The sequence below is a fragment of the Nyctibius grandis genome, chromosome 8, assembly GCF_013368605.1.
Source record: "Nyctibius grandis isolate bNycGra1 chromosome 8, bNycGra1.pri, whole genome shotgun sequence".
NCBI lineage: Eukaryota > Metazoa > Chordata > Aves > Nyctibiiformes > Nyctibiidae > Nyctibius > Nyctibius grandis.
The window spans coordinates 22,779,530-22,851,618 of record NC_090665.1 but is presented as its reverse complement, the minus strand read 5'-3'; the positions used below and the strand labels follow the sequence as shown (position 1 = coordinate 22,851,618).

At 40.5% G+C, this 72,089-nt stretch overlaps 2 protein-coding genes across 7 annotated transcripts; one reads left to right on the top strand and one right to left on the bottom strand.

Annotated features, from left to right (window-relative positions):
• The first annotated feature begins 1,781 nt into the window (after positions 1-1,781).
• Positions 1,782-4,295, top strand: LOC137666557 (transcription cofactor HES-6-like). Its single transcript, XM_068406645.1, is given in 4 exon segments — positions 1,782-1,910; positions 1,986-2,072; positions 2,152-2,305; positions 2,308-4,295. Coding segments are annotated over 4 exon segments (768 nt in total). The 5' UTR covers positions 1,782-1,829; the 3' UTR covers positions 2,754-4,295.
• Positions 4,296-18,393: 14,098 nt separating this feature from the next.
• On the bottom strand, positions 18,394-69,657 carry PER2 (period circadian regulator 2). Of its 6 annotated transcripts, none has more exons than XM_068405915.1 (25): positions 69,592-69,657; positions 61,034-61,087; positions 58,750-58,911; positions 51,710-52,184; positions 51,054-51,122; positions 47,802-47,956; positions 47,156-47,277; positions 45,345-45,546; positions 43,730-43,781; positions 42,205-42,347; positions 41,784-41,862; positions 36,858-36,964; positions 36,075-36,228; positions 35,538-35,646; positions 35,049-35,180; positions 33,541-33,637; positions 32,807-32,963; positions 32,597-32,724; positions 30,811-30,984; positions 30,291-30,551; positions 28,012-28,862; positions 25,343-25,529; positions 24,600-24,792; positions 22,633-22,783; positions 18,394-20,791 (listed from the first exon to the last, which is right to left on the bottom strand). In XM_068405915.1, exons 4-25 carry the CDS (start codon positions 52,081-52,083, stop codon positions 20,642-20,644), a joined length of 4,047 nt encoding a protein of 1,348 aa, XP_068262016.1. In that variant the 5' UTR covers positions 52,084-52,184; positions 58,750-58,911; positions 61,034-61,087; positions 69,592-69,657; the 3' UTR covers positions 18,394-20,641. The 6 variants fall into 6 exon arrangements, with proteins under 6 accessions (XP_068262016.1, XP_068262013.1, XP_068262017.1 ...); XM_068405912.1 differs by lacking the exon at positions 69,592-69,657 and adding an exon at positions 69,477-69,586; XM_068405916.1 differs by lacking the exon at positions 69,592-69,657 and adding an exon at positions 69,477-69,586 and having other exon boundaries at positions 32,621-32,724.
• Between the last annotated feature and the right edge of the window lie 2,432 nt (positions 69,658-72,089).

Here is a 72,089-nt window from a genome sequence, read left to right as displayed (position 1 = left end):
CAAAATCCAAGCATCTTTGCTGTAAAATATGGGGAAGAACCATAACAGATGCACTTTTCTGAAAATAAAATCTGTCCGTTGCGATACAAAAAGCAGAGTGGTCTGAGCTTAGGTGTTCAGCCAAGATATCCCATGTGCCGGCTTTATTGCTGATGCGCTCCCCTGCGATGGCCGCGAGCAGACGGTGCTGAACATCACTATCCCAGTTGCTCTTTTATCATCAGACACGGATTAGCATATTGCGGCCACGCATGTTTATACGGCACTTTGAAGATGAAAAGCGGCATTAAGTAATAGTGGGACTGACTAAGAGCTACCCCGGCCCTTCTCAGTGCGCGTGCCATTACCCGCTGGACCACGTGGGACAAGTCAGACACCAACCTACAGACACGGATCAACAAGAAGTAACAGAGCTGGGGGTCCCAGGGCTCTCTGCGCACACCAGCTCACGCTACACTTCTCAGCAAGGAAAACCTCAGCACCACCAAAACCCAAGAGATTTCCCAGGGGTTTGTAATGGCAAAATGAACAGGGGCATGCCGGAGCGGGAGGGGAGCCATGCCAGCCGCGTACGGGGAGGCAAGCGTGCAGCTCTGCTCCGGCGATGCCGATTCAAGTGGGGGATGCGTCTCCCGTTTCCTCGGGCGGTAAAAATATGACATGCATTAGCGAGGAGAATAAAAGGAGGGAAACAAAGGAGCGGGAGCGAACACCTGTCGCTCTCCTCGGGGACGAGCCCTAATGCTTTTATTTGCCTCAGTCTGCCGGGGAACTGCAGCTGCCAACTGTCATCAGCATCAAGTTACCCACACAAAGCCAGCCTGCCCGGTGCGTCCAGCCAAGGGAGGCGGAGGGCTGCGATGCGCCCGGGGACAGCACCGAGCGTTCGGGGTGCAGCTCCCCATGGCCGCCAGGCGGGCGAGCAGCCCCCCCGGGCTGGGAAAGGCTGCGTGGCCCCATCTTGGCCAACGGCTGGAGAACGGCTGTGGTGCCAAGGCAGCACTGCTGCACAGCCCCAAAGGAGCGTGTCCTCCCGGGCAGGCACCCAAACCCCGCCCGGGCACGAGCAGGCCCAGCTTTAGAAGCCTCCCCATCCGTTCGTATGGGCTCAGGACAAAAGCACCGGAGCCACCGGCAGCTGCGCACGCTCCGGCCCCGCTGGGCTCCTGCTCAGGGGTGACTTGGCCTCTCCCACGCCCGGGTCCTCGCTCATGCCCGGCCGTCCCTGCCCGCAGCCGCGACCACGCGCGCTGCCGGCGGCGAGGGGCACCGATGGCCTCGAGCGGGCTCTCGGCTGATGACCCCCCCCACACTCTCCGAGGCTCTGCACACGCGGACGGCGGCGGGTTGGGGTTTTGCGGGTGGTTTTTTTGGAGGCCACCGACGTGCTCAGCGCGCGAGGCTGCAGCAGGAGCTGCCGCGCTGCATGGAGGGCGCGCGGCCCCCCGCCCCGGCTCCCCGGGCCCTGCCGGCCCGCGCGCCCCTGCCCAGGCCGTGGCAAGCCCCGAGGCGGGGAGCGGCAGGACCGGGGGCCCGAGCGGCGGAGCCGTGCCCGCCCCGCGCCCACGATGCCGGCGGGCAGTGCGGCGGCGGACGGCAGCGCGCGCCCCAGCCCCGCCCCGGCGCAGACAAAGCACCCGCCTCCCATTGGCCCGTTCGGCCAACGCAGCGGCGGCTGCCCGCGCGGCGCGGCCAATGGGCTCATTGACATGCAAATCAGAGGGTATAAGTGGGGCGGCGCGGGGCGGGGAGCGGGCCCGGGCGCAGCCGCCGCAGGGGACCGGAGCGGAGCAGCGCAGCAGCGCAGCGCGGGTCCGCCGGGCCGCGCCATGGCGCCCTCCTTCCGGCCCGGCAAGGGCCGCCCGCCGCGGGGGGACGAGGGCTGCGCGGGGGCCAGGGCCGACAGGAAGGTGAGCGGCCGCGGCCGGCCGGCGGGCGGGGCCGGGCGGGAGGGCGGCGGGCTGACGGCGCTGTTGTCTCCGCAGACGAGGAAGCCGCTGGTGGAGAAGAAGCGCCGGGCGCGGATCAACGAGAGCCTGCAGGAGCTGCGGCTGCTGCTGGCCGACAGCGAGGTGAGGCGGCGGGGCGGGGGCCGGGGCCAAGGCAGCGGGGGCCCGGGGCCGCGCTGACGGCCGCGGCGCCCCGGGTCAGTTTCAGGCGAAGCTGGAGAACGCGGAGGTGCTGGAGCTGACGGTGCGGCGGGTGCAGGCCGTGCTGGAGCGCCGCTCCCTCGGTGAGTGCCGGCGGGGCGGCGGGGGGCCGGCCCTTCCCGGCCCGGCCCGCGCCTCACCGCGCTCCCCTCTCTCTCCCGCGGCGCAGAGGGCGGGCGGCTGCACCGCGAGGCCAGCGAGCGCTTCGCCGCCGGCTACATCCAGTGCATGCACGAGGTGCACACCTTCGTCTCCAGCTGCCCCGGCATCGACGCCACCACGGCCGCCGAGCTGCTCAACCACCTGCTGGAGTCCATGCCCCTCGACGAGGGCGGCTTCCCGGACTTGGTCGCGGACGTTTTGGCAGATCCCACCCTCGGCCCCTGGCCTGGCAGTGAGGCGCTGGCCCCGGTGGCCAAGGCCTCACTGGGCCTGGCTCTCCCTGCCTCGGCGCCCTCACCTTCCCCCAGCGAAGAAACCTGCTCCGACTCGGACGAGGCGGAGGCTGAGCCGGGCCAGACCTCCACAGATGGACTGGACGCTTCCCCGACGCGCAGCCTGCCTTCGCCTAGTTTACCCAAATCGATGTGGAGGCCCTGGTAACGGAGGAGCGTGTGGGAGTCAACGCAGACCTACCTAGTGGGGAGACCAGCCGGGCTCCGTGCTCCCCTGCAGCCCTCCGAGCACCACGGGGCACTGCCAGTGTGCGGGCAGGCAGCTGGCATCGCTGCGTTTTGAGACTGCATCAATGGCACTCTGACACTGTCAGGCCCTGACAGGCTAATAGCAAAACACGTTAACATTTCGTCTGTGTGTATGTGTGTGCGTGTGTGGCATTTTGTAACTTTAGGGGTGGTTTTTATGAGAGGTTGGGGAGGGGATCGGGGTGGGGAGGGGGGGACCTGGTTTTTAGTAGCAAAGCTCTTTGGTGGATACACAGCAGTTATTTTATAACCCTGTCTCTTTCTCTTGGCCCTTATAAGTGGCCCAAATATCACTACCTTTTTCTTTAAAGAAAAAGCCCTTGTGCATTTTAAATCGTGATGGTTAACTCCATGAGAAGCTCGAGTTAAGTCTGCATGCACAGTTTTAAGTGTTCTAGTGATAGCAAAGATCCCTGAAAGGGGTTGGTGTGGTTAGCATCTGTACGTGGTAGCAGTCTAGTCTCACCTTCAGCGAAGGAAGAGAAAACTAGAATCCTGGTGGAATTAGATGAACATTTAAAAGATATTGGTGGCAGGGTGCCTTTTAGAAATGAGTGTCTTTATGCACATTTTGCTTTTAGCACATTTGAGTTTATTGTGACTTTATGTATATTAGGGTGGCAAATTTTTTTTATTTTAATCTTTAATAAAAAATACTGAATTCACAACCGATTGCATGTATTGTGGAGTGTGATGCACTTCTAACCCATTTAAAAAATTAAAAATACAGTTCCCTATTGTTAATTATTAACAAAAGTATGTATATATTGTGGAAACACTGCTGGTAATTAAGCACTTAATTCTTGTACTGAGCATTGTTAGCTCAAGTATTGGAATTCAAATGTTTCTTTTGTTTAATACTAGAAGACACTTACTTAAGTTATTACAGTGAGCAAGGTCATACTGATGTAAGGCTGATCTGAGGCCACAGACTTCTGGGCTAGTTTGTCTGGATGCCAGTCTCAAACCTACTCTACTGGATCTGGCATCTGAAGCTGTTGCTCATACATCTACAGTCCTAACTTCAGAAGTGCTAGGCAAATCCTGTCCTGGGGCATGACTTCACAGGGGTTTTGGTTATTTGGAGGTCGTGTGTTTTCTGTTGTGTTGTTTTGGTTTTTTTTTCCTCTTGAATGCAAAGTTGAATAGAGTGTGCAATGGATCTGGAAAGTACTCTTTAAAAAAATGTTGGTAGGGGGCTGGGGGGGGACCCTCAGCACTCTTGTACATGAGGGTTTGACACCTTCCCTGTTCCTACTTTTGGGACATGCCAGGTTATTTATGCTGTGATAATACCTTTCAGAGAACTGTCATTGTAAAGAGAAAAACAAAAAGGATTGTGAAGTTGCTTAATACATGGAAGTTCCCAAACATAGAACAAGCAAGAAAGGAAGCAATCTAACTGCCAAGGGACTAGACATGTAGCTTTCTTTTGTTAACAACCCTATGGAATAATAAAAATGGAAACTAAGATACTGGTAAGACCTCTCCTTTCTAATTTTCTTTAAGTTACCTAAGGTGGGTGTTCTTATTCAAAGTTGGCCATCAGATTTGTTTGATTTTCATCCCCTTTTATGTTAAATTCCCTTTGAACTGGGGGCAGAAGGGCAAAAACCAGCTCAGCAGAGGGAGGTGAGAGCTTCTGTAGTGACCTTTCTGCTTTAGGGAGGGAGGTTAGTGTTTTGAAGTGTAAACGAAGGAGAAGCCTGGGACACTTGCACTAGAAGTTAACACCCTACACACAAGATGACCTCTCGGACTGAGCCTGCACCTCTCTAGCCCCAGTGCTAGGCCAGGTTTATTTTTATAAAGCTACTTCCCCCAGGTATCACATGGTGGTTGATACTTCACTCTCCACTTCAGCTTAATTGGCCCAGATAACAATACCTTGCCCATAATCACCAAGGGAAGTTACACATCGCAGTATGTCACCCTGCTACCCTAAGCCAGAGCCCCTTGCTTGTAACAGCTAGAAAATGCCCCTCTCTGTAAGGCAGCCGCTCAAGAGGGAGGCAAAGCCACAGCCTGTTTCCTTAGCACAACAGCAGCCACAGCCCAGCCTGTGGCTCACAGCAGCATTAGGCTGCAGACACTTGCCTGAGCTGGCTGTCCTCAGGGGTGACATCCAGGGCTGATCCTAGGCTGGGGCAGCCACTCCGGCCCCTCTGATGCTGCAGGAACACTGGAGGCAGCTTGGCTTGGCTTCATTTCCATGAGATGAAAGACTCCCAGGTTAGGGCTCTTCTGTAATGCTCCTGTGAAAGCAAGTGTAAATCCTGACACTTCAGTGACAGAAACACAGCCAAGAGTCAACATAAAAGTGCCAGCTTTGGTTCAGCAGTGGATGGGGGGGGCTAGCAGCAAAGCCACCTCTGCTAAGCAGCACTGCAGATGTGTTGCTTACCTTTCCCTGTATTGGCCCTGAAGAATCACAGCTGAAGCTGACCTTCCCTGTTTACCTGCTCCCTTTCCCATTCCTGGGTATATTGCTGCTAGCGCTGTTGTGCTTCCCACACCTGGGGTTACCCCACCAGGCTGGTGGGCCCACACAGCTCCCTGCACATCTGCCACAGCGGCTGGAGACCTGGGCACATCCCATCCCCGCTGATGCGGAAGGGAACAGGCAGAGGGGCTGCGAGCTTGCTGGCCACAGCTGCCTGGCCAGGGGCTCTCCCAAAGCCGGGGTGGTTAGGAAGAGCCACAGCAGAGGGATAACCGGCCTTTCCCCTGTGTACTTCTCAGTCCTGTATTAGCTGAAAAGAAAAAGCCAGGTCCAAGCGGTACTATGTGGAGTTTTTAAAAAAAGTGTCAAAAGTGGTTTAGAAATGTGTTAGCAATATGGCTTTTTTTTTTTAAATCCACAAATTAGGTTCACAGAAAGTTTACATCCTCTGATTAGGTGTTGCTGGATTTCTCCATTTGCATTTCTGTACCTTACCGCAAAAGTGTCAAATCTGGCACTTCCCTGACAAAGGCAGGAAGAGGTGAGCGTTTCGGGGGTGGGACTGGGGAAGGGGCAGTGGAGGGAAAGGAAGGTTTCCAGCAGCTCTGATGAAAAACCAATGAAGCCTTTTCAAGTCCTTCTTTATAGAAACTGCCTTTATTCTTTTCCATTCCAAAGTAATACAAACAGACTATCTGATCTGACAGTGCACCGCCTTGTAAAAGGAGAGAGGAACAGCACACTAACAAGAGGGCTCTCTTTTGATATGCAGTTGAAGAATAATAGAAAGAAGGGCTCATTTTCCCCTCTCTTTGCATGTCAGTCACTCACACCTGTTGCAGGGGAAAACTGCTCCTTGTTAGACCAGGTCAGCTGGGAGGATTTATAGTTCAAACCTTCTCCTAACCTCTTGGCAACACATACCAGGTCTTTTGTTGGGGCCCTCTGGCCAAGAGACAAGATCGAGCTTTCAGATTGTCCAAATCAACTTACACCTTCCTTTATCTCCCACTAGCAAGAATCACGTAGCTCTCTACAGAGTCTTCCTCTCCAAATAAATGTTTCAGTCTCTATTCCAATTAAAAAAATAAAACAGAAGAATAAAAGTTCAGTCCATCCCTCAGCAGTCAGCTTAGGGGATGCACACAGATATCATGAGGGAAATTTCTGCTAAGCAGACAGTTCATTCCTGTCTTTCCATCCAAGTTGCTGTCATTAGCAGAATGTTATTGAAGCAAGTCACAAAAAAAGGAGGATTTATTTCTATGAGAAGTTTGCTGGGATGAATGTTGGTTAGTCCTGGCATCCAGAGCCTTGCCACGTTACAGTAAACTCTTCACATCCCCAAGGGGCCATCTAGTCTTGACATCTCCAGCTCTTGGAGCCCAGTTTCAGCATTTTTCCAATTTATGGGCCCATCTCCAAGCACAGTTATGTGCACACACAGAAGCAGGTCTCCAGCCCTAAATACTCCTCCCATCCTGCATAGACACGTGGGTTTTACAAATCTGGTGTTCAGCTTTTGGAACACACAGAGACTTTTGCCCAAGCAGCTCTTTCTTTGGGCCAAACAGCATGTCTCCTGCTGAGTTTGCCCCACCAGCCACAGCTTGGATCATGCTCACTTGGACCACAGAAACACAGAAGCCAGTACGGATGGGACCCATAAAGAGAACATCTTCTTGCTCCACAGATGGGCACAATGGTTTGAACAAGGTCATGCAGGAAGCACATGGAAAACTCAAGGATCAAAGCAATCCACTAATCCAGTTGTCTTAACCTGAAGCCTATCCTTCCTCTGCTTCCTATTTTCATTTTATTGCATGAGATGCCTGGTTCCAAGTTGCATTTATACTCTTTCTGATAGAGATTTCTCGTGTCCACAGTTACCTAAATGGATAGTGTCACTACATTGTGCACTTCAAGCCTCTCAGGTTTCTGCATGAGTTAAGCTAAAGAAAAAGAAAAGGGGAAAAAAATAGTCCCTCTTCCATGGGATTTTTAGCTCCCCATACAACATTAGCATTCCATTATTGTTTTCAGCAAGTGCAATTCCTTGCACTGCATTTTAAGAAGGTTAAAAAAAAAAAAGCTGGTGCAAAAAACATTCAAACATGAAAATAACACCTTACAGCAAGAGACTTTAAGCATAATTTAGTTAAACAAGATGACGCCTGAGGGTGATTTGATTAGTTATACTGCACATATTATATTATACATATGTTGTATTGCTCACTTACCAGCTGAGGAAGTCATTGGTTCAAAAAGTCTCTTAATCCAATAAAGTAGAGCCTTAATTGCCAAGAGCTAGATAGTGGGTCCAAGCTGTTTGAAATGAGAAGGAAAAAGGTTGAAATTAGACACTGGAAGAAGCCATGAATTTCCTTTCTCTTAATGTCATCAGGTCAAGTGAGACAGAGTATCTTTCCAGAAGAAAATGCAAGTTGTTTTGGTTACAAACAAAAACTACTTAGTAAAACAACAACATACAAGCAATTATATTAGCTGATCCCTTCTGGCCTTTGATTTCTTAAGTATAAGATTACCTCAATTTGTGGGGTTTTCTTTTAGTTTTTACATTGATCTCAAGCTAAAATATAGGCTGAAAGCATGGTGAGTAGTTTTCTTTGCATCTGGGAAAGTGCAGATCTAGGACATCTTCAAACGTATGTTTGCAGATAGCTCAGGAATTGCCCAGATTCCTTCACCCTTAGCTGAACTCTGCAAAGCTCCTAGACCATTTAAGTACAAAGTAAAGCAGCCTAATTTAAAATCACCACCACAGAGGCACACTTTAAAGTACCCTTAAAATGATGTGCCCATTGAGAGGAAAGGGAAATTACTGGGCATCACCTGGAACCTGCATACCCGCTCAGAGATGTCTTTCAAAACAGGTTTCAGCTTCCAGTGGCCCCCTGTGGAAGCCTTGCTGTGTTTTGGGGTTTGGACCATCCATGCCTGAGAGGCATACTAGTAAAACTTTAAAATTTCATTCCTCTACCCTAAACCGAGGTCATGAGAACCAAACAGTGCCAAGCCAAGTTACTATAAAACTCCTTCGACTGTCACCATGCAACAGCCTTTGCAATCAGTGTTCCGCAGACTGAGAAGGGGGGGAAAAAGCCCAGAAGAGACATCAACTCCATTATCAGCCCGATCAAACTTTTCCACTGACTGGGAGAGGTTGTTCACAGCACCCATATGCCTCACCAAGGCCTGAATCACACAAGTTCCTAGTGAACTTGCCTCCTTTGGGCCTGCAAATGCTATTTGGTGTTTATGAGCAGCCTTCATAAAACCAGAGTGTCTTCATTACTCGCGGCTGACCCCCAACACAGGTGGTATCTACCTACACATTGCCCCTTTCCAAAACAACACACACAGATTCCTTTGCCCCTCAACAGACCCTCAGCAGATGCCTGCAGAGCACCAGGAGTCTGAGACTACATTACATGCATCTGAGCCACAGGCATCCAGGTTCTTTCTATCCTTCACAGGAGCAGATTAACTGGTCAGAAAGCAAGTGTAATTGAATCCCCTCATCCAGGCAGAGGGAGTGCACAGCTTCTTACCAAAATTTAGGATTCTGGAGCAAATCTCTACTGAGTAGCTGCTACTCTCACAGCAGCTGCAAGCCTCTTACTCATTAACCCCTCCACTGAACCAACAGTTTCTTAATAAGCCAACACAGGTTCTCAGCGAAGTCCATGACAGCAACCTACAAGCAAGCCAATGATGTGCTCCTCAGGAGCTTTGGGATGCCTTTACAGAGTGCCCAGGATGTCCTCTAGTTCCCAGAAAGCTTTATATGAAGTGACATGTAATCTGGAAAAGCTCTTCCATGTGCTTGGTCTCAAAAAGAGGGTTCTAAGACCCAAAGGGCACAATTACTCCCACATCATACCTTATGTGCCCTGTTTGTATGCAGAGAAACAGCTGCCCAGAGAAGCACTGTCACGTGGACAATGGGGACAGCCAAGCCCACCAACAGGTCTACACAGCTGCTTTTCTGCTGCAGTGCATTATCAGCAGCGCTTGGCTGCTTGGCGGTGACCACGCTGGCTGTCACAGAGCACAGCCAGTCAGGGTGACTCAGGAACAGCGGGGCAGACTGCACTTTCAATTGCTGCAGGAAGCAGGAAAAATGATTCACATCCTTTCAGCCAACGCTGAACCAGTGTTGTTCCAAGGTTCAGAAACTCCAGTAACAAAGGGAGTCTTCAAAATACAATGCAAAACCCCAAGATCCTGATGTTCTGTGCTTAGGAGTCTGTACTCACCCCCTTTCCTTCCCAGAAGCACCACTCCTCTATTTGTGAAATTATAAGCTAGTCTCTGAACCCTTTTTTTTTTAAAAAAAAAAAAAAACAAACAATCAAAAAAACCCCAACAAAACAAAACACACAGGTTCTTACCTCTCAGCTTTTTGCTAGAAGATCTATTGGTTGCATTTGCAGGGAGGACAAGTATAATACCTACCGGCTTGCTTTAACACCTTGCGATTTATTTTTTTTTTAAAAAGTTTAAAAGATGCAACAAAAATATTATTATACTGATGTGCCAGTTGTTATAACAACCAATAACATTTTGCTCTTGTATAGTTCTAGTAAGGCTTCACAAAGAAGGGAGAAGTATTATCTCAGGGTTTTGTGAGGGAGAAAGAGGAGATAAAAAGAGAATTTGCCAACAACTCGCCTGTGTCTTTTGTGGGTTTATACAGTTACACACCAATTACAGCTGTTATAATCAATCATTTTATAGCACAGATACAAGGGGAGAAATGCTGTGAAGGAGCTGATGAAAAAACTTTCTTATTTGCCAGAGGAAAAAGGGAAGGGGACTACAGTGAAGACCTCTTATTTAGACTAAGAGGGAGAATTAATCTATAAGGCCAGAGCATTTCCTCATCTCTCTGAGCTATCAAGTCTTCCCTGAAATCAAGGCTCTGGCTGCCAGTCACAGGATTGACTGCTGTTGAATGTAGCTAATGGTTTATTGTGCTTTAATTTGTATTATACATGGAATTCAAGCAAGTACACTCAAAGCAAGCAAAGGCTTCTCCATTTCCTAGGACGGAGTCTTGCTGACCGACACTCCTCCCTCTATTCTCTGTTCACATAGTTTGGATTTAACTCCAGAATTACATTAATGAAGAACTGGTCACACATCTCTCAGGGTAGGGGTTTTATTGCCTAAGTGGCCAATTCAGCTCAAAGAACCTCCTCAAAATTTATGTTCTGAAGTCTCCTATGACTAAAATATTGTGAGACTCTGGTATTGAGTGAAACACTAAGGTTTTGCATAACTAGCAAGTATTGTTGTATCTAGGGTGAATGACAGATGCATACGCTCTATCTTCTTGCTTTATTTGTTCACCCAAACAGGTTTTGTAAGTCTCATCCAACCCTGAACACTTCAGAGACAAGCTCTCCTTAGCCAGCCTAGCAATGACCACTCTGACTCAGCCACACACATGCATGTAAAATTAATATATGTAAATGACATAGGCCAGATGGGAAATGAAATATGCAAACAAACATAATTAGCGTCATGTAAAATAAGTAAATCAGGAAAAAAAAGTTACATGCATTCAAGCATTGTTTGGTTTGATTGTGGGTTTTTTGTTCTTCCCCTTTCGCTTCCAAGCATGCTGCCTGCCTGCTTTGGGGAAATGGATCCTCACAGTGCTGGCAATACCAAGGGAATTCTCAAGTATTACCTCCCTCCTTGCATACATTAGATGCCACGCCAAGTACTCTTAAATCTTACATACACAAAGAGGTTGACTCTTCAGTCTGGTAATCCTACTGTTAGTTACTTTTACAATACAGCATATACAGACAGTCACTACATAGTCATTCAACACATCGAATCTCCGGTAACAAACAGGTCCTTGCCACAGGAAAACAGTGATGGCTGGCCAAGCAAGAAGTAAGGGATTTAGCTGTGGATCCCAATTCATTTCACCACTTCTGAGAAAACCAGTTTGTGAAAACCATTAGTTTGTGGGGAAGTCTCCAGCTAAGTGTGTTGCCTTCACCTTTGCTTCATTTCTTGTTGATGAGAAACCAAAACAAAACTTGCTAACAATACATTCCCCCTGGAAATGTAGCAGAATCCCATAATGTAATGGAGGGGATTCAGCTCTCTAATCCAAATTAGAAGATTTTGACATCGGTCCTTTCCGTTGCTGAAATGCATCAGTATTCAGCCTCGCTGCATTTCCTGTTATAATCCCACGAGTGGGCAGAGAAATCGGGACTGCTGGAAACTAGCAGGGGAGCCTACCTGGTGCCACTGGTTTGTTTTCCATAACGCTTGTAACCATGGCATCTGAGCAGCAAGAAATAAAAAAACACGCACCTTCAAAAGCAGAAGGGCTTCCACTTCCCCTGTCCTTCCCCTGAAACAAAAGAGTATCATTTTTAACATTTTGTACTTACCGTTTTTGTTTTTAGAAAACATTTAATATTATAAAATAGCTTTGTCTAAACAGTTTCTTACATTGCTCTGAATAAAGCCATAGACAGATTCAAGTGACCCAATTACTTATTTGGGGTTTGGTTTTCAAAGACACCAAAACCTGAAGTGTCTGGACACATAACTTGGATTTGACTCAGTTTCTAAACATTACCTTACAGTTCAGATCTGTACTGAGACTCTGACAATTCTGGAATGTAGCTTAGCAGAGAACCCAGGCGCACACAGCCCTTTGTGGGATTGGGTTCTGCAACTGTAGCTTCTTTTGCCAAAAGCTCTAAACATCACTTTTCTCTCTCCTCCTCACTTTTTTTTTTCTTCTTTTTGTCTAGACACAGGGCAATTCCAGCCTTCCCTGTTTTGACAACTTTCTAATTTGTTATGGTCACAGCCCATGGAGGCACACAGATTTAACCCTGTGCCTTCCTTTTGTGTCTGTATTTTAACAACTCTCCGTCTCCATTCAACTGTTCCTAAAGGTCCAAATATCCACAGGACTCAAGAGACATTTGTCTTCATCTCTTTCTGAAATTCTCTCTCTGACAAGGAACCACTACGTCTCACTCAGAGAAAGATAAAATTGTGTTGTGCTGTTGATAAAACTATTTTTAAAAAGGTAGTGTGAAGCGATTTCAAAGAAGAGGCAGTGCCCTTTGGAACCGTGTTACTATCCTCTTCCTCCAATTCTTTCACAAAAGTCACAAACCAGAGTGCAACACCCCAAATGTTTCCAGAGCAGCAAACTGTCACCTTCTATATATAGCCCAGGCGTCACAGTTCAACCCTAGTCTTATCTAGGAGGCTTAGAGGTATGGAACACACAATGCTTGGAAGGCTGTGGATACATTTCATTAGAGCAATTTACTCACAGTAAGTTTTGGCAATCAGCTTCAAGTCACTACTATGTACGTTGATAAAGTCTGTGAAGTTTGGGGAAGGCTGCTAGGGTGTATACTGCTGGGAACACTCCTGCAGAACAAATAATACAGATTTCTCTCTCTCACACCCTCCTCTCAATTGAAAAACAAATTTTATATCTTAAAGTTTTAAAAGCCTTCTTTGGAAATGCTTGAATAAGCAAGTTAGACTGTATAAATCAACTAGGTGATAAATACCATCTCCATTTATAGACCCTTCTTAAAACACATTAGAACACACTGCTGTGCTTCCTGGACCTAATTCTACTGACGGCGCATTCAGACACATGGAGGATTTACATTACGGTGGCCAAGATATCCCGACCTTCCTCTGCATTACTTCAGTTTGTCCCCTCAGAAGGCACTATGGGCAGCGCCACTGTTCAACAACTTCCTGAGCATTTGGACCCTTTGATCCTGCCAAATACATTCAAAAAGGCTCTACCTGTAAAGCCACTGCTGTCAGCATAATGAGTAAAAGTTAACACCATAAACTTCACAGGCCTATGAACACTGAATTAGGTGACAAAGGCAGTTATAAATCACTTCTTCAAACTAATTCTGTAAGTGAAATCTGTAAAACCATTTACAGTATGCACTCTGGTTCAATTTATATCATCCAACTGTGAAATCAATTCAAGACTATAAACAGTTTATTTTGCTAATCTGTTAGCTAATAAGACTATCAGACAACTTTTTTTTCTTAAAAAACAAACAAAACAAAACAGATTTTCCTCAAAAATACAAACCAGAAACCCCTGAAAATTCTATTCTTTAAATTTAAGACTTAAGCACCACCTCATAAGAGCAGAGTACACATAGGGAAGGGATTTTAGGTGGGCTGGTAGGACTAATAAGACAATGTTGTATGGAAGTGCTTTCATAATCAGGTCTTTATAGTTGATCTCATTTGAATTCACTGCTCATATAACGCAAGGTAATTATTATTAAAAAGATATTAAATACACTGCCTGATTACATCCGAAGCTTTAGGAGCCTCCATTTGAAGTAGTTTGGTAACCATATTTTTTGTATACACACAGCTAAAGACAATGGAAGAATTTCCTAGTTCTTTACGTGATTTATGAATTTTTCATTGTTGCCATGTGATTTCAGAAGTTACAGATTTCAACACAATTCTAAAACATATATATTTATATTTGGATTGATCTCCAAAAGGAGGGGAAGCAAAAGAGAACTTCAAGGCAACCAACACTGAACAAAAGTCTTCCAGCAGTCAGCGGCCTGCAGGGAGGTGGAGTTTAGGAAGAGGTATGCATCTGCGGAGAACTCAGATCTGGACAGAAGGCACTCCTCCCCATCCTCCCTGCCCGGCCCCGCATGGAGCAGCTGGGACAAAGTCTGCACTATTCACAGGCAGGCAGCAGCTCTTCAGAACACAAAAAACAAAGGGCTCGTAAAGACAACTGCATATAAAACACTGGAAATAACTCCCCATCGGCACATTCTTCACATTGTCACTTCTTTCTGCATTGTGTCACACCATATGCTTTTTTAAATGCACAAATTGCAATACGCAAGATGCTGCTTTTGGCCCCAGGCTGATAACTGAGTCTCTGTAGGAGGGTCTGAAGGCACAGGAGCAGCCCCGGAGGTTGTGGAGCTCAGTTCGAGGGCTGGGGTTGTTACTGAGCCTTCCAACACCACTCCAGACATCAACCCGCAGCCAGACTGGTTTCAGGTCATTCTTGCATTTTCTAAGCCCTGATGCAGACAAATATATTTTTCTTCAATTCCTGGAGATTTTTTTTTTTAGTAGTAAATTAAAACCTCATTTAGCCCAAACAGGGAGAGAAACAATTCTACCAGATAGTTATTACATTGCACAATAAAAGAATACAACAAAGTTCACTTAAATACCATCTGATACTAAAATATAATGGTTAGTATAGTAAATTACACGTGTTCTGTTGCTGCAAGAGAAAAATAACAAGATGTTATTTTATTTCTTAGAATTCTGTATTACTGCAGAAACAAAATACGTAATTTAGGACTCTAGAAGCAACTGTACCTCTGCATTGCAACTATTGTCACTCCTAACTGCTTAGCACAAAGAAATCAGTCTGCAATCTCATGAAGAGTTTTCATCATGAACCTCTGGTTTTACCAAATTTAGAAATGCAACTGAACAATGAAAAAACCAGTTTTCCACAATATGGGAAGACAGATTTGTTAGTATTCAATATTCAAACTGGAAGTTAAGGGAGGTGGGAGAAGTTCATTAACACAAGCACAAGAAAAGCACTGAGCCTAATTTATATATCAGCTTCAGTCTCTATAAGTTCCAGTAACTTTGTATATGCTCCCAACAAAAATGCAAACACTTAAAAGCTGGAGAGATGCAGTCAGCAGCACAAGTCACAGCACACAGAACGGACAGACTGTTTGGATTAAATCATTAGTATGAATGCCTGTGTCCAACCCACACCATGGATGTGGCTCTTACCTGGGAAGCTGAAAGAACAGAGCCTGTCTCGCCAGGGCTCCGCAGGACTGAGCCACGCCAGTGCCAGCGCTCATCTGAATCGGAGCAGAAGTAAGCACAGGCCACCTGAGCCTTCTTCTGCTTCCTCCAGCTAAGGAAATTAAAGGTTAAAGCCAACTAGAGAAATGCATTTGCTAAATTTATCCAGCACTTCTATGATTGGGTTCCTGGGTTTTCTGGTTTCTAGGTTTGGTTTTCTCGTTTCCCCTATACAAAAAGGCACAGGAAATTTCAAAGGCAGCCAGCTGCTGGCAACAGAAAGGAAAGCAGTAGACCTTACCTTAGACAAGCAAAGGCCAAATACATCAAAAAAAAAAAAAAAAGTACAGCCAATACTTTATTGGACAGAAGTAGAATTTTTGAAGTTGACAAGCCATTCACTTTTAGACCATTATAACAATTTAAAGAGGGTAATAAATTCACTATATTCTCTCTTACTGTATCAATACACAGACTACAGAAAAAGACATCTGGATAAATCCTGGAATACCAGGAAATTCTAATTCATCCTCAGATTTGTCTCCTTTTGTCTAGTTAAAACAACAAATGAAGTGCAAAGTGTTATGACCCTCTAAGGCTGATAGTGTAACGGCTCCCCCACCAAGCCATCTACCCTGTCTGTGGCAGGTGCTTGAGAACTGTCTCACTACTAATTTCCCCATTCTATATTACACAGAAATCATTGTACTCATCACAGGAAATGCATCACAGTTATGCCACAGCACCTGCTCATTTTGGTTAATCCACTGCTGAAAACAGTTCGGGGTTGTTTTGTTGGTTTTGGGGTTGGGTTTTTTGGGGGAGAGGGTGTTTTGTTGGTTTTTGAGGTTTTGTTTTTGTTGGGGTTTTTTTGTTTTGTTTTGTTTTTTTTTCAGGTGTAAACACTTGTCCTGTGAGTAACACCAAAAGCAAAGGGCCTGCCACCTAACTGCTCTTTTATAGTGCCTCAGAACATTGGACCTCCTTCACAGCACGTTCTTCAGTTGTTTTTCGGGGTTTTTTTGTGTTCTGTTTTTGGTGTTTTGGTTTGGTTTGGTTTTGTTTTTGTTTTTTTTTTTTTAAAGTTTGACCAGTGAAGCACACTGACAAAGTTATTATACACCTTGTGTACATCCCCTAAAAATACAGCCTGCTTCCACATCCCCCAAGAAAAAGGAGCCGATGAGCTGTTCATTATATTCAATCCATTGAACGAGGTATTTCTCAAGCTCCTAACCACTTGTGAGCAAGTAAACACTGGAATTTCTGGAAATTACACCTACAAACGTTATTCTCCTTTGAAGTCATCCGTTTGTCACTTTGCCAGAAGCATGCAACTCATTTCACCATGTTGAGTCAGAGGCTTATCGATGCATTAGGTTCTTTCTGCCCTTGCCTAGAGAGACAAAAGAACAATCAAGGATCTTAATTCTCAGTAAGGTGAGCATTTTCTTCCTCCAAATTCATGACAGCTCTTAAGTGGACTAAAATCTGATGCTTTTCAGTAGTCCATTTTCCTTTTCCAAGCAGAAAGTTTATACCTGCATTCACTGTCATTGGGCCAACAGCTCTTCATTATGAATTTTCGCATCATCTTATTTGAAATTCAAGCCACAGATCTTTCCCTTTACATCTGATAATGTCATAGCAAACTCAACAGCCCCAAAACACAATAAGCTGAATAGAGGAAAAACAGAGATGGCAAAACTGTCAAATATAATTACAGGACACCAGTGACGCCTAGGGGCTACCGAGGCGGGAGAAACTCTGACAAAGACTGTTCCCAACAGTTCTGCAGTGTAAAGCAAGCCATTATCTTTGAGTGCTGACAGAAGGCACATCACCAAGGAGGAGTACATGAATACCAGAAGCCACAATTAACTCGTACTCTTATTACATTTACAATTACAAAAAATTACTAGAAGCAGAAATAACTGTGAAACATTACCTGGTAATTTACTGCATCAGCAGCACTTCAGTTCTCCCAACATTATATATCAATTATCAAAACTTACATCCAAATGGTAGCACAATACCTTCTCTACTGAGTTGCAGATACCCTGTATATGTGCATGACACTCAGATTTGTAGTTCTGTAAACTGCTTCATCAGCACATCTCTCCTCTGCATGTTTAGCTAAGCAAGGAACCAAGGTGCTATTAAGACAAAAGTTGTTTTCAGACTTCACATACACAGAACTGCTCATGTATTTAGTGTCAATTCAGAAGACTTCAAAGGGACTTGGATGGTGTGTTGAACAAGCATACTTTAAAATGCATGTCTCGGCAACAGAATGCACAACACTACAATTCTACCCTTGGTGTGAAGGCAATTCACCTGTGTGGTGAACTGTTTTGTGGTACAGAAATACCTTGATTTTGCAGCTCTCGGAAATATCTGGGTCCCTCATGACCAAACTAAGGTTTGTACTAGTCTGTCCTATTTTTAAAAAACAGAAACCTCTCAAAACACAGTCACGGAAAAAAAAGACCTAATGAGGGTCTCATAACCTAGGTACCTCCTAAACTGGAGGGGCGGTTCAAAGCAGCATCCCACACCCACTAAACGACATCACTGCTCAAAGTGAGAAAATAGAAATCTTCAAGTGTCCTCAATTTCTCAACTCATCAGAATATAGAACATCAACAGGAAAGTACACTAGCTTAACAAGTTTCAGCAATCTTCAGAAAACATGACACTTCACACCACGACAGAAGACTAATGATCACTGCACAAAGTGAATTCAAGGGGCATAACCGTAATTCTCTACCTCTAAGCTACCAGTATAAAACCACAGAGGGCTGCAGGAGAAAAGGTATCCATGGCTGACAATAAACAAAGCAAGAAGGACAACGCATCTTCTGGTGGGTTTGAACAACAAACAGAGAACCCAGCTGCATACGCTCTTTCAGGTAGTAAATTTGTACACGTTTTCAGAACGACTAGTCAATATAAAGATTCAATCTTCCATTTGACCAGTAAACTTACAGGTCAGACAAGCTGGCAACAATTTTACTTCAGGACAGTAAGCCACAACTAACTTCATACCTTGCAAGGTCTTCAGTTTGAAATACCAGTTCACGTACTACCAGTAACGCATATATTTTTTCTTCTTACATAGAGCATAAGGCTCAAGGAACAAAAAGGCAACTAAAAATATATCTGTTTTATTTACCAGTTTTCTAAAAAGCAAAGTCATAGAAATTAGTCACAAGTGGCAAAACCAAAATATATTGCACAGTGTACAGAAAACATGGTTGACATGTTGACAAAGTGTCATCACAAATAAGTCTTTTACAACAGTTTGGAAAAATTACAGCTTCAGAATCTTATCTATAAATGGAGGCATGTAGATTTAAAGTTACAGGAAAATATTTTAATACCACCCTGTAAATGCAAACACTTTAAGGATGCAAGATTAAGTCCATAAGTAAGCACATCCACAAAATGCTCTAAATATACTTTTCTCTTCCTTTCACTAAGTTATGGTTACAAGATGGTCATTAAAAAAAGAAAAAAAGAACAAGTAAAAAAAAACAGAAAAAAAAGGCATGCTAAAGTAAAGAAGTTCAAAGTGGTTGAGAAGTCCCTGAAAATAATTTGTATAATTATGATGCACTCCTTTTATATAAAGCTTTTATTTTTCCCAAACCCTGGTCCAATTAAAACCATTTGTGTTCACCTGTAAAAATGGAATATATTTAGTATGTTGGTATAGCTGCACTGCTCCATTTATGATTAAAACATTTAATATCATCAGACTTGAACATCAACATTTTAAAATTTCTCATTCAGTTCATATTTACATATATTTAAGTTTGACCTTGCTGAACTGTTAAAGACAGGAATCAGATCTTGCTGGGTAGTGCTTCACACTACATTTAAGATACTTATTTTTTAAATTGTGATTCTACTTGTTTCACAAGTTCACACACTCTATCTGCAAAACCTGTCTCCAATGCCGATTTCCTCATGACACTGTCCAATTAATAACTAATTACTTTACACAAATTACTTCTTCCACTAAGCAAATACTAGTCACTTCTGCATGTTTTTGGTGGTGTCAGATCTAACTTCACATCCCCTTTGTATGCAAAGAGAATTTTTATAGAATGAAAATAACCTCAAATTTCAGCCAATAGAAATGTTATCCTAATAAAAAAGGAAATGCTTTCCATGAAAAATATTTTAAGACAAACATATCAAAGTTAACTGAATTTCTCCATGTTTTTCACCCCAAGACCTACAGCTGACATCTAGCAGTACTGCAACTAAATGTCCTTTAACTAACCAATATATTAAAGTTGCTCTTTTGTGTTCTCTTCCCACATCCAACATGTATAAACAGCACAAGAACATGAAGTACACATATTCAAGTCAATACAATCTCAGAGGCATTAAAATGAAATCCTTGACAGCAAAGGATTCCAGCCACGCTAAGTTTTAGATTATGCAATTCAAATACAGTGAAAGTAATGCTATTCTCAAAATCACTTCTGTTTTTTATAAGAACTATCTTCAAGTGACAAGAAATGTCTAACCCTCTCTTGCCACATACAAGTTCGACATTTGTTCTGCCACACAGGAAAAACCGATGGCCAACCTCCTGACAGAACAAATCAGAAATAAAGGTTAAAGTTACACCAAGCTTTGTCTAACAGTCACTGAGGCATACACAGTTGTCCTCTGTGGTCTTAGTTTTTAAAATCTTTAAGCATAAAGATTTCTTGTGTATAAATTCTCAGAAATGATGCTTCAAGGTAATAAACAGTTCATAGTATTGCAGTGTCCATTTAAATAAAAGGCTACAAAGGTTTTCAGCACTCATCTATACTTGCTTACACATTCACATAAGTATTTTGACCGAAGACCATCTTACAAAATTAGTTCAATATTTCTCCTAGACAAAAAAGGTTCCTACATTCAAAACTATAGGAAACAAACAAATAGGATGGGATCAACTGGTACAAGAAGGGCAAGTGTGAATTGATTTGCTTGAAGGTTATTTCTTCTGCTATGCTGGACCACTTCAAATATTAAGAACAATGCTAAAGAGCCATTAAGCAAAATTGCTAGAACAATTTATAACGTTGAATCATTACCAAAAGGAGATTTGAAGAACCATATGTACATAAGGGGATTTTCAGTACTCGATAACCCACTCTACAAAAAACAGTAGGCATCAATGAAAGTTTCTGTAGTTTATAAAGAAATACTTGAGGCATGTAAGTGCAAAATATGAGTCTCTTTTTTAAAGAAAAGCTATACCATCTTCAACAATGTCCTTACTGGGAAGAGATTGCCACCATTTAAAAAGAGATTCATTCACAAATGACTCTTCTAGAGCAAGAAAAACACATTTGTTTTTATGAACTGGATTGATCTTGCTGGATGCAAGATTAAAACCTTTGTGGATCATCACTGTAGTTTTGAAGCAGCTTTGAAAACAACAGGCTCAAAGGCTATGTTTGTTCTTCACTGACTTGATTCAGGGAAACCAAGTTGTTTTCCCCACTGTCTTCAATCATTTCATTAAGGTCCATTTCATGGATTTCTTCATCATATGACGTATAAAAATTGCTCTGTATATTGTCCTCACAAAAAATACATTCCTAAAAAGAAAAAAGAAAGTTATAAAAACACTTGTAAGTCAAAGAAAAAAAAAAAGCAAAGCTTTTCCAAACACCAGTTCATTTGCATGCCATCCCTGATTCCAAGGGAACATTTACATCTGTGCTGCAACTATGAGATATATATTCCACTCCCCAACTTTCCCCCACACAATCATTTTATAACGTGTAGTAAGTCAATACAAGTACTTGAGAACTCTACTGGAAGCAGTTATGTCATAGACCATTTATAATGATGACATTTTACATACACTTCCAATCACCTTTTCCTGCATTTGATTGCTAACCCTGCAGTACTATGTTCATGTCAGCTGCAGGGCTTAAGAGACTGAAGCAACTGTACCCTTACACAAGTGGGATACTGCAGTATTAACATTGCAGTAACATTAACATCAGGATTAGGATTCCACTGCAATTCTGTTACACTGACTTTTGAAATACTCCTGTACAAAGAGAGCCTCTGCATTTGATAACTTATGTGCAAAAAAGCTAGAAGTGCTGGAAAACTTAGGGAAAAGAGAATGCAATCAGGTATTTGTGTGTGCATAAGTAAAATAGACAGACAACAAATAGAACTGCAAGGATGCTTTGTTTCATTTTATTTTCTTTTTTGCTTTTCAAGCCTTTAATCCACTTACAGAATCAAGGCAAGAGAAGATCCTGCATGAGGCATCTGATAGAAAAAAGAAAGGTGTACTCCCATTAATTTTGTACTTTCTAGAAAGCAATGGGCATAAATCTCTGTGCACAAAACAGATTATGTAGTGAAGTTTCTGGCTATGTTAATGAAGATACACAGAAATTTAGAAGTGAGAAGGAAATTTCTTATACTGTATTCACCACTACTTTGACTTCCCATTGGAAAGAAGACTTATAGTTGTCCTGGTTTGGCCTAAACCAGGCCGATTTTCCTTTCGGTGACTTTTGCTTTCAACTAAGTCTCCTCTAAGTAACTGCACTTTCTGAAACTAACTGCATGTTTTTGCAGACAGTGTCTGCTTCCAGGACTGATAACGCTCGAAGTTTGTAGTTATCACTGAGGCACCGGTAGGGATGTTGTGCAGAAAGGCTCTTGCTGTACTTGTTCTTGAGAGAAACCAAGGTCACTGCTGAATTCCTCACTGCTTACGAGTGAAGAGCCGAAGGGGGGTCGCAGCTGCAGGGGGGAGCGGACAGGGCAGGTGACCCAAAATTGACCAACGAGTGTATTCCATCCCATACACGTCATTCTCAGTATAAAGCGGGGGGATCACGAGGGTCTCGCTCTCTTTCTGCTATGGCCAGTGTCCAGGGAGGACTCCGTCTGTTTTCCTGCTGCCCCCGATCCCGATCCGTGCATTCCTGAATCCAGCTCTCGACCGTCGCTAGGCCCAGCCTGGGCCTTCCCGGAGCCTGCCCTGCAGTGCCGGTGGTGACGTGGCTGACTTCAGGGGAGCTCAATCTTGGTTTTGTATATATATTTGTATATATTTGATTATTTCTATTATTATTATTATACTTTTTTTTTTCATTATTATAGTTTATTAAAACTGTTTTAATTTTCCAACCCAGAAGTCTCTCTTCCTTTTCCCTTTCCCTCTGGGGGGAGGGGGGGGGATAACAGAGGGCATCTGCCGCAGGTTTAATAGCCAGCCCAGCTTTAAACCGTGACAATAGTAAATTAAATCAAGCTAGAAACCACTGCATGGGACATTTGAATTAATTTTTTTCTCTGTGTAATTGACCAAGCTTTCATAGCAACAGGAATGGAAAAATCTAACATAGGCAGCTAATAATTTAAGCACTGTTATACATGCAAAAGTAACTAACTCATTTAAACTTACAGAATTAGCAACAGTTTTCGGCAGTCCACCTTGCTGGATCCATGGATGAACTTCAATAAGCTCTCTTTTTTGTTCTTCTGTAAATTTTGGCTGTAGTTTCTGCATTTGTTTTAATTTCTGCTTATCTTCTTTTAAAACTGTTTCCAAATCTCTAAAATAAAATGTATTTAGAAATTGAGCTTCAACAGTTTCTGGGCTTTATGCCTATATAAGGTTACACAGTCAAATACTAACATTTTTAAAGACTATTTTTGTTCTGGAATGTTAAGCTTACAGATCTGATATTGAAAGAAAATTAAGTGTGGTTATTTCAGCAGCTTTCTGCATTTGCAGGCAACTTTAACACATCTCTGCTGGCTCATTGTCTTTTCAAACCCCATCAGGGAAAACAATTTTCTTAGAGATATTCAGGCAGCACCACCACCAAAACCACCAAGAACTCCAGTTTCCCTCTGCTGCAGTAAGTTCTAAGTTCCCCTTCAGTGGGAGGACAACCCAAAACACACACTAGATGCACATGCAAGATACTAAAGCAGAAGTAGTAATATACATTTAAGAAAGTCATTAAGAATGGATTAAACTTCAGGACTGAGAGGCAGAGATTTAGAAAACACTCCTCTCTCTGAGCAGCCAAAGTTCCCTCTCCTCCCCAATGCCCCACCTTGATTCAGAAACATAAAAAACCCCACACCACACCAAACATTTACAAGCTGTATATACCTCTATAAAAGATGACAATAGAAAGCAAGTTCCAAGAAACCCAGTACTATTTCTGTTCATAGAATCATAGAATGGTTTGGGTTGGAAGGGACCTTAAAGATCATCTAGTTTCAACCCCCCCTGCCACAGGCAGGGACACCTTCCACTAGACCAGGTTGCTCCAAGCCCCATCCAACCTGGCCTTGAACACTGCCAAGGAGGGGGCATCCACAGCTTCTCTGGGCAACCTGTCTTCCTTACAGCATACCTAAGAACAGGTTGGATTTATACTTCTCTTCTTGGGCATCACGCTCTGACAGCGAGCTTAGCTTAACTCTTCTTATCACAATATCCTGTTTTATACGATGTTCTCTTTGGCAGGCTTTGCTACTCTTACAGTCTACTGGAATTCCCATCTATAGTTGTCAACACTTCAGGCTACAAAAACTGAGAAATGCCACAGTATTTTTAAATCTAGGGGAAAAAAGTCTGAAGTTCTTATGAGGTGTTCTCTATTTTTTTCCTCCATCATCCCTGTGCTTCTGTATTTTGAAAGCTTGTTTTCCTTCCCTTTCAAAAGGCTTGTCTTTACTGAAAGTTCCTATTCCTTTCAAAATACCATTCACTGCTCCCAAGAAATATAAACAAGAAGATTAAAAAAAAAATCTGCAGACTTGTCACCCCCTCTCACCCTATATCTGCTCTTTGCTATTGAGGCAGGGAATATTTTTATTTTTTTAAACCAAGTTTTTTCTACTAGAAATCTTGTGATTTTTACCTTCTACTTCCTTGTCCTATTTGAATGGAAATTTAACAACCCAGGAAAAAACCTCACAAGGTAGAGAATGCAGCGTGTCACTGAACGTGGCATCTCAAGGACAACAGCCAGGGAGTACAGATTTTCCATGCTACAGACCATCATTAGGTCTAAGCATACTTGCCAGGATCAATTAATCAGACTACAAGGATTTCTAGGCAAGTAGTTACAAATCATTAACTATAAAACAGCTTCAAAAAACATACACAGTTAATTTCAACTCAGGTAATGGATCTAAAAACACATGTAAGCCTAATCAAATAATTTTTACTTTTTGAGAACTTCTTGTATAAAAGATACAAAGAAAGCAAGAATTCTTCTTGACACTGAGCTAAACACTAAAACCGATTTACTTCTATTGAGACTGAGATTCATATATATCTTTCCTTCTGTACACCCTGCTCCCCTCAACATATATACAGTTCATAAAGGACTACAACATTGGAATTACCGTGAAGGTATCTGATAAGTCATCATAACAGTGTCATCTGTGTTTGCCATCAAAAGCCATATAGGATCCTGAAGGACATATTTAATGAAGTGCTCACTTTCTTCCATTTCTGCCTTCATTTTGGTTTTATGATGATTTTCTGAGGAATCAATACTCCCAAAGTATTTGCTGGTATGACTAGTTTCACTACTGCCTTTAAAAAGAAATTTAAAGTTTCATTATAAGTTGTCAAATACATAGATTATCTGAATGCTTTTGAAAATAGAGAAGATTAAAGAGAACTGAAAGTATAAATACAACCACTATTTCATTTCATTTTTTAAACAGAGGAAACTTCCTCCCCTAAGTAACTGCATTAATATTTTTAAAACTCAAATTCTCAAGCTAAGTCTCCATTAAATTTCAACAGAATAATTAATTTACTTAAATTAAAAACTCTGAAATGAAACATGAAGGAGTATGGTATTTCCTCTTCATTATTCTGTCATACCTACATGATACCTTAATGGCTCTTTTACACACACTTTAAGAAGGTTCTATATTGTAAATCAAGCATAACAGGAAAGCTTTCATATTATGCAATTAAAAAAAAAAATAAAAAAAATCAAGAATAAACTATGCAATGAGGATTAAAGCCAATAAAGATTTTTACATAAAGCACTTGATGTTCAAGTGGTGTTCGCAACAATCTCATGCTCCAACTCTTCTAAAATGCTAACAGAGTACTTCACTGCCAGTGTTACCTGTTCTGCTCCCTGACATGCCACAGCCATTGGATCCAGACCCCAGAGACTCAGCAGCTGCAGATACACCACTCCCTGAAGAAGCTGAACCAGTGCCTGAACATGCATCTTCCTGAAGTAAAATGTCAAGCAGGACACTAGACATGGAGAGTGCATCACTATTTTGAGCATCCATTGGAGATTCAGCCTAGTGATAAGAAGGGGAGGGGGGAAAAAAATTAAAAAAAAACAAACCCCAAACCGAAAAACACGGCTATTTCATTACTAATCATTTATACTTAGTATTAATCCAGTTCACTTTATATTCTAGTATGTTTACAGAGTTATTCAAAGACAGACAACCACCAATAACATATGCCAAGACCAACTGAGGAATAATGAAGTGGACTGATAGGCGGACAAGTGGTCCTTCAGTAAGATTGAGATTTCAACTCAATTTCCCTTTAAAAAAATACACAGTGTAGTGAGGAAGTAAGCAAGGCATTTGCTATTCAGTTTTGACAGCTCCTACTGTCCTGGACAAGTCAGAATTTACCCAAGCCACTTAAGACATACTAGCAGTTGCTGCTACTATAATTACCTCAAAGAGATTTACATCAACAGTCCATCACTATTACTACACTCAATGCATGATGAGAAGGAAGGTGGTGTTCCCAGACACAAGCTTCCTAAGCAAGATTATTTATTTGTATGTTTTTCAGGGAAAGAGCATTAACTACACTGATATCTAACATAAGCAAAACCTCACTGCAAGTCAATATGAAGATTAGATATTAGAAATTATGTTGACAGAACTTAGCAAAATACATACTAATGGAATGAATTAGCTTTATCCTTAACATATTCCTGAATAAATGCCCATATTGTCCTCATTCTCCAGTAAACGATGAGGAAATTACAGAAAGTTACATTTTGCAGGTTTCTAAAGAACAGGAACTAACAGCTTGAGGAAATTCAAAAGAATTTGCCAGCAACATTGTTACTATTAAGTTTTGTTATCAAGCTCCTTTTAATCCAGCAGCAGCATCTCAGAGCATGCTGTAAGTTACAGACTGTCACAGATGCACTATTATACCACAGCACAAGTCACAAGTCCTTATAGAGATAAGATTTCAGAGCTGTTACGTAGTGCACAGAATACATTAGTCCAAATATGGCACTGGATGCATATATCCCTGAAAATTTCTCCATAAGTGGCACTTGCACGACTAGTATGATAGAGATTTTTTTTTTAATGAAAACCAAATGTATCTGTTCTCAAGATCATGAGCTAACAAGCATGTAATAACAGAACGTGACAAGCTTTTGCATTGTATCAATCAAGTTTGGAAGTTTCTCTAGAACATAGATATAACAAAATCCAGTTCTCTCTGTTCTCCCTCCATCTGTCCCCTTTAAGGATCCATATCAAGAATATTAGGTAAAATAAATCATCTGAAAACTAACCACAGAGAAAAGTTTAACATGGAGATTAAATGTTTACCACAGTCTGGGGAAACAAACATTTTCAGAATTTTTCCTTCCTCCTCCTTTATAGCTTCTAATGTAGATATATGCTTATGACTCACTGCACAGAGAAAGCCATCTAATCAGCTGACAGCATCAACACTAACAATGCTTTTTTACTGATTACTTGCCGTAGTTTAGATCTCAGACATGCCTACAAGTAAAAGCCACCCCTTCCAATGCCTTTCCTTTTTTTAGCAGTGAACCCAAGTTCTACTCTGTAACTGCATCATTAGATGCAGAGACCGGTTACAAACCACAGCACAAGAAAAGCAGGAGGGAGGAAAGGCTTAGGTCTAAAAGGTTTAGGCTGCAACTCCATCCCATCAGTGACTTATCATTTACAAAGATATTCTATCGTGCCTTTAAAAAACACTAATATTGGTCTACATATTTCTGTCATAGAAAACTTTATGGATATATTACTCCATCTGAAGTTTCCGTAATGTTATTTGTTAAACTGATTTATCAAATTTGAATGAGCCAGGAAATAAAAAAAACCCTGAAGTTACCAAATAACTCAGCATAGTTTTACTGCACCAAATAAAACAAAAATAAAGCTGTGGTCTGTAAGTAATAATTCATTCTTCCTTTACTTTGGTTGCTTGTTTGTAAACTCAGATGTGATTTTATTTTAAATCAGCTTCTTTCAGGCCATTTATACATTGTTTCCCCCCTCCACATAAGTTCACTAGCCCAAAACTCTTTCCTAAAAATAAAGTTCTCGTATTATTTTAAATCTATTTCAGTGCTTTTCAATGGGCTTATCTGTATTCATATTTTTTAAAAAAATGTGGAACAAAACTGTTTCAGGATGTATTTCCAAGCTTCCCAGTGTAACTTTAGAACAACAAGGTGGTTTTAATTTTTAAAGGTTAAGACTATTCTAATGATGGGATTTCATGTTTTATTCAGTCTGCTGAAGTTTGAATTTACTAACTACAATTGTGAGTCCATCTCCTGGCATTATATTGACTGATTACTGTCTACCATTAAAAAATAGGTCCCATAAGTGAGAGGATTGAAAACTATATAGCAGAGACAGGAAAACAGGTGGGGAGGCAATAATCCATTTTAGGCATCTCTACATATTAACAATTTCAGATATGTTTAAGAATGTGAAGACTTTAAAAAATTACCTCAAAACCCATCAGCATACTTACTTGTAAGGTTCCCTTTCCACTACAGTTATTAGTTGTCATGATTTTGCCTATGGCTCCTTCCTCACTTAAAGTTCCATGTAAAGCCACAGCAGGAGCTCCACTTTCAGCAGTTTTTGAGGTTTCTTCTAACTGTAGGAGATTCAGAGGAGAACTGCACCTTGACTGGAACAGAGGTGGTGAAGCCTGGTCTTGAGGACCCACTGACTGTGGAGTGCAGGAACGGGATGGTTCATTTCTTGGCTCTGTGACAGGAACCTTTTCACTCTCTGCTGGTGGGTTATAATGGAATGGCTGTGTTGGAAAAAATGCCTGTTGTGGGAAAGGGCTGGGTGTAGTGAACGGTGGCTGTGTCGGAAATACTGTCTGTGAAGAGAACGTGGAATGGGCAGGGAAGTTGGGTTGGCTGTGGTAAAGCGTTTGAGGTAAGTTATTGTTCATCTCTGGGTAGACATAGTTGGGGAGCACAAGAGCTACAACAGGTGTCACGAGGGGTGCAGAGAACTGGGATGGTTGCATGGGGCAAGTACTTCCAGAGTCTGGCAACTGATTAAAACCAGAGAGCGAAGTCTCAGGAGCTGGTGGCACAGTCCCTGCTGCTGGAAAAACAGGAAGTGGATATGCAGGCATAACAGTGGGAAAAGACATTGCTGAATAGCTTGCTTGTGAAGTGTCCGATGGTGACCAAGCAGTAGTATTTAAACCTTGAAGAGGGAACCGATGGGGGAATTTAGTTCCTGAAGTTGTACTGTCTGAAGACTCCTGTGGTTTAATGCGCTTTGATTTCCTGTTCTTTCCACTTTTCTTCCAGGGCTGATCCATACCAGAAGTGCCATTTCTTTGTCCACGGCCACCTGCAAAAAAAAAAAAAAAAAAAAAACCACAAAGAAAAACCATCAGGAAGGATCCTACTTGCAACCTGATGGATCCCTTTCACCTTGTCATCCCTAGAAGTTGCTCAAAACCACAGTTCTGGACTTAGCCTACCCAAATGGAAGCATTTGGGAAGGGGTCAGGTTCACTTTTATGTCTAGCACAAGAGCTGAGCTACCTGGGCAATGAAAACCATGCTGACACACCATGCAAGAAAAGAGAGCAGCAGTGGATCAATTCAGGCTCAAACGTGTGTCACCCAAACAGCAAAAAGCTGCCAAAACAGTGGCTCCTAGAGGGGCAAACTTCTAATTACTCCAGTAATTACAATGAAAGCAGTATGGGACATGACTGAAAGCATTTCTAGAGAGTTACGGTCATGCATGTTCATAACTGAAAAGGTGAAGAAAAAAAAGCAGAAGGAGAGAAAGTACACAAAGAAAAGAATTTCCCGAGGGGTAAGAAGCATGCCACCTTTACAACCTTATTTTAGAAGTCTGCACCAACCGACTCTTCCCTAGGCAAAGGCTGTCAGTTCATCTGATTACAGACATGAGGAAATGCATAAAATATTTTCTGGCACCAAAAGCTGCTCAAACTTTTAATTTGTCTAAAGCTTATTTAGATAGGCTGAAAGTTTATCAAGTATAAAGAATGCAAGGGGACTAAAGGGTTCTAGAGCAGGTTTCCTAAATCAAGGACCTGCATAACTACTTAAATAAAAAATGAAAGATAAGAATCTGCAAAAAAATGCTTAGCAGTGTCTGATTTCTGTTCCAAGTCAAATCAGGACTGAAATGGGAACAAAGTCAGATCAGTATCAAGCACTTCTGAAAATGCCATCCAGGGTTGCTAATCCTAAAAAACAAAACAATCTCACACTATTACGGCTAGTCTGTGCCATTTCCATTCCACTGCTTACAGTATTAACTTAAAGGCAACCAAACAATTACCAGATTGTTTCACTGATTACACAATAGTGGAATGGGAGAAACTGGATGCAAAAGAAAGGGGCTGAAAACAAAACAAAACCACAAACCTGAAAAAGACAGATGGAGAGAGAGAAGGAAAAGAAAAGCAAGCAAATACAAACATAGATACAGTAAAGCAAACATGCTAAAGCATGTTTTTTGTCCCTTGAAAGTAGATGCATGGCTGTAATAGTATAGTGAACAGATAAAAATCAAAACATCAGTTACTAAAATGTCAGTTATTACATTAAAAGCTATACTCCACTCTCAATCTTTAAGCAAGACCTATCAGAAAGACTTTTTCGGTGGACTTTAAAAATAGCATGAACTGTCACTATTCACAGTGGCCCCACAATACAGCTAAAAATGGAAATGCCCTCTCAACAGGATTTACTTCCTATATAAATACAAGTTTTATCATGAAAACTATTGCCATACCACGTTCACCAGGCCGTCCTTTTGGTTTATCTTGTAAGTAGTAATTGCAGTGGGACTGAAAAATATTAAATCTCTTGATTTCTTTAAACTTATTCAAAAAGCTCTGCTCCTCTTTTTGCGTATGCACTGCAAGGACTTCCTTTGTAAGTCCCAGCTTTTTAAATGGCTCCTTTTCTTGATTTACATGTGCAAAGCTGGTTGGAGGGGCAAGAAGCTGGCCATCTAAGAGTTCTGCTCCACTTGGACCATCTTCTATCATTTCTACAGAAACAGAAGGAAAAAATTAAATCAAGATGAAGTAAAAAAAGCTCTGTATATGCATTTTTAAGCTATTTACAATTCTGCAATAATTTTGCTGTAAGTTTAAGATACAAATTCTGCCCCTATTTGTTTCATTTCCACAGGAACTTTAGCTGTAAGAAAATGTAAGTCACAAGCAGATACTAGCTATTCACATGTCTGAAGCTTACACTTGCTAGCAATCGCCATTTTGGAGAATATTTATTAGCAAAAATCATACCTAATTCAGGTTGTGTTTTTTTGTCTCCAACATGAACAATGGTGCTACTGTAGCTGCACTGACTTGTGAGAGAGACAACACTTTCAGGCTTGCCAGGTAAAGCCAAAGATGTTAAGTGAGCACCAACCACTGGGGGACCATTTGATTTACTAGATGCCTTCAACATAGCAGGATCTATTAAAAGAAATAAAGTTGTAGTTTACTGAACAGAAACAAGAACAAATGCAAGTTACATGTTGCTAGGGTTACAAAACAGTAGAGGCTAAACTGTGCCTGACAAGACACAAAATGAACATTTTACTTTACTTCATGCATTCCACCAAGAACGTTTTAGGAATAGAACGACTTCTGAGCAACTAAATGCAATCCTCTACTTTCAAATACAGCCAAACCAAATCTTTTCAATGAAGGACTTTTTGCTCTTCTTTCATGGCACAATTTTGGAAGAAAGCTTCTAGCCTCTTCCAGTCTAAGATTAAGTCCCACCCAGCTCCTATATTGTTTCTATATTATCTATACTAATCTCTGCCATTAGCTAGTTATCCTAACAGCTTTGCTCTGAGCATTCACCTATTTAAATTCTCTCATCTGAAAGCTATACACAGTAATCCAGCAGAGGTCATACCTGTGCCTCATAAAACAGCATTAAAACATTCCTTCTGAAGTAGAAATACTTGGCATAACACATATTTAAAACCTAAAGTTTGCCTTTTTCCTGACTGGAGTATGCTGGTGGCTTTGTTGTTCTCAGTCATCAGTGCACCAAAAAGCTAGTGATCCCACATCTTCTCCTGTCAACTAGAACTGCATAGACTCCAAATGACAGCAGAAATTGTGTTACTAATTGCATGATGCTAGTTCCACCATTTCTTCCTCTCTAGCTCTCAAGGCATTCCAATTCCTTCTACAGGACGCTGTGTTCCTATGTGTACTGATACCTTCCTATTTGATTCTAAAAGCCGTATTAGAACTTTTTTTGAAGATCATCAAAAGGAAATATAGACAAGATCATTCCCAAGACCAATTTTTGAGAAACTCCACTAGACACGTCCCCTTCAGCCTCATATAATGACAAGGTTGAATTGTCAGCAAGTATGTCATTCACATATAGTTCTTCACCAATCTCACAATTCTTATACTAACCAAAACATTACGTTCTTCACCTTAGCTCCCCATCCAGACAAGGACCATATCAAATGCTATACTTAAGTCCTAACAAATTAAGTTAATGTTTTTGCCTACAGAAGACTTTTTTGATAGCTATCCTTAGTAAACCCCATCTTTTATTTTCATGGCTGGACATTCCTTTTTAAATGGGTTCTTGTGCCTCACACAACCCTGAGAACAGTCCGATGCTACATTTTATCCTCTCTTGTTCCTTTTTTTCCTCAATGTCCACAAAGAAGAAACAGAAGTGTAATATGCATATTTTTGTTGCAATTAATTAGCTGCCAAGTTCTTAGGCTAGTTGTTCCTACAAGTCCCAACTGTGAAACACACTTTTTACATTTGATAATGATTCAAGTCCTAAAACTCAAAATCGTGCTGTATTTTGTACAGTATAAATAAGCTTATTGCATCTACAATCCAGATAGTCAATCAACTACTCAATATTTTGATTGTAGGGTAGATTTTCATAACAAAAGTTAGATCACCAAACATCTAACACTGAGAAAATGGCTATGAGGTCATGCCTAAGCTACACTTGCCATTATTCTGCAAAGTAGAAACATCCAACTGTCTGCTAGCAAAAATCAATCAAGAAAAAGCTGTGATGTAGAGATACCTCCCAAGGGCTGTATAGCATTACCAGCTGGTTTTTGTTCATGAACTCCAGAATTCAGTGATGCAACACTTGATGAAGGTTCACATTTTCTTTTTGCTGTACCAGGCACATTACAACTCTCCAAGTACCTGAAATACAATAATTTAACAATATTAGATATGGAAGTCTTAAGTCTAGAAGTCAAGAGTAATTTACACACTGGTTGCTTACCTGATGACGCTGTCCAAACAGCTAATCTGTTGATAAGAATATACAGGTTGTTCCTTCCAAGCCAACTCTTCAGTAGTCACATTTTTAGGAGCAGCTGGTACTGCAGTATCCTTTCCCACTGCATCTTTCACCTGACCACCAGGATCATTTTGTTTTTCTGTGAAAAGAGATACTGCTATTATGCAATTATGGCATTAAATCCTTGCATATGGATACAAAGGAAACAGATATTATGGCTTTAAGAGAATAGATATCATTAGAGCTGAAACATGTTCAGTATGAAGATAACTCTAGTGCCCATAAGTTATAACAAGTTAGAAGAATAACCTATTAACGTATGCAGAATTTAAATCTTAAAGAGATTTTCATTTATCAACTTAAAAATTCCTGAGGTTACAACGCAAACCGGAAAGACAACATCCATAACATTTTCCTCCACCTAACAGAACAGATGATGTTTGACATGTATGAAAACATGTGCTACAATTAAGGTACTTCAAAACAACAGCTTTAGGACACGCCTTAACTGTGTGTTATATCATTATCAATTCGGACATAGCTGAACACAGTTTTTTCCTGAACACAGTGGAGAGACACAGGACAATATAATTTTAATTAATAAAAATGCTATCTTTATGCATTGATTAAAACTAAACTAGAAAAAAAAAATCCTACTGTCATATTACACGAGGCACCAGCACAATAGACTAATAATTAACTTGTTAATGTGTTACCTGCAAAAGGGGCTTTCTTATATTCCAGTTTTGCTTTATTGTCAGTGAAAATACGTTGTCCTTTATTTTTGACCTTACGGGCATCTCGACAAACCTCCTGAAAGCAGATCATTAAAAATAGTTGTTATGAAATTCTAACATAAAACATCGTGCATACTGATTCCTCAGCAAACTAAATCTAACCTTAATTAATCTCTATCTTACAAGTAGCCTGATCACGGCAGAAATCCTGATATATAGAATTTTATTGTGCAGCAGCAGAATTTTGGGAATCGGAAAGAGAATAAATTTAAAGTATGTTTTTTGGTACACAATTACTCTATTTTGTTTAATATAGTTGAATGACTTGGCTAGGAAAATACAAAGATACGTGACAAAGACGACTTCAGGGGAAAAAAGTATCCCTTGGTAAAACAAAATATTGCTGCTAAGACTGAGAACTTTTTGTGCTAGAAGTTTAACCAAGCACTGACAGGATGTTATAGAACCATAACATAACCCTCTTCACTATCTGTGGAAAGAGTGAAGGAAAGATAGGTAACTGTTTCACTCAAAACCAACACTTCCTTAAACATTACTTTTCTGCATAGCTCTGAAATGTAATAAAAGTTATCTGTTAAATAAAAAAATCCAGAGACTTCATCTTCTTAAGCCACTACTGTTTAAGGACTGAAAGCCAGGAAAGCGACCACCTTAGCATTTTGGCTTTCAGAATTAAAAGCAACTCAGTGAGCTACAACAAAATCGGGAAGAACAACAGGAAAGCCAAAATGACTAGAGATGTTACAAGGTGCAGTTCCTTTGACTGCAACCACATGCAGTACATTACTGTCTGTCTGATTTACTTTCCCCATGGAAAGTAAAGTTCTGTTAAGCATAGGCACAAATTTAATGCTGCTGTTTTGTTCAGACTAATGGAATTTAAAAAGTTACATCTCACTAGTAGATATAGCAATGTCCCAATCTATGGGAAAGTTAAGTTCTAAGCTCAAAAAAAAAATTTTTATTTTATTCCATTCCATTTCTTTCATTCCCTATTATATAGTGCATTTTTGCAACATAGAAAGTGATCAAGGTCAAGCTATCACTTGGGTTATGCAGGTATTACTGCATTTTATTTTCTTTGTTTCATTTAGGAAATCCGTAATTACAGACTCTCCCCTCCCAGAAGAAACTGCTTTCAAATATCCAGCTGATTTTCCCAGAAACACAGCATATAACATATAATAGACATTAGAATAAGTTAACACACTTTTCAGGTTTAAATTCTTTATACACACTGACTTCCATGCCTATAACTGTGCTTCAGTACCCTGAGACTTCATCTACACCAGAAATGTTTATTCCCCCGGAGAGAAAGATTTTTTCCATGTTAAACAAAAAAGAAAGATGACTTTTCCCTTACACTTTCTATCCCTAATTTGAAAGGGTTATGCTGAAAGTAAAAAAACTCCACTTTTACTAGTTTGTTTTGTGACACATACTTGAATAAGAAAAACCAAACCTACTGGTTTATCCTTATGAGTGTCTTCATTATTATTTCCTGTGCTGTCACTGGAGGACGTTACACTCAGTAAGTGCTCATGGGAACCATTGCTACCTAGACTTCCATAGCCACTGGATCCACTGTTGTGTACCGGCTGTTAACAACAACAAAATATATACATAAACACGCACGCACACACACACATATCTCAGCACACCAGCTTTAAACAAAACTGAAATTGTTAGCAGTAATTCCATGTGAGGAAAAATGATTTATTTTAGGTTTTGGTGTTTTTTTGTGAGGACTCCATAGCTGCATGAAATCCTTAAAATACCAACTGGAGCTTTAACATACTTCAGTTAAGTCCTGTCTGGTAGTCATGAGTGCAAGTAATTTCTAGGATTGAAGCCAGAAATTCCAGTACAGTAGTAGACAGCTAAAGAAAACGTCACACAAAGATAAATGCCCTTTCTTCAGCGGGAAAAGTGTAACATTAAAGCACATGCTGTACCTGCAATAACAGCCGATATATTTGCTCAGTGATTTCCTGAACACTGGGATGAAGGATTCTATCCTCTGTATAGTTGGGAGCGGCAAAGACGTCTTCATTTAAGGGACCCCTGCATAAATCAAGCATACCCCAGCTCATTACAAATGCAAGTATTTCAGTCACAGAGACACCACTTCAATTTACCATCTATATATAGTAAACAGAATATGATGCTTATTCTATCACATCTACAACCTTTGTACCTGATAAAATATCTACCCTTACTCACTTTGAGCATGACTTCCCTCCTCTAAAGCAACTCTTGACAGTATTGGTAGAATTTGAAGGACTTCAAATTTCTTTTTAAGCAGTTACTACATCACAAAACCCAAATTTAAATAGGAAGCAATTTGTATGTGTGATTTTTTTCCCGCCCTGAAAATCCCTTCTGTGTTTCTTAAGGATCACTATGTAAACACGAGGGGAAGGAAAATTTAAAAAATTAAATAATAATTAAAAAAAAATTATCTTAAAAGTCCCAACAGTTTATTGACTTACGTCCTAACTTTGTGTCTTCCAATAATAAATGAAACTTTTCGACTCCAAGGGTTAATGAAACTGGACCAGCTAGTGTCCATGGTTATATAATCTCCATTTCTAGTGCAAAACCTGATTGGTGAATAGTCAAAAGGCTGTCCTCCATACTGAAGTACTGTAATGAACAATTCAAAAAGAAAGTTCAGATTAATATTTGCACAATTCTACTTAATGATTCAGGATTTTACAGTGAATTGCAAAGAAGGAAGATGATATTTGAAGGAACAAATACCACATATGTCTATACATTTAGAAATGCTGGGCTACCAGAATAATCAGACCTTCATAATTTACTGGACTATGTCAAGAACATAACCTTCAGAACACAACAAGCTAAAGTTGTCTGAAGAAACAGCTTTACATTTGCAAAGTTGAACGAAATTAACATTGCCAGAATGGCTCTTATTTTCTTCTCTATGACATAAGAAACACTATCATTTAAAGTATAACAACTTCTACCATTGCATTCTCAAGAAAATTTTCGTTATGCATGAAATATTCATTTACAGTCAATTTCTTTACAGCAGACATATGCTTCATATCAAACACGAAACTGAGCGATTTCTCATTTTCACCTATTTGCACTAAGAATCAAGTTGTAGAATAAAGGATTCAGTATTTACTTGCAGAAAAATTCATAGTCACAATTAATTTTCACCTCCTACTTGCTGAGGTCTTTGTGGTCATTATTATTAATTTCAGGAAAAAAAAATTATATTTCTGCCACAGTAAGAGATTACCTACTTTTTTTGTGAATTGCTAGCATTAAAGGTCTGTCATTTGGGTGAAGATGCACCAAGACTGGTGTTCCTATTAAGTCCTGAGGTAGGTATCCCAACAGAGGTACTGCTCTGGGAAAAGAAAAACAAAGAAAAAAAAAAAATCAAGTGGAATAAATGTATATTTAATCTTTAAAATGTTTGCATTTTAAGTTTTCTTTGCTCTTTTTCCTATAAAGAGAATTAATAATTTTAAGTTTAAATTTGGGGAAATAGCAGTGCCAGCTTAGTAGCAGTAGTACTCTTTGAACACGGGGGTTATTGTTTGTTTGTGGGGTGAAGTGTTGGGTGGGGTTTTTTTTGGTAACTTCAAACAACAACCTGATCAGACCAAATCAGGGAGTCTGCTGCAGCGGTTCTGTCTTTTCTGTGCTGCATAGCTCTAGAGGATAAATACTTCCCCTAATTTTAAAAGGGCATTAATAAAGTTTAATGGTGTAAAACCCTCATGAAGGGAAATGGTACCCCAATTTATGGGCTGCAAGCCAAGACTAAGGATCACAGGATTACTATAGTTGAACCAGCAACAGGGTAGTTGACTAGGACTCAAGAAAACTTTCTCACAGGCAGGTTAAGAGTTCAACTCAAAGGAGCTGCAAGGAAGCAAGGTTATTAATTAAAATAGAGAATTAAAAGTAATGTTACTGAATTCCTGCACATTATCAATCACCACTTATGATGTGAACAACTAATTTCTGTGATGAAATAATTTTCATTGATCACTTAGAGCATTCATATTAAGGAGAGAGTGAAAGTTCACAAATGTCAGTTTGCACCTCACCCTGAAAGCTAACCACCAAAAATATGCTTTGGAAAAAAAAATAATGCATTCAGCCAATACTACTCAGTAATGTTTAAGAAGTTACCAGATGCCAACAAGTCATCCTGTAAACTCAGCGGGCTGTATACCTTGCCCCAGCTCCACTCACTGACAAAGGGCCAGGAGCAGAAAGATACTCGGTGATGATAATCTGAATAGCTTTAATGAAGAACTTAGCAACAGCGCACCACAGACCCAGGATCTGTGTTGCGTTGGAACTCAAATGCACTACGGGACGAATGCGTTCAACATTGCACTTCCAATAACGCACTGGAATTAGATCAGTTCCCCAAAACATCAAACATACCCTTCTGGCAAAGAGGCTGAGACTTTCATGGGAAAATGAGGACAGCAACTAATGCCTTATTATTGAAGCAATTACTTAAATAATGAGTCTTAAAAGCTTGTGGATGGTCTAAAGCAACAACTTTACAAAGCTGAAACTGGCATGAAACTCACACCAAATCATATCATTTTGACACATTGACATTTAAAAACACTGCCAAGTTCAAAGCACATAAGAAAAGTTATGCCACTAGAGGAGTTTAAAATACCAATCAACTCTGACTTCAGTTAGGATTTCATCCAATAACGTTGTAAAAAGTAGAAGTAAACACAAATTTTTGTTCTCACTGTTCCTATTCTTTACCACCTGCTTTATGAAAGCCTGGCAAACTCTACATGTGTCTGTGCTGTGACAGAACATCCAGCCTAAAATGGATCAAATTTTAAACTGTTATTTATTAACCTAGTTATAAAGAAAGATGCAAATTCAGTCACTTCCATGAAAACAAAAAATCCCCTATGCATTTTTATACTGATATGAAGATCACTGGAAGAGTCATGGATCTAGAATATAGACTGATGAGTAGAGATTGAGCTGGGCTCACCTGTTCCAGTGAAGAGGAAGCTAAGGGATGATCCAGGAGCTTCCCACAACTACTGGAAAAAGGAGTTACAAAGATGGAATTAAATTTTCTTGGTGATGCCAGACAATAAACTATGGGCAACAGCCCCAGATTGCAGTCTGGAAAGCTTACGCTGGATGTTAAGAAAAGTTTTTTAACTGAGTCGTGCAACACGGGAACAGTTTTCCATACAGATTGTGTAATCTCTGTCCTTGGAGGTTTTCAGGCATTACCGAGACAAGGTCATAGCTGACCTAACCTAGAACTGGGCAACGGTTTCATTTCAAGAAAAAGCATGGCACAGAGAGACCTCCAGCAGTCCCTTCCAACCAGCATTTCTGTGATTGTGTAATGCTGTATTTTATAATATTTAATTTACTATCTACTAGAGGCAGTACCTCAGCATCATTATGCTTCTTCATAAAGAATAACTCAAAATAATTCAGAGTTTAAGTTAATAAGCTCACTTCATGAATGCAAATGCACGAATGGCATAAAAAATGGCTGATGAGGAGTGGCAGCAAGTTTAGTTTGTGTTTTATAGAATGACATTTAAAATATCAAAACAACATGAATAAGAAGTCTCTTTGTATTCTTATTGTAAGTTAAATAGGAAACTGCTTTAAATTAAATTTACTAGTATGACTCCACTGTGAACTATGTAGAACTCCTTACACCCATCATACACATCAAGTATCAAATACATTTCAAAGACAAACACATACAGGAATGATCCATTTAATTCCAGGAAAATATTCATTTTTACTCAACATATTCTGTGCAGAGATCCACTTGCAGAGTTAAGACAAATAAGCATTCTTCCTACCCGTGAACACATACTGATTACAGAATTAACTTTATTTTATGCAAGTCTGGCAGCAGTTTCAGCATTATATTATGAACAATTCTCACTCGACAGCAGGTGTTCAGTTGTATATTTTTAAATATTAGACTCCGCTTTCTTAAAGAATCTATTGTTTTCTGTATTCCACCTAACCCTGGAGAGCTTAAGAGTAATAAGCTGCATGTGCATATCTTGGTAAAAATTTAGCTGGCTGCCAATGCTCTCAGGAGTTAAATAATTAAAAGCAAAATCAACCACACTGATCACAAGAACAGAAATAAATGAAACAAAGTCCTAATATCAGACCAAGATGTAATAAACCCTCACTGTGAGTGTTCAAAAACGGTACTTGAGAATAAGTGGTAACACCAGATGAACAGGGAAGAAGCTTCCATAGTAGCCATAGAGAAGGGATTTACCGTACACACTCCACCCAAGCCCAAGAATAAGGGCAAAGCTCTCCAGTCAGTAATCTTGCCATTTATGTTAAGCGACTCCTGGAAATAAATGAGCTGGGGGTGCACAGAGGAAGGGAAGCTACACAGCGTGCTATTAGGCTGTTTGAAAAGATAAACCCACGCTGCAAAGTTGCAGTTGGCTTGGAGCATATGTGGGAATGAGGGAGAGAGAAAAATCCATGAAGAGGACAGTACTATACTGGACTAAGCAGTTCTTTCGTCAGCTTAAGCTGTTTAGGGAGACTGTATGAATCATATAAAGGAAACACAGTTTGTCAGCATTCCATTGTCTTCTATCCTGCAGGAACTCTTCACACGAAGCCACAATGTCCACACAAGTTAGCCAAAAATAGCAGCACCTTAAAGTCCAAACTTAACCTCAGTGATCAGCTGTTGTCTTCTTGTACTGTGATCTCCAATAGCTACCTTTTGCAATTGTCGTATAATAAAAAAACACGCGCGCTGCAGTAATACTGATGTGCCTGACCTCTCTGCAGATAAACTGCCTCAAAAGTCAAACAGTAATTTTTCTTACCTTATTGAGTCCAGCTTAGTCAAACTTCCCAACAACCTACTTTCCCCACCAATAACTTTCTCTTCTGCTGCAGTTAAAGATTTTGCCAAGAACAGCAGAATTCTTCAGAAACAAGAAGATTCCCACCCAAAATTGTCCATTATACTGCTACTCTGTCTGCAGACATCCTCCCCATCTAGACCTACGAAGAAAATTTTAGCCTTCTTAGAATGCTTAAAAACAAGACAAGGGGAGAACCTCAGAAGTCATATGTTACTATTGCAGCCAACTTACTTTTCACTAATGAGAAAAAAATCAGAATAAAATCCTGCATTTGCACATCAGAAACCATCATGAGGAAAATATCAAGTAAAACAAGGGAAGAGGAAGCGAAAGGAAATGAAAAGGCAGCCTGTGTTTTCAACTCAGGAACAAGTGAATTTTCTTCTCAAGTCAAGTCTTCAAAACACTATGATATTCCAAAGTGCATCCCTGCCCTTAAAAGCCTGTTGAGATTATCGTTTCCTCCTCAGCCAAGTACACTCCTAACTCTGAAGGAGTATCTGCCATTTTTTTCATAGGCTTCACATTTCAATCACCTGAACATCCTTTGAAAGGTCCCTGGCAAAAGTAATGCAGAAGACTAAAGGAAAGCTTGGTTTACACCTTAGTTCCTGAGCCTCTGTGTATGCCTTAAGATCACAGGCGGCATATTTGGTTCTACTCTGAAATGTGAATACTTACTCTCATCAGCTTCCACAATTGTCAAAGAAATGTGAAGTCTTCAGCCAGTACAATCTGAGCAGTTTTTTGTATACAGACAACAACAGCAAGCACTATGAAGACTGTCGTTTGAACTGAGAACACAGAATATCTTTTTTTTTTTTTTTAAAGATCTAATGTTGCATTTAAAAGACACACCTCTAGTTGTATCTCGGCCAGCAGAAAGTGACAGCAGCACATTGTTTGTTATTAATTGGGTCAAACTTTAAAAAAAACACAAACTAAAAATTTTACACAAGTAATGTTTGTTAGCACAGGAATTTTCCTGACTGTGGGTTTCATTCATTGAATTTATGTCCAGACTTGCCCCAGACAGAAATGGAAGAACAAGATGTTAGCAGGCGAACAGTTTTCCACTTAAACACCACAGTGTAATGTGTTTTCCTGCTTAGTGAAAATTGGGGGATGTACTTTTCTTGGGTTAAACACTCTTCAGTAGTCACAGAATTTTTTAACCCCACACAGACATATTAATTATTTAATTAAATCCTAAAAATATCTGTAAAGATACTGGAGAGCTTGCTTATCAGTAAAATTAAAAAAAAAAATATTTTGTGTAATTACCTTTCGTCTACATCCTGGAACAAACAGGTCGGTGTGTGCGTAGTTGTAAAAATTCTTTTGTCAGGAGGAATTCTGGGTGCTGAGAGAAAAATAAAAGCCGATTAACAAGTAGGGGTTTTTGCACACAAAATACTTCAAGCTACATGTTTCTATTAAATACTGAGTAAAGTCTAAAAGCCTGTCTAAGAGCATACAGGAAAGCAGCTTGTGAGCTCACAGCCTCTCAGCAAGGGCAGTGAACAGAATCTATTATCTTTCACTTTAACAGAACTTGAGATCACTGACAATAATCATATAGCTGGCTTTCTTAGGCTGAAATTCAGTTTTGCTACAGCACATGGAAATTCTTATAGCAGTCAGTACACAGAACAGTTCTTACTTTCAGGACACCAAACTAGTCTTCGTACATTCAAAGGATTACCTTCATAACCCGAATGTACTTTTTCTGCAAGCAACACACAGCAAAGCTGGTCTTCTGCTATTTCCGGATCTTGCACTTTGATAAGGTAAGGAGTCATCCGAAATGGGTGATAGCAAATCTCATTTTCACGCTCCTTTCCCGCACTAATAATTAAACAGAGTTAATTACTTTACAGATTCATCTTATGCTAAACAAAGTTTTAATTTATCTATTGTCACCTCCTCATGACACAAGCACTGCATGATAGTTCCTAAAATAGCACCCAGTAATTTAACTTTCTGAATTTTTTTTTTTGGTAGACGAGAACCTAATTCTGATGGCATCCTTTGCATACCAATGGCAGTAAAGAATACGTTGTCCTCTCTACTGCCTGAAAAAAATTGCTTTAACCGGAAATTTGATGGAAAAAGAAAAACCCACCTCCTATGACAGATCAAGTTATTTTGTTGACCCAATAATCTTAACCTGTGACATTATACCCTTTAGAGGAATGAATTTATAGTTGTATTTTATGAAGACTGCTATATCCCCTCAGTTAAACATAAAGACCTTCTTTTACTCAATTTTTATTCCGATTTAAAAAGAACGAAGACTCAGAAGTTCTTACCTATAATAACAGTTCTTTACGTAATAAGAATCCAAACCATAATAATGAAAATAACAACCATTTACACAGTGACAAAAAAAATATATATTTCCTTATATATAAACTTTATATAAGTTTATAACAGCACAGCTTTATAAAACCAAAACTTTTGGAACCAATGTTAGTTGGACAAAAAAGTTTACAGTAACACCAGCAGTACTTTTAAAGTACATCCAATCCAATGCTCTGGAGTGGTGCGTTGTCTCTAATTTGTTTAAAAGTTCACTCATACCTTAATGATAAGTATTTATTTACTCCAGAAGTAATTAAGCAATAGTATCCATTTTCAGAAATGCTACCAGAGAGGCAATAAGCAGCAAGGAATCAAATTGCACAAGAAAGAACACAGAGTAAGCAGCCAGTATTTCCTAAATAAAAGCAACTAAAGGGAGTGGGGGAAGGAAAAGAAGGAAGAAAAGCAAAACCAAAGGAACTGTGTCATCTAGTAACTGCAAAAAGAGACAAGTCAAGTTACCCTCATGTAGCTTTCTCTACAGGACACTTAAGGTAAATTTAAGACTAGACATTAGTCTCTAGAATGAAAGAGGCTCTGTAGCAGGTGCTGAACAGAACAGTTCAATTAACATGAACTGAGACTTTCCACAGCAGTAGGAGATACCATATCAGCTTCTTGTATGGTGCAAAGGTCAATATTCACATTGATTAACTTCTAAGATGCAACTTCCTGAAATCACTTTGCAGTTTTCTCTGTAGCTTCTAGGAGTTAATCAGCTAGAGGACATGCATATGTTTTGCCTTATGTTCACATTATGGAAAAGTAATAAACTTACACACCATATGGTTCTTATACAAGTCAAATACTTTTGTAATGGATGGTTTCATAACATAACACTAAGCTTTACAATATTGTTGTCTTACCTGATGCGACAGAAAAAAGATTTCTCTTCCATGCAATCCTGGGTGGAAGACTCTAGAAATTTCATAACAAGTTACAAATTACTATGAGATTATGATAGGTAAAACAAGATTTTTTCCTTAAGTGATAACCACTGAATTCTTTAAAAAGTTTATGTTCCCTGAAGTCTCCGTATATATTTGCTAAACAATGTACTTCATAAGCAACTAAATCTGAACACCACTCAGATTCTGAGTCTGGCATGTGAATCACAGCTGCTCGCTTATTAAGCCTTTCGCCAAAAACACGTCTAAACAGTTCTCCAGTTTGAGCTGTTTACTCTTATCAGCTCTTCCACTGTACTTTATAGTGTTGACCAAAAATGTTTTATTATCTGGGACCCTAAAATTGGACCTTTTTCCTAGAAAGGCACTAGGACAGCTAGATCATCAAATCTACTTACCAATACGCGCCCCGCCCCCCCCCCAAAAAAAAGTCTTTTTCATGAAGGCTTCCTTTCAACTTCTAAGCCTATTTCCCTCCTTTTCCACAGTAGCCACAGACTGATTTCCAAGGCAAGCTCTGGTCTTTCAAAGGCCTCAGTGTGCAATACTTTTGGATATTATATTCTATGGCAGCTGATACACGGGCTCGTGTGCATAGTTCCACTTACTGCATTTTTGAAATTTGAAGCTATACACAAACATAACAAAACTACAGAAAACATTTCAGGAAAAAAAAAAATGCATAACTGAATAATAACTGTAATTATGATCGCATGGTCAGAATTCACCACTGACCCTGTTTTGAGCCAGAGGTTGGACTAGATACCTCACAAGGTCCCTTCCGACCTACTTTATGTATGTATTACTTAGTATACATTTATTGCTAATTTTTTTTTTTTTCAGATTAAATATGGTTCACACTCTGACTTAACTTAATGGACTTAGTATAGAATGGATTGGAATTTCAAACATTTAGACCTTGAATTTCTATTGTTTGGTTAAAATAGTTGCTAGCCATTTCTCAATTCCTAATAGCTGTAGCTACACTAGTAAAACAATCCTCCCACAAACAAATATCAAGTGCCCTAAGATGTCCGATCCTTCACCATTAGCATGCCTAACATCATTTTTCTAAGGCTAAAAAAACAGAGACATGATTACACTTGGTAAATGCACAGTGATCGTAGCTGAAGTACATCTTTCTACACTGTCATCAAGGTGTCCAGTATTCAAATCACAACCATTTTAAAAGGAAGGAGGCAGAATATTATCCCCCTTATATCTGAAGAAATTTTAAGGAAAAACTGTGGTCATTTGATTGCTAGTAAAAGCAGAAAGCAAACCCACTATTCAGCATGAATACCTATTTTGTTTTCTTTCATCATTTGAACGAAAGACGCATGAGAACCAACAAACAATGACATTCAGAAGACTTCTAGCCAACAGACAAGCCTTGCTGATTTATAAAAGTGTTATACATCTAGTATTGTTCAGAGATTTCTAATAACGCATCTGTGTTACACCCTCAAAAAGTGATGGAGAAGGATGGAAGGATATTAAAAATCAGTTCAAGTATTTGCACTAGCATGACTGAAAGAAGGTCAGAGAAACATCTGCTGTTGAGACTACTCACCAGCTCTATTGCAAATATTCCATGATGGTAATCTGTATGGGGTAGTAGAAGTATAGAACACACTGACATCCTGAGGTGCCAAGAACTCCACAAATTTGGCATTTTTAAAATAACCCCTCTTACAGCGGAGAATAGAAGCAGCTTGATCAGAGATGTACAAAATTTTCCCAGTAATCAAAGAAACGGCTACAGCAAACATATCCTAAAAAAAAAAATCTCAAATTATTTAGACAGTTTAAAATGTTCTTCAATCCAGTATGTGTTTCTTAGAAAAACACTTAATATATAAAAGCATTTATAGGTTCAAAATAAAAATTAAGGAAATAGTGTTAAAACGCATCTGTTTAGGGAGCGATAGAATAAAATTAATCCGCTTATGAAGCAGACACAGACAGTACACTCTTTTGAGCAATGCAATAACACACCAGCATCTTACCGTATTACAAGCCCTAAATATCACTGCCTAAAATTTTATGATGCAGAATGAATTTATGAATTAAGAATTAAAGAGCTTCCAGTTACAAAACTGCACATTTTCCTTGTACTTCTTACAGGCATACTTTACATTCAAGAAATTCAGCTGTTTTGTGAAAGGCTGATTACGTTAGCTTGTCCATCCACTGCAAAATGAAAAAAAGTCCTCTAAACCACTTGGTAAAGTAATGAGTAGACAGGTGGAAAGTCCCACACGAGCATACACACACTCCACTGGTAACATTTCATGTTGTTTTTCTTCTTGACACAGAAGAGCTTCCTGCGTCATAACCTTTAGTGCTCTATCCACTAACAGTACACAAACTTAAGAGCTGTCGTCAGAACACTGGTTTCACAAACTCAGATGCTTCAGATCAATTGAACAATGTTTATGATATTTGGCTTAAGTTCTCAGTTGTACTCTAGACTTCCTATTTATTTTACGTTGTGGGCTACCTTTACTATTCATAAATACAACAAAACCCACCCATTTCAAGCTAGGGAACATCCCCCATCCTGCCATTATTTTATTGATTTCAGAACTTCATACATTCAGGCAGACGCTTCAGGAAAAAAAAAAAAGTGGTAGAAAGTAGTCCAATAAGTTTAGACGAAATTATTTTTTGAAGACTCCATAATATATCCCTAAAACACTGGGAACGTGGAAAATAAATAATTAAAAAAAAATCATTTGGACTGTCATTTTACTGCTAAAAACTACGCTGATCGTCATAGCTGTTCTTATCTAGACGAGAAGACAGTACCACTGGATCACACAGTAAGCCTATATCAGTTGCAAAGATCAGACAAATTCCACAGAACAGGACACAACACACAGTGATTCCAACCCTTTCATCACTTTTCAGTCACACTAACACAAAGAACTGGTGAAACATCAGATAACCTCTACTAATAAGGATAAGCTGAAATGATTCACAGTGTGCCTTGACTAAAATTTGGAAAGAGTTACACTCCAACTTCAGCAGGTGTTCTAAAATTAAAACTAACCATGTCTCACAGTGCATTATATCACCCTGATGTTGAGATACGTCACACCATCGTCTCTAAGCGCGAGGTACAATTCAGAGGACCAAGGAGTTTAGACTACTACTACTTCCCACCTAACTAACAGCAAAAAGCTTAGATCCAGGTGCTATTGGCAAAGTCTGCGAAGGCTCAGAGTTTCTACTCAACATACACTGGAAGGCAAAAGCTAGCTTCTTCAGCTTATTGGCCGAGCTATCAACTCTTACCTTGTAAAAAGAAGGCATGCCTGAGAATTCCAGTTCTAGAAAACATTTTCTATACACACTGTAGACTTGGGTCACCATACTCACTGCATTTTTCGTGATGTATTCTGAGGTTATAGTCTCAACTTCTTCCACTGTGTAAGATGACACGTTGAGTCCAGCAGGCTGGGATTCATTAATCATCAACAGTTGGTAATATTCCTCATTGGCTACATGAGAACATCAAACAATTTATATTCAGAATTAAAAATCTCATCGATAAACATCCATCCTGGAAGCAGTAAATGGCCAAAATCTTTTTTGGCATAAGCACAGAATGGGCAGTTGGGAAATCTAGGTACTACTCCAAATTAGTTTTTCCTCAGTAGAGCTTCCTCATCAGTAACCCAAATAAGTTTACCCATCTTAATATACCCACATGTGCATGATCATGTATTTTGGTCTGTTTGACAGTTCAAATAGTATGAAACTAAATTATTTTCAAATTAATTTTCTAACTCAAAGTATCAGTAAAGTATCAAGCATCTAGAGAGCTGCTCTAACTCCCAAAAGAACACAAGTTAACAGATCCAACAAATGGGAACACCATTAAAATATCTGCTGGTTTTCAAACCTCTTAGTAAGTTTTCTAGCATAATAAACTTAGCTTTACACAGACAACCACAAAATTCCTATTTAAAATGTTTAATTTTATCCAATTTAGCATTATCTAGGTAGTATCATACTTTATTACCTTTAACTTGTTTAATGCTTTTAAGGGCGTATTTCAACGTCGTTAGGACACTAGATTTGCCTTTAATTCTCTTTTCAGAAGGAAGGTGAGCTTTCAGCTCTTGTAATGTTTTCAGTAATTCCTTTTGTGTTTTGGCTTTAGTGGACTGCTCACTACTGTAAGATTAAAGACAAAAAATAAAACGTCATTTGAATGCTTGAAGTGCCACACCATCCTCACTGAAGCCCAAAGATACTCTGACACTTGTCATGTACCTAAATTTGTAGAGCTAGCCACATCAATTTTTCCAATACTTAGTATCAACATTGAGAACATACAATAATTCTTAAGTTAGCTACAACCATTTAAAATGAAAGATTTACCACCACCTGAAGTCTTATCGTGAAATGTACTCTGTATGTACAACAGGACATATACCATATACCCAAGCACCAGATAACTTTTTTTTTGCCACAGTCTCCCTCTCCCTTTTTAGTGGTATTTTCCTTAGTTCCTTTCAAATTCAAACTCATAGAAATGTTCATGGACTTCAAAGGAGCAAAGCAGGAGGTCCATTCAAGTCTTCACCTCCTGTTCGAGCAGGTTCTCATAAGAAAGGTCCCTGAAAAGGGAATGGCAGTGGGAGAGCATCAAGTTAACAAATGGAGAAATCCTTGGAACAATGTATCCCAGTTAAGCATGGCAATACATTAAATAAGATAAGGAAACTTGACTAAATATGTAGGGTAAAGAATCAGAGGAGGCTGGAGACAAAAACTGCATTCACATTTCTCAGGCGCACGTTTAGAAATGCTGTCTCAGTGTAGAAGGTCAAACTACAGAAAATATCAGTGCCAACGTCAGGAAATTATTGCCTGCCTGTGCAGTTCCTGATATCTCTCCCCCTTATTAAGGGGTGCTGACAAAATCAAAAAGGAAGAGAAAAGGAGGTAAGGGAAGGGAGGGGGAGGATGACAAAGATGGGTGGCAGGTGGGTAGGAAGCAGTTAAAATGAAAAATTACCTTCTCTTTCTCATCAGAGTAGATTTTAAGAGCTAATCAGTCACAACAATCAAGAGGATTCTAGACTTTTCTTAAACCTTCCTGAAAATAAATTCTTTCCCATCAAAAGGAATGTGACAGGTGACTGTCATAGCTAGTAGTCTCTAAGTTGTTATCCTAAGAAGCACTGTAGAAACAATGGTCTTGGCAACTGCACTGCCCTGTCTGAAGTGCTCAGTGAAGTGGCTTCAGCTTCTAAGTAATTTTCAAGAGGATTTCTGAACATTTTTCTGGGAAGTTTGAAAAGCTCTTCAGGTAGATCAATCATCTGACAGGTGTTGGGTGTATTTCACCAAAAATGCCTGGGAAGTGACAAAGCTGGCTTGTACTAGAGAATGCACATTGTTCTTGCTTACATCACGTTGTACTATGAGAAACATAGCATTCACTTAATCAGTGGTCATCTTGTACTGAGGAATAATGGCAAGGGATAAGACAAAGGAGTATAGTACTCCCCTGGGAAACATTCTGTTCATGTTGTATATCAAAATCACACCTACAATATGGCTTGACAGTTTGGACTGATGCAATCAAACAGGGCCTTGTTAATAGAAGAACCCTCTATGCTGGCAGTAGGGAGGAAGAGAGTGGGGGGAAAAGACTATGAAATAGCTGAGCATACTGCTGGTTTTGTACTCTGAGTATGCTTCACAAGAGTGGTCCAGATTCTTTTGCAAGAAAAGAAACCTTTCCAAATTAGCCTGCAGCAGCAGCAAATATAGAAGATGGGCCTTCTTGGAAAGTAAGTTACACAACTCAAAAATGTTTTTCCAAAGATCAGTAGCATCAGGCACAGTAGCCAACCACAGGGAAGGCATGACTTGCAGAGGACAGAATAAGCAAGTTCTATAAAGACAGGAACTTTCCATTTTGCTTTATGTAGTCAGTGAACTGTAAAGGTACCTACAGATATTAAACTAAGTAGTTGGTCGGTGCCAATACTGAATCCAAAGCCCAGAAGTCTTTTAATCGAAGACTAAACCTATAGCTTATCAGCATATTTTTTAGCCTTCTCTTTAAGGATCATTCTTTAGATATCCTCAGTCTCCCATTCCAAAAAGATGATTGGATTCTGCTCTGTAATCCTCTAGCACTGTGCCTGACAGCTGTAGAAAACACTGTACCATCTGAATTCCTATTTATTTCTGAGCAGAGAGCTATTAATGAAATTTAAAATAAAGAGGTATCAGAAAAACTGTAGTAAGTAACCCCTCACAAAATCTTGCAGTGAAGAAAACTGAATCAATGGGAAAGGAAGATTAAGAAATGCCTTTGGTTCACTCTGGCTTTCACACTAAAAGCAACATGAACTCCAGAACACAATTTCCAATTGAAAATACAGCACAGAACAAGATCTCCAGGTGCCTGCAAGGCAGACACAGAGAATAAATGCATCAAGCACCAAATGGTGCAAAGGAATAATTTTAATTTACCACTTCTCTAGCAACTGCATCAGGTAGAAACTTTCAGATAGGTATATGTAGATAAGGGTCTTAACATCGGTATGCTATAGCTAGATATCCTTGATCTGCTCAGGATCAGGTTTTGGTCTCCCAATCAGAAGCTGACTCAAAAACATTGAACAAGTACAGTAGGGCACTCTGAAGTGTCCAGATTTGAGCCTTCAATGCCACCAGGTTTCTCAAGGCTATGAGGGTCAGAAGCAGAGTTCATACAGAGGGATTCCTGTAGCTGATGTTGGTTTATCCTTACAGACTTGAGGCTTCAGTCCTGGTGAATGGAACACAGGAGAGGCAGATGATATCTGGACATCAGAACACACTCAACTCAATGGGTGAATTCTGATGTTAAACCACTACTAGGTTATCCCCAGGCAAGGGCTTCAGACTAAATTCTGAAGAGCAGAAAATGTAAATAAAAGCTTAAAAAACCACACTAGAGCTGAATCAATATTTGAAGTGAACGACAACAATAAAAATTACAGAGTTAAGCTACCAAATCAAAACAAAGTAAGATAACTTGAAAGGTTATTGCACAACTTGCACGGAACTCCAACAAAAAGCTCTAATTCAACCAAGTGGTTAATAGGATACGCTACTGATTACGGACAGGAAGAGAATCAAAGATAGATTTCTTGTGTACTCCTCCAGGTTTAGCCAAAACAAATAACCAAAACACAACACTATTTAGTTTTCAGCATTTAGCATTATATACATGCAAATTACCGAAAATATATGCAGATTAATTTACCTGCATCCACTGCTAGACTGATTGTGTTCAGAGTTCGCAATCATCAGACTAAATGCATTTGAGCTTGAACTAGAATAACAAAAAATAGAAAGAGGTTAATATTAGTAAACGTAAGAAAAGAACTTTTAGTTCATTTCAGCTTTATATTTTCCTATTAATGACTGGTTATCTAGAAGAAAAAAGCTTTGAAAGCTTCTGCCTGGTACAACAAATGGAAACTATAGCTGTTACGTATTTGTCTAAGAAGGTCCTTCTTAATGTAGCTTTGCTCTGTACACTAAGCTATTATTCACAACATGAAAATAGCACAGTTGCATATTTACACATAAAACCAGACTGACACTTTTTGATGTACAATTGTAGAAGTTGGTTAAAAATAAAAAAATATAAATAAGGCAAATTAAACACACAATAATGAGAAGAAAGAATCAAATTAAGCTGGCCCTGTGGAACACTAGAGACCTTCTCTTTACAAATTATAGTATATTATACAATTTACATCATACAAGAGTACAACTTAACTAGTGAAAAAGAACACTCAGCTTCAATCTCAAGATACACTTTATACTGTAGTTATTATTCAGAAATTAGATTCAAATGGAAAAAGCCTTCACTGACAAAAACAAAAGTGAAATTTATTTAATATTAGCTACTACCTTTTATGACAGTCTGAAGATTCCATGAGCATTGCTGAATCTTTCCCATTTTCATCAGATTCATGGCCATGAGAATCATGCCCACTCGAGTAGTTTTCATTTGTGTCATTTCCACTGAAATCATTTCCACTGGATCCACTGCTCATTTCAATATCTTCCTGAAGAACTTCATGAGAGTGCTCAGGCTTTGCCTGAATTTCTGAATCTTCTGCAATCATCTGGCTATGGTTATTTGCAAGTCCAGAATAATCACTCATTTTCTCTTGCTCTTTTAAACAGAAGGACGAAGAAATGCTTTCAGTGGTACCAGGCTGCTGCTCAGGGTTCTGCTCCTCAGTGCTAGAGTAGAACCCTCTGAACTTGATAGAGTCCATAGGACACTCATTAGAAACACTGCCAAGATCAAGAGCAAGTCAAGCCACATTCAGAATTTTCTCTCTGTACAAATTCTGTTTGGAAGTACAGACCCACAAATCTGAGGAAGAAGGGAAGGAATAAAAAAATTATTTTCTTGTTTGTCTTCGCTGGCAAACTGAAATTCTCACTGTCTGATGAAATTAAAAGTGGTTAATGATATTCACAGTTAATATATTCAGCATTACAACAGTGAAAAGTTCAAGTTAATTAGAATCGCAAATCTAGCAATGTTTTATTGTGAAAAAGGCATTTATTTTTTAGTAAAAAAACACACAAAAAGAGGAAGTGGAATAAACATGAAAAACTCCTTAAAATTTTAAATATTCAGTTGTTTTCTATTCTCCTGCTCAATACTTGACAATATTACTGCCTGGATGTGGACAACAGCTATTATCATTTTTAGTGAAACAATTCCCCTGGCTTCCAGTTTACCCTGATAAACATTCAGCCATCAGAGGACTCCTTACTTTGTTTGGAGGTTGTTTGGGGTTTTTTTTAAGTACACAGTCTTGATTTTTTCTTTTAAGACCAGCTCTGCCATTTTGACTAATTCTTTGTTTCTTTCTTTGTACAAGAGCCACGTAGGTAGGCAGACTGAACATACAGTAGGAACAGGGAAGCGGTACACAAACATGCTTATTTATCAATAGCAAAAATTTTACGACACAAATAAGCCTGAGAATAATTTTATCTACTGATTACCAATAATTTGGGTGGGTGGGTGGGATTCTGCATTGTTTAGAAAAGTAAGCTTAAAACAAAACAAAAAAAATCCCTGCTTTTAAAGCAAATTCTAATGCACCAGGCTCAAAATCAGAGTGTATACAGAAGTGATTAAGAACAGACTAATACTGAAGAGCTATCAAAGAAGTAGTACTAGAGAGCAGTTCAACTTCATGAATAAAGATATTTAATCTGACTCATTTCCTTGTCTATTTCAGCAACCCACAGAGACAACAATACTGCAAAACCATGAACTAAGATTCTCTGAACAATGAAAAAAAGCGGTTGTTTTTAAAACAACAGAATCATGTTTGTTCCTTCCCGTTTGTTCCTTTAAAATATTCAAGATTATAATTGTTGACTAATAAACCTCTGACTGGAATAACAAACTCAATGAAAAAATCTGCAACTAAGTTTTGCTAATATTAACTGCAACAGCTTCCTTTTAAACACAAATATATAGATATTTTTTCTTTTTAGAAAGCCTGTAACAGAAAACATTAACTTAATATTCATTTAAAACACAGTATTATTCAACTACCTTCCCGCCCAAAAAAGCCATTAAAACTATTTTCCTACTCTCCTAATTGCTGTTTTTCCTGACATTTTACATTTACTTTGAGTTTTTCAGAATAAAATACTACCTGTCTCCTCATATGGGCAAAGTAATATATAAGATACCTGTTTTCATTTGAAAGAGGACATGTAGTTTAAGGACATTCATTTAAGCTATCAGTAATAGTATATAAATATAAATAATTTTTTTTCTTTACAAGATTATTCACTAGTACTTCATTATAGGTAATAATAAAATAACCCCTTTGGGCAGAATAAAATATACTAACATTTCACTTCTGCATGTATTCACTTCAGGTACTCTAACCCAGACTAAATAGACATCCTGTTATGCCGTTGTATTGAACAGTAGTATACAGGCAGTAAATTACACTTCAGTAGCTCTAACAGTTTTTTCTGGACTAAGCCACTTCGGTCTCAAAAATTACATAACTGGAACACGCAATAAATGAGTATTTACTCTTAGATGAAACTCCAGTATTACTTCACAATGGCACATACTCTGGTGGCCAATGATTAACTGGATCAGACAGTTCATCTCTGATTTAATCTCTCTGGTAGACAGAGCTCTCACTTTCACTTGCCTTACTTAGCTAGACATTTTAATGAAGTTTTGTCTCTGTATATAGTCCACTCTCACTACACATGCTCCTAAACGAGCCTGTCTGGTTCATGGTATCCATGCTACTATCTGCAGTATCACGGCCTGTGCTTAACCATGCAGGGCTAGCCACAACTCATTTTCTCTGAGAATGCCTGAAAACATCAAAGGGCCCAGGAGAGTGAATATAGAAGACAGCACTGGGAATAACCTATATGGAAAGCACGTGCGACAAACCTCCTGTTACTGTACAGGTAAGGAGCATTTTATGTGTTAATCCATTCTCAACCAGGAAACACTCTTACCGCTACTTCAAATATTGCAGAAATAAGAGCATCTCTCTGGTTAAATAACTGAACCCACTCTCAAGAAGCCACTTCTCATGTGTCATTTGTACTGTTATTTCTCAGAAGGCAGTGACGCTGTGAAGTTCTATAGAGGATTCAGTGAGTAAAGGTACTCCAGCGAACAGCTCAGCTAGCAATAGGATGGCTTTTTAGCTTCCCTGTGAAGGTCAAAGCTAACACTGGGAATCATCTACAGCATTTTGTCCATTTCAAGTAAAGGCCTTACGCACATCAAAATTACACAAATTAACCCCATCATGATTAAAATGAAGCTTTTGGAAAAAAAGACAGTCACAGCATCACCTGAAAAGGAGGTCTGACGTGTAGGAATTTAAGGTGAGATCGAACATCCCTCATACTATATTCTGTGCCTAAGGCAGGGGTTTCCTCCTATTTTTCTGACCAAATACTACTTACAAAGAGCTTTAGATACAAGAGAAAAACATACTGCCATAACTGAAACAACGCTATCTACTAGTAAACTATGTTACATGATTTCTTTAGAGGTAGGAAAAAAAGCTCTCAAAAAAAAAAAAAACCCACCCACCCCACAACTTTGGGCTGCTATAGTTAAATCCTTTAAAGAAAACTATATAAATCACTATTGATAGGTTCATAAGCATGAACTGCCAGAAGACAGACTCAGCATAGTCTTAAATTCTCTAAAGATAATTAGCCCAATATTACAGTAATGCATATATCAGGAAAGTCGTGCTATTTATGGGAAGGGCAACGATTGTACCACAGCTTTCCTACTCTGAATCCTACTCCTGAATTCTGAAGCCAAAGAGTATTACATATGCTGTAGTACTTTCAGCCTCAAGAGCTGTCTGCAAATATTTTTTTGGAACAACCTTTCCTTGGAAAATTATTTCCCTAAAGTCTTTTCTGTAATCTTTGGATGTTTAAGAGTCAATGAAGTTGTGCCATAGCTAGCATGTAGAGTCTTACAGTTTGAAATTCTGAGCTCTTAAACCACTGATGAGTAATTTTTTTCTACCCCCAAATATCATCTATTGTCTCGTCTCCGCTCTTCTTTCCCTGACACCTAGGCTAGCTTCTGCCAGGTATTTGCAGGAAACTTCAATAGTGCTTCCTTAGGTGGGAGACAATAGTTCCCAAAGTATATATATAAGCTGTCCTAAAACTTTGGGGGAATTTCCTGAGCCTCCTTGAACAAGAGTTGAGTAATTCAATGACAGTCAAGATTTCAGGGGTTTTAAATTATTTTTATTTTAAGCAATGAGTTCAAATTAAGAGAATCACCAACAGAAAATAAATAGCTACTGGTCTACAGAAGATAGCATGTGAATTTTCTTCCTCTTGATACCTGGCAGAAATGTGTCAGGAAACACTTAAGTTGTGTTACTTCTGTCTCTAAGGAGCAACATGCCAGAGCTTCTGCAGCTTTGTCCACTCCTGCATAACTACATTACACTGACGACAATTTGGAGCCCAAGGACAATGGTGCCAGGAACAAAAATGAGTATCCCAGTAATGGAAAAGATACAAGTTTGACCTTTTTAAAGGCATCTTTCGAGAAGAATTGGCTCAACTACTTGAGGTGTAATGGTGTTCTTAGGCAGGACTGGAAGATCAATGCCACTGAAAGTCAGTCTTGCACAAAGTTTCTTCTGTTTCAAAATCTCAAAAGCCTCAGTGCCAGAGGCACATACCAGAGTAAGGAATACAGGAAGAATAAACAGGAAGGAACAAGATTATGATAGACCTCCAAGAGCTTCTGGGGAAAGATGTAAGAGGAGTGCTTCTAAAACAAGAGCTTGTATAATAAATAAAAAAGCCAAGATACCCTAAAGTAGCAATGTTAATATATGCCGTAAATTCAGAGAGATTTTTCTACTAAGAGATTGGAATAGATGTGAAAAAAAGAACAGACTGGCAATTACCCTACACCATGCTCTATGCCTGTAATTTTAGATAAGAACTGATGCATCTGGCTAGACTTCACTCTCTGAGGAAGACCTTAAATTGGAATATCTGCATGCATACGCAAGCACCATGCAAACACTTCAGGAGCACCAGAGGGTCAGTCATCCCAGAGAGATTAATTAACGTTGAAACTAATCTCAGTCAAAATGCCATAATAAATTGCACATATTCATCCTACTTATGTCCTTGAATAAATTTCCAAACAATAACCAAAAAAGAATGAAAAGGTAAAAACTAGAATGCTTTCCCAGTCTGAGGTTCTCTCCTGTCACCACAGTTTGAGGAAGGTAATTGTACCTCACACCAAGTTCAGTAAGCAAATGCAGAGAGTGACATGGAAACAGAGGAAGAGCTCTCTTAGGTTCGATCTTGAAAGAAGTACATTAAGCCATTTTTTTCTTTATTTTCTGCTACATCTTTCTAAACTTTTAAGGGGGGTTGTCTATTTTGACTCTGTAAGTAACAACTTCTTTTTAAGCTTAAATTGGCACCAGTTAAACTTGATTTTAAGGCAACGGGCTCACAAAAAGTTCTACTTTTCTAGACAGAGCAAACCTCCCAAAGACACTTTGGCAAAGACTAGAACTCTAAGATCTTGATGCAGCGTATGAAAACGGCAACATACTTCCACTAAGCACGAAGGACAAATCTAGGCATTAATATACCAGGTTAGGTGTGCAGAAAATGTCTTCTGGTTATTCATTAGCTACAGAGGCTCCTTTATCCTGCAGTACGACAATGGAAACAGCCTGAACTTCAGTGTCCCCAGAAAAACATGCCAAAATATGTATGGACAAACACTTGAAGAAATAATGGTTTTATGCTTTTGAAAAACCCTCTTAACAAGGACTGTAGAACATAAAGGAGGCAAATTTCTTTTGAAACTATGGCATTTAAACTCAAAAATCTTGTTTCAGCAGAGATCCGGTTACGTTCAGAGAACAGATTTTTCCACATTTCTTTTCACACAAAAAATATCCTGTCTAGTACTGGCATTTAATGAATGAAAAACTAAAAAAACAGAGTCAATATTATCTAATTCAAGAACCAAGTAAGAGGAGAACATCTGAAGATTTGAGTCTAAATTTGCAACTAATAGGAACTTACTAATATTCACAAATGAAGCAAGAGGCACATCACAGTTTATGACTATACTTTAGACATGTGAGTATTTGGGGACTCTTAACTGTACTGGCACCAATAGGAGACATTCTTAATGGTCAGGATTCAATTTTACTGAAGATCTTATCAGCAAGAAGAGTTTCCACATGTCTTCTGGATGATAGCTTTGCAAAATGGTAAAAGTTCTCATTTCTATGACAAATAACTAGCAGGGACTTAATCATATCACGCAATTTTAGAGAAAATTGAAAATTAACATCTACAATGAATGCATTCTCCCTGTGCAATTAGACAATAATTAAATGCTTGGTAATAGCAAAACATCAGGAAAAATGTTGAAAAACAAACAATAATCCAAGAAGTGACTTGTCTATCTGTACGACTTCACCAGCAATAACATTGAGAGATTCATTTTTTTGTGGCAAGAGACAGAAAGATTAACAGAATACCTTCACTAGGACAGGGGAAGGGCTAGGAAGGGGCGGGGTGGGGGGGTGGGGGGGGAATAAAAAGATAGCAGTATTCTTGGACTTCACTATAAGAAAAAGTAACAAAAGATGCTTAATTTCCCGCAAGACTTTTTGAATAAACAAAAGAAACGTTTATTAATAGACTCCTCATCTCACCACAAGTCATCATAAACAAGTTTTGTTCTTTTTCTTAACAAGGAATGAGGTGTAAGTCAGAATTTACTACTTATGTAAATGAAATTATTAACATGTAGAATATCACAAGTGCTTCTGTAAAAATCTGAATTTCACAGCATTCATTTCACCATTTGTTGATAAGGATTCACCTTTCAGTTCAAGAGAATCCTGAATACAGGACTGCTATTTAAATAAAAGTTAGTAATATCTTTATAAAGGTGATCCTAATTACACAGTGCTTACAGCTGCCACTTTACAACAGAGGAACTAACCAAGACACAGCCTTGGTTCAGAGCCATCCAAGTACCACCCTGAATTTATAGCAGCACCTATACAGGAAGAGGTCAGCCTAAGCACCAGGCGAGGGCCCTTGCATCCATTGCAAGGATGCTTCCAACCAGATTGTTTCCTCAGTGAAGAAACTCAAACCTGAATTTAAGAATAAGTATGGTTTTAGGCTAAAAATCATCATAGCTTCAAATAATGTAACTCCCAGTTTATATCCAAAAAATAGTTCTGTATGAGTATATATATGACTGAAATCACAGTTCCACGATAAAACAAACACAGAACAATATATTTTCCGCATACGCTCTAGGGGGTGGGGGGGAAGCATCTTTCTGCTAACAGGAATCATAAATTATGCATGTTTCTTACCTGTTTTTTCTACGAAAAGTTGGTAAAAGTGTTTATCAAGCTCCCTCCCAGCTAGCATCAAAAGCATGGAAGTGCCTAGGTCCAGAGTCTCCCACATGCATTTAATTCTTGTCTCATCCTCTTCTACTGGAAATCTTTGACCATTACTGAGTCCGGACACCTCTACAACTATAAAATATAAAAGAAATACCTGGGCCCCCCAACAGTGTCCTCTTCAAACAGATATCAGACAGATGCTCACAGTTATGCCATGCCTGTGCAGATAGATGTTGGTTAAACATGAAACTGTCATCCAGCAGAGGAATCAGACACAAATCTGCATTTTAAACACTTTTGGTCTAAAGGTTTTATAGAGCTTTAAAATAACAGAATCTTCTATACTAGATAAAATAATCCTTCCAATTCACTATTGGTACAGTATCATACTATGTACATGCATAGTATGTACATAGTCTGCACGGGCTGACACAGCCACTAAGAATGAAGAGCCAACCTCTCCAGCAGATAACAGAGCAAAATGCCTGATGTAGCCAACAGGAGCTCCAAGTGCTTAAGAAATTTGGTTAGAATACCACTTTAACATCTGCTCTAAACTCATCTACATCACTGTAGGCTTGGTATGAGCATTAAAGAGTTTACTAGGCCATTACAAAACTGCAATTCACAGGATCACAGAATGGTTGAGGTCAAAAGGGACCTCTGGAGGTTATCTTGTCCAACCCACTGTTCAGGCAGTCACCTAGAGCAGGCTGCCCAGGACCGCCTCCAGATGACTTTTTAATATCTCCAAGAATGGTAGATTCCACAGCCTCTCTGGGCAATTCGTTCCAGTACTCACTCATCCTCACAGTAAAAACAAAAACAAACAAAAAAAGTGTTTCCTTACATTCAGAAGTCTGTACTAACAGAGTCCATTCACACTATTATTCTTCCTAAGAAAAACAGTTTCCCAAGACAGACACTGGGAATTTTGGCAGGAAAAAGAAAATCTGAAAACTCTTCTATTAAATCTAGGAAACGAAGTCTATTGGTATATGCCACTATCATGTAACACAAATAAATAGTAGAATAAAAATCAGAAGTTCAGAAGACGAACATTTGTGTGGCAAACAGTTACATCACTTTAAATGTTTCATTTGAATATGCAGAAGGAATGCTTGGAACAAAAATTTGGAACAGTGTTCAGATCCCAAGCTAACCATTTTGGAAGACAGCCCATGATAACATGCCTTAATTTAAAATGCTGCACATCTACCAACTGTTAAAAGTACATTTGTGTTGGCCAGACTTATGGAAGAATTTATTCACAACATTCCATTCTGCATAACGTCGCAAAGCCCATATGAATTCTACAAGTCTCGGATTATGATACAAACCTGGGCACATTGGTTCTTTAAATGTTTTGCCTCTGTCTTTATCATAAATTGATAAAACAGGGTTTAAATTATAAGCTCTGTATCTCTGACCATAAGAAGTGTTAGAAATTGCCTTATTTGAAGTTACTTGCAGATTCTGCAATTTTTAGCTTGGACACTGAAAATGTGGAATGTCTTTCAGAACCAGTTAAATCCTCATTTAAAGAACATTAACTCATCTCCCTGTAATCTATATTTCCTTAATGGAGTTATGTTTCTATCTTCACTAATCAAGATCTACAAGAAATTAGCCACAAGGTCTTGCCCAACTATTTATGAAGCGACACAGCACTTCCCTAGTTTGATGACCTCCATCATGGCATTTTCATAGATTAAAAAATAAAAAAAGGTTTAACAAAGTCCAGTTTAGAAGAGGATATTCGCAGTAGCAGCATGTACCATTTCAATTGGGTATAATATTGGCTTCATCTAATTAATGCATTTAGGAAGACATTAAGAAAACACAGTCCTTGTAAACTAGTTAAAATTCTCATATTAAGCCTTTCTACAGTTTAACTGAAAGCTAAGACAAATCTAAACGAAAAGGATTTTTATCTGAAACTAAATACAAGTCATTCAAACTAGGCATTTTAACAGTTTGAGTAGAATTAGAGGCAGTCAAATTTGATCTTCTAGTCTTCTATTATTTATTAGAGGAAATATACACGTGACTGAGTATGCCCAAATCCCAAAGAACTAAGAGTTCATCCATGGATGGCATTTTCCACAGAAGGAAGTCTAATTTGATCAGTATAGAAAGAATATAGAACTTGTGACAACATTTCCTTCGATACTGAGATATATCTATTCTAAGCATAGACGACTTCAAATTTTAGAAAACTATGAACAACCTGCTTTAGGAAACACACCTGTATTACAGGACCCCAACCAAGTTCACTTTCTGTAGAGAACTGAAGTCACACCTGCAACATTGAAAAGAGAATATTGTCAGCGTTAAGAACCTATTCAGATCACATTTTGTAGCCATAGAAAAACATTTTTTTCAATCATTTAGACTAATCAGACACTATAGTATTAATCCCCAAAATCTCATTTACAGTTTCAACTGTATTGGAATATTAGAGTACTATCCAGAACTGCTATCCTTCCCTTTCCTGCCTTGGGACAATACTGTCCCCCATCATCAGACCACATATAACAAAACCACTTGGACACATTTTCTTTGCATCACAGATGATGTGCCTCCACCATTCTCCTTTAAACTCTCAGCTGTTCCTTTTTTTGCTCCAATAACCATCAAGTTTTCTTCACTTTCAAAATGTTTCCATAATTCTGTCTATTCTGCTTTCTTAATCCATCACACATCCCACCTGAGTTGTAATAAGCTTTTTTTGTCATCAGCTTCTCACACATTGAACATAAACATGCATAAGTTGGTATCTCTGATGCCATGTGTTCAACTTCTCAGAGACTAGAATAGTATCAGCCTCTTAGGAAGTAGAGCATAACTGACCAAAAAATACCCTTGGAGGCTATGACCTGCTTTCTAAATCAAAGCTTAGAAGCATAACACTTTCTTTTCTCCTCCTGAGCTATCATCCTGATTATCTAAGTAACACCAGCTACTTTGTTTTCTGGACCCCAGAACTTTCCTCATGATTAAAATTTCTTAAAATACCTGCAAGAGCGATCAAAATACTGGAAGTTATTAATAAACTCTGCACAGCAAACAACACAGATGTAGCACTTGATACTGAACACTACACTAAATTTCAGTTTCCTAAAGACTTAGAGAAGGCATACCATTTCCATGTGCTTCATGATTGGTACAACAGGTCTTTAAAAATCTAATGCCCTGAATACCTTTATTTTTCAGCATTCTGATATGACAGCTCAAATGAAGCATCCAAAGCAGCAACAAAACAAAAAAATCAGTTCAAACTCACTGAGAAAGAACTGATATTATAAATCACTTTCTTGGGGACAGCATAAGACACTCACATTAATGAATGTACTAACCACAATCTTTCCAAATCTGAAAGTGTCATCAATATATTCGTATTTAAAAAAAAAAAAAAAAACCACAACAAACCAAACACCAAGTTTTATAAGCAAGATAAAAAATTATTTATGAAACATAAATCAAGTCCATTTAATAATGCAGTACAAGTCCAACCATGTAAAATACGTATTCCTCAGATAAAGAACAGCTCTAAAGACTACAAATATAAAATGAGAGGAAATGCAAGAAATTTTACTGAAAAAATATTTACTGTTATTGTAACCTAACTTCTAAATTGGTTCCTTGAGCAACGCACAGTATAACTAAGCACTGAATTTTGTTCCCTTTATAAACATAAGGAAGCCCCCAAAATTCCATCTCCATTATCTTCATTTATTGTTCGAACACTCTTTAGAATACAGATATCAACACAGTGTATTTCAAAATCAACCATTCATTCATCTGACAGCATCCAAGATGAAGAATGAGTATTATCTGGTGTAAAATTTGGAATCACATATTTGAATTCAAGTTACACTTCTTCCACAGATTACAATCTTAAAACAGCGAAAGTATTGACATCATGACCAAGACTAGTTTCATATTCCAAAATACAAGTATGCATTCTTAGAGCAAAAGCTGTTCCCAGATTACTAAAACTTACGCTTCTTTTACTTATATCTGTTAAAAAAAAATATCACAGAAAGCAGCTTCCTTAGTGTCCTGGTTTGGCCTAAACCAGGCCGATTTTCCTTTCAGTGATTTTTTTACTTTCAGCTAAGTCTCCTCTAAGTAACTGCACTTTCTGAAACTAACTACATGTTTTGCAGACTTAGGTATGTCCCAGAGGGCCGAACAGGAAAAAAACAAAACTCTCAGTTCTCAAGTGATGGTTCCTAAATGGACCAAAGCTTATGTCACCAGTCACTTCTATTCCTGAAGCACCCACGGCACTACTATTATTTAATTTCCTTCAAGTTTTAGATTGGTTTTATTGTTTTTAAAACTGCTCATTCTCCCCATGGAGTAACTAATAGCAAAGAGTTAGCCTGAGGTAACAGGACAAAGTCAACTCAGTTTTACTATGAATAGCACGGTACCAGGACATTGTTGAACTTATCAAGTTCACCTCATGGAGGGTCAATCTCACTTATGCTGTGCTGAGCAACCTGGGCCAGCTCCTGATTAATCATTTGCTTTCCTGTAACTATAAGAAGCCAAGTACCAAAGTAATCCCCCCTTCTCCTCCCTCCCCTGCAAAAAGCAGTCAGAGCCACTCCTCCATCATCTAGCAGGAATTGTTCTCTTCTCTGCCAGACCAGAAGCAAAGCTTATTTTACCCTTTCAGGTAACTATTCCTTGTTCTGTTAAGCCCACCACCTGTGCTCAAGACTGATCATCCCTAAGAGCCAATAGAAACTGTCTTTCTCAAGTTTATTCCTTCACCTTGAATAATAAGCCATGGCCCAGAGCTAAGTGTAATTGCCAACAGGTTGGGTATTTGCTATAAGGAAAAAAAAAAACAAAACAAGCAAACAGAGACATACACCCCTGACAGACAAGATCATTGCAGCCTGTGCCAAGGCATCTTGTGAAGAAGCTAAACATAGTCTCCTTTACCTGCCCCACACTAATCTCTAGACATCCTTCCTTCCAGTTTTACAAAAGGTACCTTCTTAAAGGTGAACTCTGAAAGGCAGTGCAGCTCTGGTTCTACTTTTAAAAAGCCAGTTGTACCTTTAAAAGCCATCTATACAAGGAAATCTCTATCCTATCTGTAAGAAAAATCAAGCATTAAGAATTATCACGGTACACTCAAAAACAGCTGGAAGCAAAACCCAAAGTTCTTTCCCAGACATTTTGACGTACAAACAAGCTCTCTTTCCCACTATCACGTCTTTTCAGCACGAACACCAGCAGCACTTGCACTGAACTTTGGCAGCCTGCTCACACAATCTGCAGAATAACCTCATACTCTTGTACCAAAAAACATGCTCTCTGTGTATTTCAGCCCACTTGTCATGTAAACAGCATGCTGAGTCTCTATCCCTTCAGCACCCCCAATAAAGTTTTGTTTTCTATTGGGAGAAATGAAGGAAAATGGAAAAAACATACTCCATGATTATGTATCTCAAGGAAGGTAAATTTAGGCTCACTTCTTACTGTGTCCTACAAGCAGAGTTGCCTAAATCAGACTACCAAAAGATGTCAGTGAGATCAGAAGGCTCCTCTAGGACTACCACATGCTGCTTCAGCAGCAGCTGAAAACATCTGCACAAAAACTTTTCTTGACCTTACAACAGCTTTCACACACACAAAAAATTCCCATAACCTCACTTGCATATGGGGATAAGCAGGGAAAACATGCTCTTCAGAACCACTGCCTGTGCAACTTCCATGAAACTTAGTACACTGCTGCTGTCTCTCAGGAACCCTTCACCAGGGAGAGAGGACCAAGTAAGAGGACTCTGTACTGGATTGGTACAAGTCCAGTGCAGGCATTCAGACATAAAGACCCTATCTACACTTAAAGGATAACCTTAGAAACACACAACAGAAGCGCATAAGCCTGATCTGCCCATGTTCCAGCACTGCTGGCCAGCAGAGTACAAGCAGGCTGCACCAAGCATGCCTGGTGATCTACTAAGCCACTTACTAGAGTACCAGATCACTGTGCGTATGCTCAGGCATGTGGATTCCCATGTGTTCGGGTGCTTTCCTACTACACGGTTGCTGGCTCACTGTCAGCATGAACAGAACGTGCTCTCAAGAGTAGCTTCCGAGCCTCTCCACAGCCTTCGCAGACATACCCAAGCCATCTGACGCTTCTTCAATTTGGTCTTCTCTGCCATACCTTATTTCACAAAAGCAGCCTGGGGACACAAGAAATCCCAGCCACAGATCGCAAAACCATTAACCCATGAAGTGTGTCTTTGCTGCCTTTTCTGTTCCCATTCCCTTTGAACATACTTCACAGAAGGAAGTATCTCACCTGTAGCTACAAAGAAACAACCCTGAAAAAAACCCTCTACATGTCAGAAGGTGGAGTTGTTCTTTATTAACCAAAAACTAGCAAGCAAAAGGTTTGCCTTACTACCAACACCACATGCAACATTAACAGCCTGGCTCCCAGGACCGCAGTGGTTTGGTTTAAGGCAGCAGTTAAAGCAGGAGAGGGGACAGACACCTTTTACACAGTACACAAAACGTCAGAGACACTACTTTCAAGAACACCATTTTCTGCATCCAACCTCATTTGTATCCAAAAGTGCAAGTCAAAGCCCTTCAGAGTAATAAAACTGTATGACAAAAAATAATACAGATATTAATTGACCCATTTGCTGTTCAGTGCTTGACAAGCTAGGTTAATATAATAAATATTCAAGCAGTTTAAAACTTGTGCAATAGGGATATAACTGGATGTGGAAAGCATGAATGCAGCTAGACAACCCAGTTAAAAATCTCTGTAATCCACCATCCTCATAGAGGATTTCTAGGCCATGCAACCAAAACTGGACACAAAAATTCCTTTTCAGAAACACCTGAATATCCAGTAATTATGATGTGGTAACATTATGAGTATAATACAGTGTCTACAGGACGTTCATGCCAAGTGTTACACAACACCTTGCTAAGAACATGATGTTCCCTTTTAACATAGGCCAACTGTAGCAGCCCTATATAAAACACTACCGTTGATCTAGACTAGTGATAATTTACTTGTTCTACTGGCTAGTGGTAATCTACTTGCTTTTAAACCACACAAAATATACCTCATTCCCACAGTACTTGCTCATGCGCTTATACTCCAAGGGGTTAAAAAAGCTTTTCTCCAGTAAAGCACATTTTAATATTGTAAAGATGTTACAGAAATAAGGGTGTGGCAAGAACCCAGGAAAAAGAAAAGTGGTTTATCAGTCTGTATCTAAACCAAACACTTCCTGGTCCTAATGAAGTCTGAGGTAGAAGAAAAATCCAGAACTCTGCTTCCAATCAGTTTCCTCATTCCACGCTATCCTCATACTATGGCTAAACTACATCAAAATCTCAGTTGATTCAAAAAATGTGATTCTTTACAGGGGAAATTTATTACTATAAAAATTTATTGTCCAGGGACAGGCTCAAGTGAGTTTATTTGATAAACTGAGTTGTTACATATTTTAATCTTATGACTGGGGAAAGAGAGTGGAAAAGTAAGGTATCGCACCAAGAGTTGCCACAATACGCTCTCTCTTTAATGCCTCTCTGTGGAAATCCAAAAGGAGTAAGAGGAAGATGTAAAAATGAAGATTACTTAGATTTTCACAGATTGCATTCATTTATTAAAACATATAGGAAGCCTACAACAAGTCCTACCAACTGCCACATGACCAAAAAGCCCAGCAAAACCATGTAGTCTTTGGACCATAAATGAAACCAGAAAACTTGCTGAATCTGAAGAAAGTGCACAAAAGCCAAAATCCTGCTTTCCACGCCTTCACCTTGTGAACCAGGCCAATCCAAATTACACTTTACTTCTTCACAGCACAGGACAGGCCACTCTCTTTCACTGTGGCGTTGGACACGTATGCCAACTACGTAACTAAAGCATTCTCCCTTCTGCCTTGAAATAAACACCTAAGATGGCAAAAAACCCCCACCAAAACTGGAGGGTATTAATTTCTTCTTCTACTGTAGGCCAAAGGCCCTCTCTTTTCCCTTATGTCTCACTAGTGAGGTAAGCAATCGCCACAGTCCAGAACAAGGACTCCACACCTCAGGACAGTGCCCTAATCACAAGGCCAACAGCAAGCCTTGGATGAAGCGGTTCAGTTCTCCAGTGAAACCTCCTCACTTTGCAGAAATAATGGAAGTTTCAGTAAGAAACGGCAAAAAGAGAGATCACTAGAGCATGCAAACACAAACAAGCGCAAGCAAGAAGGAACTTGATGTTACAGCGCAACAATGTGGGCACCCTCCCTAACATGAATCAAATTCTAGGCCCTGCTCCCAAATTTTGTATTCAAGAGCCACTGTGTAAAGTGCATAAATAGCACTGTGCCCAAGGCTGAGAAGACCAAGGTCACAGACACTGAGGCACCCTAGAAGGTATGAAAATTTTGAGCTTCATCAAGTTCAACGCCCTCAAACCATCTAATATACAACAGGATCAGTTTATGGAATGAGGCCACACCATTGAGGCCTTAGCTGTCAGCTTCACATCCTTAAGTTTTATTAATCACCCTACATTATCAAAGTTAACCATTTGCATTCAAGTCGATATTCCTCACTGCCATCACTGTGATTAATTCGGATTTTACCTTGACAATAAGCAAAAGCCAGCTCCAAAAGATAGCTGCAGTTCTGACAAATGTGAACTAACATTAACTGTCATCTGTAAGCAAACTGTGGTTAAAATTACATTAGCAACTTGAAACAGCTATATAAAACTATACTAAATCAGTTTTTGGCTCTACTTTTGACTTGACCAGACAATCCTACCACTAGAATCATTACAGAATTTCCACCTTTTCCCCTTTACTTGTACATATGTAAGTGGTAGCTAATCCATCTCAGATGTACAAGAATGTAAACATTGGTGTCTTACATTTGGAAAAGAAAATGAAGGACATCTCACAGCCTAAAAACCATAATACAACATAGTTCTTCCAAATCCTTCGTATGCACTGTCTCAGCCAAGCTACTCCTCCATTGGAACACAACTTCAAAGTGCTTCAGTTTCCAGGTACCAGAGGCCTCACACTGACCTCTTTAGGGGGTTTTTACTCTCCTGCGGTACGCTGAGCAACACTACACCCTATCCTAACCTATTACAAAAAGTCAGTTGCAAAGTGTCAGCTTGACTGTTCGCATACTGCTCATCTGTTTGCATGAAACTACTTACATAAACTGTTTTGTAATCACACATGTAATAGCATGCAACTAATGTCAACAGCAGCACACGGTACCAACGAGCAAAGTGTCTCTGCAGCTACAGGCAACACAAAAAAGAAATCCACGGCACCTGTTGCCTCCTCTACCTGTAGCTCACGCATCTCAGTAGCGCGCTGAGATTGTGTTACTGCCACACAATTCCTCACGTGAAACAAGGCCGCCCGGCCAGCTGCGTACGGCACTGTCCCCTCAGGAGGGGGACGGCGGAGTGCGGGGCCGTGGTCCGCGCACACCGGCCCCGGACACGTGTGATCCCCAAAGGTGCTACCCCCCCTCTTATCTCCGCTCCCTCCAAACCCCGGCGCTGGCCCTCCGCGCCGATGCGGCCGCAGCCCGTGCCCCGCAACCGCCAGGGACGCCAGAGCGGAGCCCCGCGGCAGCGCCGAGGGACCGGCCCCGCCGCCACCGGGCCCCCAAGGGCCGCGGGGCGGGGAAGTCACACCGCCCCGCCGCGCTCCTGCTCCGCACCGGCCGTACCACCACCCCGGGCCGCACGCGGACGGGAGGCACTGCCGCCTCCCTCACGGTCTGATGTGGGGGCCACCGCCGCCCCTCGGCGCCCGGCCCAGCCCAGCCCCACACAGGCCCGGGGTGGGGGTTGTACAGCCTCCCCTCGGAGCCCCCAGCTCCCGCCCCGGCCTGAGTTGGGGGGAGCACTGTGCCCTCCACCCCCGGACACCCCCTCCCGGCCCGAGATGGGCGGGGGCCGTGCCACACTCACCCCCATAGCCCTCCCCTACGGCCCAGACCGAGAAGGGGGTCAAAGCCGGCGCCAGAGCCCCCGCTACGGCCTAAGGTGGGGGGGACGGGGAGTGTCACAGCCGCCCCCTCCCCAGTTCGCAGGCAGCCCCACCCGGCCCCTGCCCGGCGGGAGCAGCGCCCCGGACCCCCGCGGCGCCGCGCGCCCCACCGGCGGCCCCGTCCCGTCTCCCCGGCAACGGAAGAGTCCCGGCGCGCGGAGGTTACGTAACCTCCGCCCAGCGGGCGGAGGAGCCCCTCTGCCCCCCACGGCTGCCCCCCGCCACCCCCTCCCGCCACCGCCAAGGCACCGACGGGTCCCCCAGCCCCGGCCGGCCGCGGGGAGAGCGCCCGGCGCAGCCCTACTCACCGCACACGCCGCGTCCACCCAGCCCGGTGCAGCCCGGCACCGACTTCATACAGGCAGAAACGTGACTGAGCCCGGAGAGCCCGCCCCGCCCGCACGGCCATTGGCCGCGGGCGCGTGACGCCGGCGGGGGACGGGGGCGGGGGCGGGACGCGCGCCTCCCCCATTGGCGGCGCCGCACGCCTCTCACTTTACATAAGCCTCACGTGTGGCACCATGTTTCCACCGGCAGCCACGATCGCCTCCGAGCTCACCCCTCCCCCCCACCCCCGCCGCGTCCCCGCCTCCGCGCCGCCACCGGAGCCCTCACCGCCGGTGCCGGGCGCCCCGCTGCCTCCCGCCGGCCGCTGTGCTGTGCTCCGCTCCCCTCCGCCCGCGCTGCCCCTGCGCCGCCGGACCGAAGGGCCGAGGAGGGCAGAGGTTACCTCACGCCTGAGGGAAGCGGCTCCGCCCCGCCCCCGCGGAGCCGCCCGTGACGTCAGCGCGCGCCCGCCCGCTGTGTCGGCCGCGCGCTCGGCCCCCTGAGAGGAGCGCGAAAGGGCGGGGCGCGTTGCGCGTGAGCGGCACACCCACAGCACCCACAGAGCGGCGCGAGGGTGGGCGAGGGCGGCCGGGCCGCCCGCCGAGCGCCAGCCGAGGCGTGTGGGGAAGCGCTCCCGCCCTGACGGCGGGGAAAAGGCCGCTCTGGAAGAGGCTCCTGCGCGGCCTGCGCGCCGCCGCCGCCGCCGGTAACGGCCTGGCGGGACCCCGAGCTGAGCTGAGGGGAGGGGGACACCAGCCCAGCCGGGCGAGCCTCGGTGAGAGGCTATTGACGCGCTGCTCGCGGTGCGGAGGCAGCAGCTGGAGCCTTCGGAGATCGCCCTGCCGGGGCCAGGCAGTGGCCTGCGGGGGCTCAGTTCGCTTACATAAGGGAGAAGCGCCCGTATCCCGTTTCCTGGTGTTGCCACCCGTGCTGGGTGCACGCCCTGAAGTTTCGAAACTGACCCCGTGTAGTGTTCAGAAGTTGCCGGGTCACAAACTGAAGTGCAGGACAGGCGAGCGCAGAGCTTCACCTTGCTCTGGCACCATCCAGTTAGCATCATTTTGAATAGCTACAAAAAATGGTTAAACTAAGCGTTTCCGAGGCATTAAAGGTATGTACTGTTCTCTTGCGGAAAACTAGTTCCTGATACACTAATTACCATATTATTATTTTCCATTCCAAATGTGTAAGAACCAATTTTTCATGTTTATTCAAAAAAAAAAAATCTTTTCCCCATCTGTTCAGGCAAAAAAATTCAGAGTATTGACATTTCCCATGTTACAGTAAAAAAAAAAAAAAATTAAAGTTTTTCTTGTGAGGTTGATCACAGGTTTTTGCTCAGGCCCCGGCGCCATCTTGTGAGAGAGAGCCCGAGAGTTGAGTTGCTACAGTTCAGCAGGGAGATTACCCACTGTTAGATAGTTCAGCATGCTGAGTGGCACTGTGCTAGTCTCCATGTCTTGCAAGGCTGTGCAGAGTAATCAGTAGCTGAGAAATTAACGATAACAACCATATTCTGAACTTCATTTATCTTCATAGTCGTACGTGGCTATGCAAAAAAGGGATAGGGGACATGCCAAAGCTCTGTCAGTCTTGGTGTGAATACAGCAGTCTGGTGTAACAGCATTTTTACACTCACTGCATACGTGCAATTGCTCCATAGGATGTAATGCAGTAGAGAGCCATCAGGGCTTCCACTGTTTATCTGCAAAATGAGGTTAATGCTGCTTCCCTCCCTCACTCTGGTGTTAGGGATAAGTCCATTAGGTACATAGATATTTAAGCTATGACTGTTACAGAAACAGCCTGTGAGTAAAGTACTGTGGAGCATTTAACTCCTGGAGAGAAGAGGGGGTGGGCAGCGGAAGCATTAGGACCAGATTCTGCAACTGGATTTGTTGCAATTCACAAGTCAGCTTATCAGGATCCCATTGTTAGTTTGCACTCCTCTGAGGAGTCTAATTTAAAGACTAATCCTAATTAGATATTCTCTGTGTAGTTTGGTCAACTTACTGTTATTATTAAGACTTCACATCCAACATTTCATCGTTTTTTTCTAAGTTCTTTGCTTTAGGGTTGGTTGGGTTGGAGTGCTGGAGAATGACATTTTTGGTTTCCAAAGGTTGTTGTTTTTCATGTTAGGTGCCAAAAATACCCATCTCTGGCTGTGTGCTAAGGGCTATACCTCTTACCACAGATTTGAAATAAGACACTTCAGCCAAGGCAAAACCTTGAGGTTCCCCCCGACCCCGTCAGTGTGCAAGCATGAGGAGCCAGAGGCAAACTATGGCACTGCACTAGAGTTGAATGAGTTTCCAGAACAAACAGAATACGAGACACATTCATCACTGTAGCAGAGCATGCCAGTTCTAGCAGGCGAACAGTAATCACCACCACCAGAAAAAGCCAGTACCTTTTCCATCCTAGTAACTACCAGAGGCATTACTTCACTTCTGCTTATTTTAAAGGGCTACTAAGCAGTTATTTTCGTCAAGTTTACAGGAATACTTTTTAAGTTCTATGCCACTTCTTAGTGTTTGTAGCTTTCTATTTAATTTACCAAAAACTGGGGAAAACAGTGTTACTCAAAATGTGATTGTGCATCTTGAACCAGTTCAGTCCAAATTTTTCTGTGGTGCTAATTTTCTGAAAGTTGCAGTCATGTATTTAGATACAAGTTATTCCAGGCAACACCAATATGAAATAAGAAGGCAGGCACATGGCTTCTAGAGGAGTGAATATTACTACTGACACAATGGTGCATCTGCTAAAAAACAAAGCAAAAGAAAATTGTTGCAAAATGCTATAGGACAAAATTGTTTGTTCTGATTTTAAGGTCACTCTACCTAGTAAGTAGCTATAGCATAAGAGTTTTAATAGCAGCGTGAGTAAAATATGTTT

Bases quoted from the DNA above. Each gene is read 5' to 3' on its own strand.
- PER2 (XM_068405915.1), bottom strand. From the start codon at position 52,083: ATGGACTCTATCAAGTTCAGAGGGTTCTACTCTAGCACTGAGGAGCAG. The intron at 43,782-45,344 runs GTGAGTAGTCTC...TGAAATTTCTAG, and splicing joins GAATATTTGCAATAGAGCTG to AGTCTTCCACCCAGGATTGC. The intron at 24,793-25,342 runs GTAACACTGGCA...TTCTTTTTAAAG, and splicing joins CATGTCAGGGAGCAGAACAG to GCAGTAGTGAAACTAGTCAT.